The sequence below is a fragment of the Mustela putorius genome, unplaced genomic scaffold, assembly GCF_011764305.1.
Source record: "Mustela putorius furo isolate JIRA1106 unplaced genomic scaffold, ASM1176430v1.1 tig00003845_pilon_pilon_pilon, whole genome shotgun sequence".
Taxonomy (NCBI): Eukaryota; Metazoa; Chordata; class Mammalia; order Carnivora; family Mustelidae; genus Mustela; species Mustela putorius.
This window is the reverse complement of record NW_025421998.1, coordinates 36529372-36601460: the sequence shown is the minus strand read 5'-3', so window position 1 is coordinate 36601460 and position 72089 is coordinate 36529372. Positions and strand designations below refer to the sequence as shown.

At 38.0% G+C, this 72089-nt stretch overlaps 1 long non-coding RNA gene across 1 annotated transcript; it reads right to left on the bottom strand.

Moving 5' to 3' along the window:
- Positions 1-18491: 18491 nt before the first annotated feature.
- Positions 18492-66727, bottom strand: LOC106004100. Its single transcript, XR_001176962.2, has 3 exons — positions 66658-66727; positions 39948-40060; positions 18492-18606 (listed from the first exon to the last, which is right to left on the bottom strand). It is a non-coding gene; the product is annotated as an uncharacterized LOC106004100 (long non-coding RNA).
- Between the last annotated feature and the right edge of the window lie 5362 nt (positions 66728-72089).

Genomic DNA, 72089 nt, shown 5'->3' with positions numbered 1-72089 from the left:
ATTAAAAAAAAAAATAAGAACTCCTTCACCCAGAGCAGCCTAGAACTCCTGGATTTCGAGAGAAAACCCTGGTTATTATAAAATATCTTTTTTGCCTATTGCCTACTTTGTCTCCTTTGTGCTTGGATTCCTTTTGGGAGCTCAAGGGGAACTAGGGGTGTTTGGACTAAATACTACATTTAGCACTGAGCCCCATAATTATGCATCTGACTTTGTTTCAGTAAGCCGGCAAGAATGTGATTAGGAATGGACATTCGGAGAACAAGTTACAGTGTAGATAGATTCCTATATCAGAAATGGCTTCTTTTTTTAAATCTCAAAATGAAAGTGCACGTTTCTAATATAAATAGCCTTGGGGATCCAGAAAATTGGCTAGAACTAAGATTTGCTTAGGGAGAATACAGAGAACTTATTTTTAAGCCTTGGACCAAAGGGGAAGCTCTTATTCTTTTAGCCCACAAGCCCATTCTTTTAGTCCCACAAGAAGTCAGCAGAACTCATGCTAAATCATCAGAGGGTAATGAAGACTGGATTTTGTTTCTAGGGTCAAGGCAGCTTCAATTCGAATGAGGGACATGGGCATTCATTAGTGTCAGGGATTTTGCTAACCTGGCTTATTTTGTTTTGGTTTTCCCTATTTGTTGATTAAAAAAAAAAAAAATAGCACTGTGAACTTTCACATTTCCATACAGGAAGTCAGGTTGTGTTCCAGTTAGAAAAGAAGATGTAGAAGAAAAAGAATATTGTGTTCTAACAAAAATGTCTTTTTCATTCATTCAACAAATACTAATCAAGCACCTAGTATCTGCCAACGTTGGAAATTCATTCATAGTCCAAGAGAGTTGAGATGAGTTTAGGAAATGAGAAGACAGGAATTCAGGAGATGTGAAGGAATAGGGTTCCAACATGAGCCAGAGGATACATTGCTTCTCATTTGGCCTTGAGGAACCAGTCTCCTGAGGAAGTATGTAGGAGCACAGATTTTGGCAACAGAGACTTGAAAAGCTGCTTCAGGCTTTGAAAAGATTGTAGGGAAAGGCAGACAATAATACACTTAACCTCTTATTATGAGATTTCCCTCAAATCTCAACATCTAGAAGATTGACAGCTGGAAAAGCTGAAACTGAGGGACTCTATATTTTCTATATATTTCTGCCGTCTAGTTTATCTCTTAAAATAATGCTAATGCTCTTTTAGCTATCAACTTCAGTCTGGACCTAGATTTTAATATATACTAATTTGGGGAGATTGCTTTCCTTGTAGATTATTAGTGTATAAGAGAATCAGTGTGTAAATTGTAAGTTACAACTCTTAGATTTGGGGGTCTTGTTGGCTTCTGAGAATTTTTATAGTTAATTTTTATAGTTAAACCAATGCTATAGTCCTATAGTGTGTTGACACTTTGGAACCTAAAAAAGTTAGACTATATGAGAAACTTGTCATGTTACTTAACTATTGCTATACAACAATCTCCAAACAACTTTTATTTGCTCAGGATTCTGGTTTTGCAATTTATACGGAGCTATCTGGGATAGCTTGTTTCTATTCCATGTGGTGGCAGCTGGGCTCATTCATGTGTCCATGGTCAGTTGGCAGCTGGGCCAGACTCTGGCTGGTCCTGGATAGCCTCACTCTCATGTATAGCTGTTGGCTTGGGCTTTCAGCAGAGGCCCTTCAATTCCTTCCCACATGGCCTCTTCATATGGCTAATTCAGACTTCCTTACCCAGTGGCTGGATTTCAAGATGTGACGGCCCAATGCACAAATGTTCATCAAGCCTCTGCTTGCAATACTATGCTGATGTTTGATGGAACAAAGTTAGTCATGAGGACAACTCCAGAGTCAATATGGAAAAGAAGACACAAGGGCATAAACGCTTAGAGGCATGACTCACTGGAGGCCATTAAAATAACAAGATAGTCAACATAGTGGTGATGGGAATAATCCCTCTTCAGTGATAGCAAAGAACTCAGTATAGTTCTGTGCAAAATGACATGGGCTAAACACACACACACACACTCATTTACTTGAGCAAGACTCTTTTAGGTAGGGCAAAATAGAATAAGAAGAAATGTTAAAGAGTAAAACTTGAATTATCATTCCATTGTGAGGAAAAGAGTGATCCATTTGTGAGCAAATTTCTCCTTAGTGGAAAAAAAAGTAAGAAAGTTAATTGTCGTTCCCTGTGGAAATAAGCATTTTTTAAAAATAATTAAAAAACTTTGACTGCATTATTTGACCTTTAGTATCTGTATTACAATGTATACCACTGCCTGGTGAGTGTACTGGACAGCAAGGAGAATTATTCAAGATAGGAAAGAGAAAAGTCGACAAATTCCTGATTTATCACCTTAGAATTAACCTAACGTTTTACCTTGACTGACTGCAGAACTTCTGAAAAGATTATAAAAGATTTGATGATGTGGTGGTTTAGAATATGTCTACAAATTCTTTGATAGCCCTTCCTTTATGTGGCAGAGTTTTATTTCCCTCCTCTTTAGTCTGGCCTGGATTTAGTGACTCACTTCTGATGAAAAATGTATGGCAGAAGTGATGGTTTATGACGTGCAAGATAAAACATTTTGGGTTTCTCCTCTTGGATCACACTGTGAAGGAAGCAGCTGTCATGTCATAAGAACTCTCAAGGAACTCTGTAGAAAGGTCCTTGTGGTGAGAGACGGGGCCTACAGCCAATAGCTATATGAGGACGCCATTATGGAAGTGGCTTTCCCAACTCCAGCCAGGCTTCAAATGACTATCATGCCACCTGATACTACTGAATGCAACCTTGTAAGACACTCTGAACCAAAACCACCCAATTTAGACATTCCCAGATTATTATCTCCCAGAAACTGTACGATAATAAATGTTTACTGTTTTAAAGCTGGTAAATTTGGGGGTGATTTTATTATACAACAATAGAATACAGAGGAGCTGAATTACCTCTATCATTAATTCCAGATGCAAAAATAAAGCATGTGAAAATGCTGAAGGAAATAACTCCATGATGAAGGTAGGGCTTACTGATGTTTGTTGACATCTTCTCCCACTTTAGACTTGATCTTTAGTGCCAGGTACTAACAGAACAAATACACAGGCAGCATTTTTGGCTTATAGAGAAAGAAACTCCTCTTCAGCCCCTTTCTTCATTACTAAGTCTCAATGATGAATCAAACTCTAGTGAAAAGTACTCTTCTACCAAGAAAGTTCATGTACTATAGTGAATTTGGGGGGATGGGGGGACACTGGTTAACAAATCTGGCACAGAGAGGTGTGACCCCATTTAGGTAATTCCTATGAAGCCTAGATGGTGACAATCTTGAGGTTACAGCCACAGAATAGGGCCACATACTCTTTTTCTTACTACTGTTTCTCTCTATCCACAAGTCAGAGAGAAGCCCAGAACTTATTTTCCTTCAAAAGAACAACCAAACAAACTCTAGCCATCCCTTTCTCTCTCCTCCCTCTGTTCTTCTTCCTGCAAACTAGACTTGGCCTCTTGTTCCACCAGGAGAACACCTAGAGTGGACTTTTTGGCACAGGTCCATTCTAAGCAAGGGAGGCAAATACCAATCTCTAATCTCTTACTTATATCTCACATTTTTACCCTCTCTCATTTGTTCTCTCTCTCTCTCCCTCTGATCTTCTCTGCTTTTTCTCAAACACAAGCACAGGTGTTGCCATCAATGGGAAGATGCTATATTCCAATGGAGATCTTGAGCAGAAGTAGCCTACCGTGCATAAGGAAAAAGGTTTTTTGTGAAATTCAAGCTACCTATTAGAGCTTTACATTGAGTTCTAAAGCAAAACCCCTAGCCAAGAATGAAATATCACTTTATCTTCTTTCTTCACATAAAAGATCTTTGGGATCTTTTAAGGAAAGAGGGAGAAGCAGGGTTCAGATGTTAGTTGGTTCTAAGTGACCAGGTTAATGCTCTGCAAAATGTGAGGAAATGCAGAATTTTTCAAGCAGGAATTGGGCACTGTAATAGCAGGCGGTGTCAAGTCGAAGTAAGGCACATTGGAAATAGCAATTTAACATCCTTTGTACTGATTTTGTTGTTTCCATACCCAACTCCCATTATTTGAGAAGGCAGTTTTGCCTGAGTATGAACTGTGGAATTGGATCACAGCTGATAAGCTGTGAAATAATTTAACCACTTAGAGAAAGAAGAATAAAAAAAGACCCAAGAGTTATCACTGTCATGACAGCTTAACAAAATCTTCTGTTTGGTGTGAAAAGAACTTTTAAAAAGCAAAACTCTGGTCAGTCTAAAGTGAATATTATATATTGAAAGTATGCTTTGAGTGTCTGGTATATGCCAAATTCATTACATGATTATCTCATTTAATTTTCATTAAAAATTACTGTCAGGGTAGCGCTATTATTGTTTCTATTTTACAGATAAGGAAACCAAGGCTTGAAGAATTTAAATTCTTCAATTTGTGAGACAAATTGTGTGACACACAAAGAGTCAGGAGGCAAATCTAGCTAGGATGATCCCAGAATGTCCATTCTTAACCACCTCACTGTAGATATTTCGAACAGTAAAGAACCCTGAAAATACTGAAGTACTATTAAATACAGCCAGATTTCACTCGTGAGAATACTTAAGACCTAGTGATTTCAAAGGAGAAAAATGAAGAATACTTATTTACTAAGTCTTTTCCTGGCTACCAGCCTGGTAATATAATATTCATCTCTCTCTCTCTCTCTCTCTCTCTCTAACTCTAACATCACGGACTACAGGAACTCCTGTCCTTTCTCTCTGACTCAAAGCTGGGTATCCAGGAGATATTCTTTGTGTAACTCAAAATTGCCACCTTCTTCCACATTCAAAATACAGTCTCAGGTCACTGTGGTCATTGTCCTGAAAAATAGTTCCCAGCATCCAAAAGAAAATCTATACACTGTACCCATCGTTGTCATCCAGTGAAGCCACCGTAAAATGCTCTTCCCTTACCTGCATCATTGAACAGATGGTTTTCCTATCCACATCAACTGTTCTGGTATTGAATCTGCAAGATAACATTGCTCTGAGCCCTCAGCTGTGAGCAGGAATATCAGCGACATCTGCTGTTTGACTCTGTATTATTTCCTCTTGTTTGAGAACTCTGGCATTGAGCCTGAGGGAGCTAGCTAGACAATCTGAGTATCACCTCACCAGGACAAAATGAGAGTGTGCTCTCTTTATGTTGAGAAGATATTTCTTCCCCAGGCCTTACGAGAATCAGAAAGCAGGGCTGGCTGTCAGCCCCCAGAATGCGTGCCGGTTTACTCAGGAACCAGGCTCCTTGGTACCTCATGGCAATAGCCCCTGGCAGGTCCACTAATGAACCCTCAGAACATGCCCAGATAAAACTAAATCTTCAAGAGACAGAGTCAGGCTATTATTCTGGCATTCTGGATATGTTGTCAGAGATCCATCCTCGCTCAGTCAGAGGATGGCCAGTGTATTATAACCTACTCAAGTGTCCACTTTCATGCTCTGAGGGTGTCTGGGTGGCTCAGTTGATTAAGTGTCTGACTTTTGATTTTGGCTCAGGTCATGATCTTAGCATTGTGAGCTCAAGCTCACATCGAGGCTCTCGTGGAGTCTGCTTAAGATGCTCTCTCTCTCCCACTGCCTCTCTCTGACCTCCCCGCCATCTCCCTCTCTAAATAAAGAAATAGATAGATAAAATGCATTTTCTAGCTTGGTATCATATAGGTTATGATAATACTGTTAAGTATTTTATTTATGATTAAACTAAAGCTCAACAATTCTATATAAATTACAATCTTTATATTTAAGGAAACTTCCAGTTTCATTTCACTATAAAAATATTGTAGAAAACTATAATATTGCCAGTGTATTTGAGTGTCAACTAAAGTGTAAATATCATGCCAGTAGAGGACATGTCTAATCATAGAGGCAGCAATGATAAGATCTTGGTTCAGAAAGAAACCACTAGCCCTCTTTGTTAATGCAAATAAGAGGTAATAATTAAGCGTATATTTGCAAGGCAAGTTTGTGTGGGAAGGATGTAAAATAATCTTTATTGAATCAATTTGGGCTATCTTTTCTGATATCCCCACTATGCATAGTTCACCAAGTGGGAATAATGGACAATAAGCACAAGAAATACAACATCCTTTGGGAAAAAAGAATTTGAGAGCCTAACCTCTGCTCTCTAAGACTGAAATTAAGGAATATTGGCAGAACTGACCGAGTTGCCTCTCTGAGGCCCATTGGCAGAAATGGATTCTAAAGATCCCCAAAAGAAGTGAACTAAGTGGGAAAGGGCAGTTTGGACTGTTGACATGGAAGCTTTGGGTTCACAGGACACAGGCCAGGGCTGGTTATAACAAAATGAGTCTAGAGCTGGAAGCCCTTTGGGACCCACGCAGCTTGCTTTGGGAAAGAAATTGTTGAGCATGCAGTTGTTCTAAATCAGAAATTCTCGGTACTATGGTTACCACAGGGCTGGCAAGGGCATCTCTACAGAGTGGAACTAGCATTCTAAGTCTTGGTGTGACCTGCCATGTACAGTCCACTAGGTACAACAAGAAGCGAGAACAAGTGTAGACTCATACTTCCAGTTATCTCTCAGTCTGGCATTTGGATATAGGATTAAACCTTCACTCTATTAGAACAGAGTAAATCCTAGGGTTCTTGGGCAAATGTCATGTAAAAGGATGCAAAAAACATTTAGTGGCTTTCCAGCAATTAAGAGCGTTTGGAAGCATCAGCTATTCGATCTATGATAGAATTATTTATACATATAATCCCCCCACATGATGAAGTGTCCTTGTATTGGTTTTTTTGCTTATATATCTTCCTGTCTCAGCTGTCTTACTCTTGTTCCTCAGGATCAGCAACCAGATGAACCACCCATACCTAAGTCCTTGTCTCAAGTTTTGCTTTGGGGGCATTGGGGGAGGACACAAACTAAGACAAGGACTTTGAGAAGCAACAGTAAAATAACCAAATTCCAAGCAGGAATAAAAGCTTGAGCAAGAGCACAAAGGTGAAACAGAGAGTGTTATCAGGAGCATGTAAGTAGACTAGCATGCCTCTAACATAGGCTCCAAAGTAAGGCAACGATGAACAGTACACTAGATAGAAAAATTTTATGAGAACTCAAGCTAGAAAATTTCAATCTAGAGTGATTTGTATGTCCAGCTGAAGAGTTTGGACTCTATTTTTTTTAATATGTAATGATTCATAGAAGGTTTTTGAGCAGTGAAATGGCATGTTCAGATATGTATTTCAGGAAGACAGATCCAACAGAGATATGGAAGACAGAGAAAACTGGGGAAATAGACAAGTTAAGACTACCAGCATCCCAGGTAAGGAAAAAATAAGGCCTTGAACGAAGGTAGTGGCAGTAGAAGTGGAGAGGAGGGTAAATATTTGAGATATTTAAGAGATAGAATCAACTGGAAGGCATTATAATGTGGTGGCTAACAAAGCAAACTCTGGAGTCAGAGTGCCTAAATTTCAATCGTGTCTCCATTACTGCCCAGATGTTGCTTGGGGCAGGGCCTTAAACCTTCTAAGCCCTGGTTTCCTCATATGTAGTATAGGGATAGTAATAGTAGATTTCTGATGGGGTATTGACTATTAATTGAAATAATGTTGAGTTCTTGGCACAGTGTCTGGCAGCTCATTATTATCATCATCACTGACTGAGTATAGAAAGTTTGAAACAATAGTTGAAAATAAATAATAATTATATTTGGTCAAAGAGGACTAGATTTTTTTTTCAGAATTCTTTTTCAGAGTAGTATATCACTATAGTAAAATATAAATGATTTCTGTCTATATCTCCTCCCAGAAAAAGTGAAACCAAGCTGTTAGAGATTCAAGTAGAAATAATGACTTGCCAAAGGTCAAATAGGTTGCAAGTTGCAGGACTAAGATTTGAACCATGATCTCTTAAGATCGACTAATGCAGATATGCCTCTGGGTACTAGCATGCACGTGTTCTATGGGATATGTGAAGATAGGAGTTTCCCTTTCTACAACAGGCATTTATGAACAGCTATTCTGTTACTAGAGAATCTCCTAGAGGGTCATTACATAAGACATTGTACTTGCTTTGATGATTTCCACAGAGATGATTGGGATGGGAAAGTTATTGGACAACTACAGTATCCTGTGGTATCTTGGTTGTCTCTGCGATTCAATGAGATAAAGTTGTTCATCATTGTTTTCCAGAATGAGGAAATGTAGGCTGAGAGAAATCAATCGACTTACCTATAATCACAAGTGCAAAATAATAAGATGTAGACCTTGAGTTGAATAATTCTAAATCTCGTACTTTCTCAGAGTTTGAGATCTTAGAGATGTGGTGTTTCCAGGAAAATGCAAATTCTAAAGATGCATTTGGATGAATACAGACCAAAGTGGAGTGGAGACTAAGAATTTTGGAATTGAAGATACCAAAAATTGATGAAAGTAGATCAGAAAATAGATGCGCAATGCCTGGGTGGCTCAGTGGGTTAAAGCCTCTGCCTTCAGCTCAAGTCATGATCCCAGGGTCCTGGGATCGAGCCCCACATCTGGCTCTCTGCTCAGCAGGGAGCCTGCTTCCTTCTCTCTCTCTCTCTCTCTCCTTCTCTCTCTGCCTACTTGTGATCTCTATCTGTCAAATAAATAAATAAAATCTTAACAAAAAAAAAAAAAAAAAGAAAATAGATGATGAAAATCCAGGGGATAAAGGCAGAAGTTGTCATGGAAGTCAACAGACCTGGGTCAAGTACAAGTTATTGAAAATGTGGAGGCAGGGTTTGTGTGAGAGAGGATGGGGTATTCGATTAGAAGGTAGACAAGTTTGACAGTGGGTTTTATAAGTGGATAGTGTGATTTGAAAGAGGAGTTGTTTTCTTGATGGCACTTCCCAAAGAGTTAGGGATTTCTAGCCATACTACATTCTTGCCATACTACAATCAATGCCTTTTCTTCTGAATTACGTAATCTTATAAATTATACTGCACTGAGTTTCTGCTGTTGGGAAACAACAACCTACATTATTTTGTAAACTGAATTATTTTCTAAAAGCACTAATTTGGAGAACCAGATACTATCAATTCCCATCATTGGCTTGGAAATTATCTTAGTAATTTTCTTATATTTTATATCAATATAACAGTGTGCTGATATATTGACTCTGAGAGCATTGCTAATTTTCTCTCCTCAAATCTGTTCTTTCCACTCACCCTAAGTAAAATGAACCCAATTTTGTTTGGGTGACAGTGTTTCTTGCTAAAAAACAACATGTTGCATATTTTCTAGTGAAAAGATATAGATCAAGTCAATGAGATGTGAGCAGAAGACTTGTGTGAGATTCCTGAAAAACTATAGGTTGCCTCTGAAGAGTCTAAGGAGGACAGGGCGGCAAGATAAAGGAAGATTAGATCCTTGATAATCCTGGAGTCATCACATGCCAGGGGCTCTCTAACCACCACTGTGAGTGAGCTAGGACTTTCTTGTGTGTTAAGCTCCTATTACTTTGGGTTTTCCCATTTTATATGACCAAATCTGATTCTAACGAATATAGGATTAATTAGATTGAACCATCATTGACTTAAGTTATTGTCAAATACTGGGTAATCTCAAGTTAAAACTGAAGTAAATAGTGATAAGTAGATGATGCAGGTAATTAAGATGTATAAATGGAATTTATAGCTGAGTTTGGTCCATGAAGATGAATATAATAATTTTTTGTAAGCTGATCTAGGAGGAATGAGTCAAAGTTAGGAAATAATAAACATTGTCTTGAATTTGTTCTACCTTTCCAGTATTGCACACACAGAGCATAAGAAACAAAGACAGCACAGTGTTTGGACTATTTACACACAAATTTACCATTCTTAGAACAAAAGGAAAATGTTTAAATAAAACAGAAATGCAGGAATTCATTTTAACCTCCATTATACACTGAAATATCTATACTTTTCTTTTTTTATACTTTTTTATTATTTTGCTGAAGAAAATATGCCATTTCTAAAAGTAATATGATTTTTAAATATAAACCTTATGATAATCCACTATACACACAATTAATAATAAAAGAAATAGCAGATTGTGAAAAAGTTATAAATAAGACTGCTAAAATCTCTTCCCAAAATTTTGCTATAATTTGGCTATAATTTTTCTCTTTTATCATCTATGTGGCATTCCTCACCTGACTGCATAATTCCAGACTGAAAAAATACATCAAGAGCGATTGATCCCATGATATGGTACTCCCAGAAGGAAAGAGAGAAGGAAAGAAAGGACTGTGGAATAATAAAACTAACTGGGACAGCCGGCATAGTTTTAAAATCTTGTTAATTGGGAGAATGAAAACACAATAATTAATGAGAGGATGCAGATAATCAGACTCAATTTCTGTCAGGAAATGGAGAAGGGAACTCCAAATAACAAGTTTCTTGGCAAAAAAGAAACAGATCTATTGAAAGTGTCACATATCAGAAATTATCACTTGTATCTTCATTTTATCTTGTTTTATGCTTTATTACAGAGTAAATTATCTAACCCTGTAACCTCACATCATCATCTGCATACAGATGAGTCTCAGATATCTATTTCTAGGCATCACTTCTGCCCTAAATTCTAGACCCGAACACTGTTATCCTCATATGAATGTCAAATTGGTATCCATAACCCAAAGAGATTAAAAATGGAAAGTAACTTTTTCCCCCTGCCCTACTCCCAACTCACATACTCTCCACCTAATGTTAGCATCTTTACTACCAATTTCTACCTACTGTCTCTCTCATCCCCAAATGGACCTCCCCCCTTCTTTTCATTGTCATTGCTAATGATCTAAATTAGCCACCATTGCCCAGATCTCTTGGACCACTAGACATCCTGTAACTGGTCTTCACCCTTCCTATCCTTTTCCCCTTCAAATGAAGACAATTTATTTTCTCAAACTCAGATCTGACCATACTTAACCTCCTTAAAAACCCTTCAATGACAATCCATCCCTTACCACCGTTATATTTTTACCTCCTGTCACTTATTTCCCATGACCTTATGCTGTGATGACATGAAGCAATTCATGTTTCCTCTAAAAAGATATGCACTTGGGACCTTTATGACTTGCCTGGTGCTCTTTCCTCTCCCTGAGATGCCTTTACATCCCTTCTCTGCTGTTTGTATTGCCTGTATACATACATCTGTGGCACCTTCTTTGTGCTTCCTTGTCAGATGAATTGTTCACTCTTCTTTGTGCTCTTAAAGCATTTAGTACACACATCTATTAAAACACTTATATTTTGTGTGGTACTTAAATTTTTACTTCCCTTTCCACCACTAGGCTGTGAGCTCTTTGAGAGCAGAGATCTTATTTTACTCGTTTTTATATCCTTAATATATAATACCCTATCTGGTACGTAGTGTTTGATTTTTCCAAACTGATATGAAATATACTATTATGTTACCCAAATAAAAGGGTGGGTTTTTTTTGCTTTGTTTTATACATTCTCCTCTCTCCCTGAAAGAAAAAATTACCCATTACTTTAGTCGTAGTCTGAAAAGGTAATGACTTGAAATGAGCAGGGAATCAAATCTGGGAGATACTCGTACTACTATTGCATTTACACAGCACATTTTAAGTTCACCATAGTGCTTAATAATCACCCTAATTATTTATTAAAATTTAACTCTCTTTTCCAGTTAATTAAACTTGCACTTGGTAAAGCTATCCAATTTTGGCAGATAAGCAGCTTTCCTATGTGTATGTATATGTGTTAAAGGCTGACTGGATACAATTTTTATAGCAGTAGAAGTTTTCAAATTCCTCTCTTCTTAAATACATAGCAACTTCACTTCTATAATATAGGAAGTCTCTCCCAAGTAAACAATGAGATCTATTGCCTCTAAAGGGGTAAATCTTAAATAATTTAGAGAATTTTTATTTTCTTCCTTCATATATCCCCATGCTTGTAGATTAAAAGTACCTTTAAAAAGAAACAAACACATAAATATTAAAAGTCTATAGCATGGGTTTTGGTCCTCCTAAATAATTTATCCTATTATGAGTAAATGATCTGGATTTTATCCTAACAACAAAAAAATGCAGATCCCTTGTTTCTTCAGGCATTCCCATCTCAGCCATTATACTAATTCCAACACAGTGTGTTCTTTTTCTAGGAGAAATTTGCCTTCCTCTCTGTTTTTGGATGCAGGTGCTATTTTTGGAGTCCACAAGCAGAGGCAGACACATTTTACAGATGTGCAGAGTCTCTGGAACTGCTGATATGATTCTGGAGCTTCAATCACAAAAATATCACACTCCAGTAGGAGTCAATCTGCTCGTGCACCATTCTATAAGTGGCTTCCTCTGGACATCCAAATTGGAATGGCATTGAAAGTCGATCACAAGTTCTCCTTTTCTTAAGAGGGCTGTGATTTTTTTTTTCTTTTTAAAACAGTGTGTATTATGTAATTACAGAATATCTTAAACATACCAGATAAATACAGAAAATAACTTAGCCTTTTTCGTATAAGCATCATCTAGATTTGACAGGTGTTAATATTTTGTCACAATTTACTTCAGATTTGTTTAAGAAATCAAATTGTTTGATATCCTAACTCCCACTCCTCATCCTTTCTCCCTTTCTCTCATCTAAGTGGAAATACACAAAATAGTGGTATATCTCATTTATGGATGTACCTACATGTACTGTAAATGTCAAGGGCTTCTTTTAACTAGGAACTTGGCAATTACAAGAAAGAATGGATTCGTTTAAATTTGTGAATCCATACGCTAGAGTCTAGAGCAGGCGTTGGCAAACTTTTTAGGTAAACAGGCAAGTTAGTAAATATTTCAGATCTCTGTTGCAACTGCTCAACTCCGCTTTTGTAGTGCAAAAGCAGCCATGGACAACAGACAAATGAATGAGCATGACTGTGTTCCCGTATAAATTTATTTACAAAAACAGATGGCAGGCCAGATTTGACCCACAGCCTGTTGTTTGCTGACCCCCCTCACTAGACAGTCTAGATTGAACCATTTAATTTTATTAAAGTTATCTAAAACACAATTATATTTAGAATAAGCTATCAGTAATTTTCATTGTCATTCTTGTGATAACTTCTCCAAAAGAGACAAAATTGTTTCCAATATCCATACTCCCCTTCTTTTATAGTGATACTAATGATAGTCTGGAATAAAGAGTGATTTCCCCCTACTGCTTTGTAATTGGTGGCCATATGACTAAGTTGTACCCAATGAGCTCTCAGTGCAACAGTCACATGACAGCATCTGTGAATTTCTCTTCAAAGAAAGCTGGCATACACCCTTTGATACTTTTTCCTATGCTCCCTGCATCCTGCTGCTTGAAATGTGGTTACAATCACTGGAATTCTATCTTAGCTCAAGAGGGCATGAGCCTCACCCTAAGAATGAGAGATCAACAAACTGGAGGGTCCTTGAGAACTTGATAGGAACAGATCCTGTTAGCCATATTATCCTTCAGATGCCCACCTCCATATACTTTTTGATGAGAGAAATAAACTTTAATATTATTAATCATAGTTATTTGAGGTTCATGCAGCCCTACCTAATTCCTACTGATCTAACTTCCAGGCCTACTCAATAGGCAACAGGCCTCTTCAGGTGCACCCAACATCAACGTCAATACCCTTGTCTCACAGAGGCCCCTCCCTACACATCCAGATTCTGCACTGTTCACTTCTCTTCACCATGGAACCAGCTTCGGGACTGATCATATTTATTTACTGTAGGAAGTTACTCAAAATGTAAAAAGAAGTATTAGTCTCCTCTCTGCAACTGTTCAAAAGCATAGACCTCAAATGCTATACGGACCCTTTCACCCTTTTATTTTTCTTAATTCTGATTAGTACTAATACCTATAGTAGACTTAAATGGTAAAAATTTTAGTGTGCTTTGTGCTAAATGTTTGAGCCTATTACCCTGAAAAACAAACTTTCTTTAGCTACCTCGTTAAGCGTAGTTTCTACATAGACTTCACCGGAGTGGTAGTTGATGTTGTTTAGGCTGCCATTGTTGTGGCTGGGAAAAAAAAAAAAAACAGATTCCAGACTGGGTGAAATCTGAAAAGAGTCACCACCATGCATGAAAACCATGTAATCTATATTTTGAACTTCCTATCATATGTCACCCTAAATATAACACACTGGGTTTGGAGTAATTCACTTCATTCCTATTTTTATATAAAACACTTCTAGTCATCAGATCCTACATGATGACTGGAGGAGGTAAGTTGCACAGAGAATTATAATCCCAATTTAAATGTAATTTAAAATAAGAGGAAGATAAGCAGATACAATTAATATTTCAAACATGGAAAAACTACTGGGGAGAAAAGAGCCAGAATGTTAATGTTGCTTATCTCTGACTGGTGAAGTTATAGGTGATTTATTTCTTCCTTTTTATTTTCTAAATATTCTACAACAAACATTTATTACTTTTGAAAACAGGAAAAAAATGCATAATTCAAGTTCCTGAAAAACTTGATTAAATAAAGAAAACATGTAGGATGAAAAATATGAGGAAAATCAACGTGGCACAGCAATTAAGAGCAAAGAATAGATCAACAGTTCTCATTTATCCGCATTAAAAGAAGACAACAAAGACATAGCCCCCTTAAAGAGCAAATGACTCAGTGTTCAATTTCACTTTGGTTAGTTTTAGAACACCTATGCGATTAGCCTTCTGACCTTTCCTTCTCTGAGCCTTTGAACTTCAGTTTCCTCCTCTGTGAAATTGTATGAAATTGTACCCATCACTCAGAGCTGCTGAGAGAACTGAAAATTGATGTGAAAGCATGTGGATTTCAATTTCTAGCAGATGAATAATCAGTTCCTATCATTGTAATAGCAGATGTTCAATCAATTCATGAAATGCTACGTAAGTGCACATTGGGCATCAGTGCTGTGTGGGAAACAAAGATAAATGGGAAAGTCTCCCCACACCCAACAACATCACAATTGAGTTAGAGGACTAAGACATACACCCAAATAGTGACCATGCAACGTTCTTCGTAAGAGAAGAACACAGCACAGTGAAGTTCAAGGAAAAATTAAGAAAGGTTTCACCGGGCAGAGTATTTCAGTGGAGAGATATAAAGAAACATTCTGGTAGCGGAAATGCAAATTATGAACTCTAGAGTTGGCTGTCCAGGTAACTATGTGACCCACAACAGGGTTAAAGATCCTTTCTGAGTTTCAGATTCATCATTTTTCCAATTAGGAGGATTTTCCCAGATGATCTCTAAGGTAACTTCTGCTTTTATAACAGACACTGATATAGTATTTCATGTAAGAACTGATCTAATTTCTTCATAGCTACAGATACATATGAAGAGAGTGTATGTGTGATATATAGAATAAGGGCATAGATGTGTTTAACCCTCATATTAACCTTAAAATACAAATGCAATTATCAGTCTCATTTTCCTGTGAGGAGCTGAAGCTCAGAAAGGTAAGTCACGGGGTGCCTGGATGGCTCAGTGGGTTAAGCCTCTGCCTTCGGCTCAGGTCATGATCCCGGAGTCCTGGGATCGAGTCCCACATCGGGCTCTCTGCTCCGCGGGGAGCCTGCTTCCCTCTCTCTCTCTCTACCTGCCTCTCTATCTACTTGTGATCTCTCTCTGTCAAATAAATAAACAAAAAAATCTTTAAAAAAAAAAAAAAAAGAAAGAAAGAAAGGTAAGTCACTTCAGGTGACATGACCAGGATTCAAATCCAGGCACTCTCCAGACAGTATCATCTGAGTGAAGCCTTGAAAGATTTTTAGGATCCTATATGTAATAATGAAAAAAGGAGTAATTTCCAGAATGGAAACTCACCATGTTGCAAGGGCAGAGAAGTAGGTGAGCAAGAAGGCTTTAGGGAGGCAGTCAGTGATCCCAGAAAGAGTATGTCCTTGGACCAAAATACAAGAGTTTTGGAATATTTATTTATTTTGTGGAATATTTAGAATATTCCTTTATTTTGTGACAATAATAAATTTGCCTCAGTACTCAAAACTTTAATTATCTATAAGTTAAGAACAACAGCATGTACCTTGCAGGGTTAAAATGAAGATCAAATAAGATCTTGTAAAATGCTGAACACAGTATCTGACACACAGTGGGTAACGGAAGCTCTCGCTACTAATGGGTGAATAGCCTAGTTTGGCCAAAACATGTCAGGATAGGGGAGAAATGGACAATGATTGACAACAGAGGTAGTGAAGATACAACTTGGGAAGATCTTAAATGTCAGGACAGAAAATCTGGATTTTTTAATGAAGTTAAAGTTTTCAAATAAGGAGTTTTGTATGTCTATAGTCAGTATTAAACTTGTACGAGTTTCATGAGCACTCATGTGGCAGTCAGGAGGAAGATGGTACTGAGAGAGGATTCTGGGCTAGATAATAAGGATATATGGAAAACAATCTAAATCCATTTACAAGGACACTGACTCCGACATCCCAGTTTACAGGACTGTTGAATTTTCTGGATAAAAAGTCCATTATTATATTCTGGAAGTGTAGATTTCTTAAAGGCTGAAATTATAAAAAGTAATTTTTTAAATAGGAAATGATTGAACTGCCTTTATTCATTTATCACCTAAAGGTCAATGTCAAATCTATGACTTCTCATTTGAGCAAGTAAGGATGTTTTCAGGAAAATTGAAAAAAAAAAAAAAGGAAAAGAAAACCTCATAAACTACATAAAAAAAAATGGTCTGGTTGGACGGTCACAAGTTGGAAATGAATGTGGAGTCAGTCAATTCCACTGATAAATAATCAACATGTTTATTGAGTATGGGCTATAGTTTGCCTTTGCTAAAGGCACCACATGTTTATTTTGATTAACCCCATATCATCATCATAGCTAAGTATTTTATTTTTCACCGTTTTTCAAATAAGAAACCTGAGGCTCAGAAATAGTAAGTGGTCAAAGTATACAGCGATGTTAAACAGCTTGAACAGGGACTGAAAACCAATCTTTGCTGCTTTGTTATTTAGTGCAAACTGGTAACACCACTACCAGTACCATTTCTACCCACATCTTCACCACCACCACCATCATCACAACCACTAGTAATACTGCCATCACCAATATGGATACCACAACCACCTCCTCCTACATTATCACTACTATAATGGCTGTCACGGATACATCCACAACCACCATCACCACCACTAATACTTCATCACCAACACTGCTCTCTTCTTTTAGGAGGACTGGTTTCTTTAAACCAAATATCCTTCCAGAAAAAATAATTTATATTCATAACATCACCAAATTTCTCCTAACAAGGGGCATGTCCTCATCAACAACCCTCCCTTCCCAGGACAACTATTTGTCTTACAAATAATTGCTAAAATATTTTGAGATCAAGAAGACAAAATTAATCCTATTTCCAAAGCCATTTGGTAATATATTTTATAGATGAAGAATATTTCTACATTTTAAAAGAATAAGTGTATAAGATGAAGGGCATATTTAAGGGAAATACTTTCCCTTAAATACTCCTTACTACTCAAAGGATGATCCATAAGCCAGCTTCATGGGCATGGGAGCATGTTAGAAAGGCAAAGTCTCAGGCCCTTGATCTGATAAATCAGAATCTGCATTTTAACAAGAGCCCCAGGTGATCTGTAACACATTAAAATTTGAGAAGCCCTACCCTAAATCCCTTTAATCAAATCCGTCATTCTGCATATAGCAGTGGGTGATTTTTATTTGTCCATTTTTTTGAGGAGCTCACTTGGACTTACAAGGAACATAAAAACATTTATTTTTAAATAATAATATACAGCTGTTTTTAAAAAGCTAAGAAACTAGCTGGCTGATGACTGAGTTCTGGAAATGAAAACATGTATTCTTTCTTAGAAAGGGGAAGGCAAGCTTCTCTAAGAGGAGAAATTTGAGGTATGTGGGAAAGCAATATCAGAAAAGGGTTAAAAAAAAAACAAGGTAAAATAGGAACAGTTATTTGAAAGAAACAATGACATAGAGAAACATTCTTTAAATAGAACAGAAATAAAGAGGACATGGGAAAATGCTGCCCCCCTTTGAAGTAGAGAAGGGAAAGCTGGTAAAAGCTGACGCTCTAAAGTGGCAGAGGCTGTTAATGAGGTTCTAAAGACGTGTTTTTCACTCCCGCCCTGCTGTATCTAGTGATCTATAATCAAATTAGTACTCTGTAGTCAATTTTTAAGAACAACAACCTCGGTGACTAAGGTAGCTTAAGAATCACCCCAGGGATGAAATACCTGATCTCCTAGCCCCTTCCTCTGTGTGAATCCTTGCTCCCGGTCATGGTCTTTCTCTTTATGCTGAAAGTCTCCTTTATCTTATCAGTTTCCACCTTGGAAACATGCGTGCACCCTTGTTATCATCTTCCCTCGCTGAAAAACGCATGCAATCAAAATCAATTTTTGAAGTTTGTATAGATGCCTACCATGGGCCTCTCCTTCAGGGAATCGGGATTTTAGGAAATTAGAGAGGCCTACCTGACCTACAGCCGTCCATCGGATTCTTCACGCTGGAGAAAACGGTGTCTCGGTGGTCTGCCCTGGTCTTCTGCCACCCGGGACTGGGGCTGGTGGGGCAGCAGATTCCAAATCCTATAAAAACATTGTCGTGCGTTTAAGACCTCAACTTTAGCAACTGGGCCAATTGTTCCTCTCCCTGTTTTTATTTTGCCTTTAAATATCTTTTTTCTCAGTGTTTTAGCCCGATTTCATTTCATTTTCTATCCTTTACATGTCCTGGCCTTGCAAATTATCATCAAAATAACATTTTTGCTTAAACTGTGAACTGGAAAGAATCTGTTATAGTTAAATACAGTAATCAAAGAGAAGTTGTGTGGACAATATATTCTACTGTTACGTGATTTCATTCATGTATATTTACCACGTAATTTAAAATGTCACCTCTTATTTTATACCAAGAAAGGAAAATTCTATTTCCGGGTCACGTAAAGCTCGGTGTTTCTAACACTTACCCACCCACAACAGAGTCTGTTAGTGCCAGAGTATTAGGTTTCAGAGAGACGATACCTAGTAAAAACAAATCTCTTCCCAGGCAGAATTAATCCCCTCTCTTCTGAGCTCCCAGGGCACTGGAACATACTTCTGCTTCAGATATTTGAATTATTATTAATTGTTTAAATGGTTTGATTCCTCTATTAGACTATACTGTGCCTAGAAGGCAAAAATCCCCTGTAATTCAGATGGCTAGGTGTTCAGTCTGTGGTTGGCTGAAACAGAAATTATTTGTCAAAAGATTTTTTTGTCAGTCATTTAAAAAATATGTGAATCTGTACAGGATTGCCTATTAAAATAATCTTATGCCTCACTATTTTTAATCAATAAATATATATAAATCTGTGCTGAGTAATTACTAAACCAAGGTTAGTCCAATATATATTAGTATATATGCAAAATTAATATATATGTTGCCTGTGTTAGAATCATTTCATAGAATCAAATCATTTAACCCATTGAACATCAGTCTCTGCACCGGTACAATAGGGATAATAACTGTACCTACTTCACAAAATTACAATGAGATAATGCATTAAAATGATTAATACAATGCCTAGCATAGAGTAGGTGGTACATGTTCAATAAAACAAAAATCAATAAAGCTATTGATTTTTAATCAGAAAATGGAAACCTAAAAATAGTAGATTTTAAAGACAAGTCAAATTTTGCTTTAGTTCTGAGGCAAGTTGTATATTGTCTTGTATTTTAGCACTCAGCCAACATATCCCAAGACAATCCAAGTTAAAAGTCTACTGCTAGGTGAGGGTCCTCTCCTGATTTAACCTCATATGGACCAGCCCCCAAAGTACTGAAATTTCCACTATCTATCCACTTAATGCAAGCTGAAAACCTCCCATGTCTCAGACTCCTGATCACAGGCTAAATACGACTATATTACAGAAAGCACTTGACAGAGGCATACACAGATACACACACACAGTTACAAAAAGAGTATATTCCAGACCCCAGTGGTATTTGCTTTCATTTAATTGGGGGGAGGGTGAAATAGCACTGTATGAGCATTTTACAAGGGAGCTCCGAAGGACTGGCTCCTTCTCCCTCACACGGCAGCTCAGGGAAGGCTTTCCCTGAGCCTTCTAGGGCATCAGTGACCCATGCCTGCCTCTCAGTCCTCTGTCTGTGATCTGTATAACATTGTCGGTATCTGAAATCAACAAGTTATTCTTATTTTGTTTATTATCTCTTTCCACCTTCAACTAGAATGTAAACTTTTAAAAACTCAATTATTCATTAGGTATTCAGTGAATTACTGAATGGATATATGCACTGATACACTTCTGCAGTTTTTCTCCTGGTTCCTGAGTTTCCCTCTAGAATTCTCTCTGGAAGCTAGAAAGTATCTGGATATTTCCCAGCTTCATCAAAGATGAAATAGTTAGTGTCCATTGCTACTACTGAATGCTGTATGACCCTGCCACACCTGCCCCCAACCTGGACTTATTTATTCATAAAGTTAACAGTTAACTCAAGTGAAGTTTATGCAAGTACAATCTAGAAAGACACTTCCTAGTTTAAGCAGAATTTTTTTCCCCCTGCCAGGAGACATATTCTGTAGAGAAACACAACTGTGTTACACCTTTGAAAGATGAAAAGGGGAGAGAGACTTACAAGTGCATCAGCTCCTCTTTCTGGAAAAAAGGCGGAAAATCGAAGCAGAAGACTACTCTCAAGAGAGCTTGATCTATCCAGGGGAAGTTCAAATGGTTTCAAAAGGAAAATATTTATTTTTCACCCAGGTAAATTATTATTCTCTCTGTCAGGGTGAGGTCTTTAAATCTGTGAAGGGTAATATATAAAAGATAATCACCAGCTGTTGTCTATTTGGAAAGAGGCTACAAGAAGAAGAAACAAATGCCCTCAAACAGATTGTGGGTTCCTTGAGAGTAGGGGCTGCAGTTTACATATATTTTGGGGTCTCCCATGAGTGACAGCCCCAATGTATTGTGACATAGATAATAATTAAGCATGCATTAAATTGCCTGCATATACGTGTGAGGGATTGGGCTGTATTTCAATGCAAGGAAAAATCCTTGATTAGGGAGTTACTTAAAGCTAGAAATCGGATTCCTGAGAGAGGCCAGAAATTTCTTCTCTGAATTTCTTTTCAAAAGAGGGGAAATTCCTAATTCAGTTATCCTGTTAACTGATTTTTTTCCCCAAATGTAACAAAATGGACACATTTTTCTATGCATGACTTTTCTCAGTCCCTTCAAAATATAACCTCCCCACATTACTATATTATACAAGAACAAGTTGTGGTAAAGTTAGTTTGTTTTTTTTTTTTTTAAAGATTTTATTTATTTATTTGACAGAGAGAGAGAGAGATCACAAGCAGGCAGAGAGAGAGGGAGAAGCAGGCTCCCCGCCAAGCAGAGAGCCTGACATGGGGCTCGATCCCAGAACCCCGAGGCCATGACCCAAGCCGAAGGCAGAGGCTCAACCCACCAAGCCACCCAGGTGCCCCGTAAAGTTAGTTTTTAACAAAAAGGGCAATCTTCCTTCTACTCACTGCAATTCAAAAACATCATGATTTTATAGAAAAGTCATTGGATTCAATAACCATAAGTGGCAATAAAGTGATACGGTCTGAACCCTGGCTTTGCAGATGAGTGACCTTTGTTTTGGAGAAACAGAGCTGAGAGGTCACACAACCTTTCTAAGGTTAATGGGGAGGACTTCACTTCCTCCGCAATGAGAATGGAGGGTTCGAGGACTGAAGTGGAGTTTGCATCTAAAGGCTGTTCTTTAGCATCCAAACATGAAATACAAGATCTACAACAGGATCCTCCCTAAATTAATATCTGCCGAAAGGGGAAACCATTTAAAAAGAAGAGGGGCAGAGGAGGCCACGTCTCAATAAGACAGAGAATTTTAAAGTTCTAAGTGAGAAGTGAAAATACCAGAAATGTGTGCCACCACATTTTAAGATGCTTATTCCCTGAATGTGAAGTAAATTCATTTAGAGGTTTATCTGCAAATATAAGGTATTCTATTTGAAGAATGGTTTATTGTAACCAAGGATCTGAAGATTCTTTCGATTGTGAGTAACAGAAATATACTCTACTTTGCATGTCTGTACACATATACATATTTAGTACAAAACTAAGTTTCAAAAAACTATGCTCACACCTGTCACAGGAGATAAACTCTATAATTTTCTATTCCATGTCATTTTTAAAATATAGCTTGTGCCCATTACATTGATTTCAGAACCCATGAATAGGTCTCATGCCATTTCCAAAAATGCTTATTACTCTTACTAGATCATCCCCAGGTTAATATTTACTCTCCAAGGATCTACAACAGTGTTCCTACATAGAAAATATTTTGATACTGGTAAGACAGCAGTAGAGTTACATTTCAGTAAATCCCAAGTGCTTCTAACAGGTGGAGACCCTTTTGGTGTCAATAAACATCTGATACTGATAAAGCTAATTTTGTCTTCTTGAAAGACAGGAGGGTCTCATTTTTTAAAAAGATTTTTTAACTATTTATTTTACAGAGAGAGAGAGAGAGAGAGAGAGAGAGAGAACAAGCAGGTGGAGTAGCGGGTAAAGGGAGAAGCAGACTCCCAACTGAGCAAGGAGTACCCCCCCCCCCGCCTTAAGGGGCTTGATCCCAGGGTCTTGGAATCATGACCTGAGCTGCAGGCAGTCACTTAACCAACTGAGCCACCCAGGGGCCCTAGAGGGGTCTCATCTTTAATCCTACCTATACCATGTCACCGTCCCTGAAATCTCCTGCCTACAGAAAAACTCTCCTTTTCCCCCGGATATTATCTCTAATAAATTTAGCACTTGGATCAGTCTAGGTCTTGGATGCTTATACATCAGTTTGGGTTTATAACATACTTATGCCATTTTTCTCACTAATTTTTAGACTTCGTCTCTAAGTTATGGTTGAAGACTATGTCCCACACATCTTTAGTATCTTTACCCCACCAAGCCCATTTTGTTCTCGGAATACTGATTTTCAGTCAGTGATGTAGGATGCCCTAGGATTAACCTCCAACAGAAAAATCTCTGTGCTTGCTCTGACACACAATGCAGAGGACAGCAGCACCCTCCACTCGGCAAAAATCTCTCTGAGTCAATGTTATTTCCATGATTGGGATTACAATGAGGAAATTCTCAAAGGTTGGCCCCCAGCAATTGAATACAGTAGATACACAATGTTAGTAAATTTTCTGCTTGTTTACAACCAAAAAAGGGCAATTATTGTTCTGAAAGAGAATTCTTAAGGGAGGGCATTGCCAGGTATAGGCTGGTTAGTAGCAGCTGGGATGCAGGAATTTATTGAACCCAGGACAGATGTCAAAGCACAGAATGAATTTCTTATCTAAATCCTGAATTCAGGTTTCTTGTGTTTTTTTTTTTATTTTGTGTGTGTGTGTGTGTGTGTGTGTGTGTGTTTCCTTCCAAGATACTTCTCCCATTGCCTGGGTTCCTTTCCTAGTCACATTTTTTATTGCTAACATTCCCATTTAGATAACAGGAATGAAGGGACAGTAGAATATTCCCCTGCAGGGGGGCTGTGCTGTAGGGTCTGAATACATGGTGAGTCACACACAGCCCTCTGGGTCACCAGACTGGAGGTGGCAGGGAAGAAAGGGGGGGTGCTATGGAGGGAAGAGAGAGCCTGGAAAAACAAAACCCCTGGAAGGTCTAGTGAGAGAGCTGCTCTGTCCCGAACTCTGTCTTCTATTGGGTCCCCTGACACCCTCATACACAAAAGTGGGGACCTTGAAGTCCCCCCTGGGATGCAGAGTAGAAGCTCAAACTAGGACAGAGACACACACACCTTTTGCCTATAGTGACTAACCTCTCCAGGGAAGGGATCGGAGAACGGGTGGGTGCAGGTTGCAGTCCCATTCACAGAGAACCTCTGTCTCCTGAGTGCTTAGGAGAGACTCGAACTACCAGGAAAAGGGTGCTGTATTGCCGTCTGGCTTTCTTCCCGTCCTAATATGTTGTTGTTACCATCACTTCTTTTGCGGAGCCCCCGGTAACCTGGATGGTGTACAGCCACTTTGCAGTCCCGGGACGCGCGAGATGCCGCTTTCTTAGCCCAACAGCACTTCAACAGAGTTAGAAAAAAAGTGTCCGCTGCTGCCTTGCTCTATCCAGAGGTGGGCTAAAGGATGTTAAGGGCTGTGCGTCCTTGGAACCAACTTGCCCGCCTCCCAGGGCGCTCCAGCCAGCCTGGTTTTTGCGCCTTGCCTGGAATCGGATTGTCCCGGGTTCCTTCTGGTATCCAGGGCTTTAGGAGGGAAGAGAGAGGAGTCGCAGTCCCCAGTACCAAGTGTGGCACTCCAGACCCCCGTCTTCCAGCGCCGTCCTCACTGCGCTCACTCACCCTAGGTTACTGTGCCCACCATCAGTCCCCTGTGTGGAGGGCGCTGTTCCCCCAAAGGCAGCCTGCGCCCCCAGCTCCGGACAGCTCTCCAACTCCGAACGCTCTCCCAGGGTTTGCCGGACCCCCATGGTTCTTCTTCTTTCCTCCTGTCTCCCGGCTCCTTTTCTTGCCTCCTCTCAGCACCCCAGCTCCTAGCCAAGCGTTTTCCCACCCATCCTCATCCCACTTTCACTACCTCGCTCACTACCGACCCTCTCTCCACAGGCTCTCAGGTGGTGCTGTCCCCCGAGTAGTGGCTGTAGGAGCCAGGGTGGCACGGTTTCTGGGTGTAGGTTCTTTTGGAAACTCAGCTCCCTCCGGAATTTGCATCCTCCGGGGAAGGGACAGGGCTCCCAGAAACCTGCATCTGGGGACTGGCTACGAATCCCCCCCTCCCAGACTGTCGCCCCCCGCCCATTCCTCCCTACCCAAGGTCTAACTCGAATCTCTCTCCCACTCCCCGTGTTTACGCCGCGTTTTAGTCTCCGGGACCCGTGGGGTGAGCCCCAGCCGGGACCCGAGCAGGGCAGCTGCCGCGGGCGTAGCCCCACTTGCGGGCCGGGGCTAGAGGGGCGGGCATCGAGGCGCTCGGAGCTCTCCTGCTCGCCCCTCCCTCTCCAGGGACTGGAGGGGGCTGGCGGGGGTAGGAGGGTTCAGGGGCGGGGGGGCTGACGCTCATCAATTCCGCTGCCACCTCCTCTGCAGCCCCGGGGGAGGCGACCGGGGGTGGGGCGGGAACGCGGGCGAGCATTAAGACTCTTAAGTCGGGAGAAGTTTGCGCACAGCTCAGAGCTGGGCGAGGGAAGGCGCCCGGAAGGTGAGCCTCCTGGACTTTGGGGAGGTGGAAATAGGCATGGGGAAAAAACAGTTACCTTTTAGCCTATAATACAAGCTGGGTCTAGGTTTAAACCATCACTTAAAGCAGAAGTAAAGTGTCAGGAAATCGGGAGGGGGTCAGGAGAGGGAGGGCTCTGGACTAACGCAGTTTGCTCTCACGTCAAACTAGGAAGCCAGCCCCCCAGGCACTGGGTGGGCTGCGCCGCGCGGCTCGCGGACCTTCCTGGGTTGGAGAGGTGCGCACCGTCTGCACCTTACCCGGCGGCTGACATCTCCGGCCCAGGAGATGGGCGCTGGAGCTTGAGTTCCTGAGTCTCTGGAGCCACCACCTGCGAATGTCCTTCGCTTCTCCGGAGCTGTACCCAGCCGCCCTGTGAGACTATTCCAGGTAAGGAGGGTCTGGGAATGGAGAGAACTTAAAGCTTTGGGATGTTCCCCGGGAATGGTGAACATTGGAGGGGCACAAAGTACCTTGTTTTTTGATTGCAAAACTGCAGTTTGATGGTGGTACTTGAGGTTCAGATGTAGGGTCCCCTTAGTCTCGGTTGCCTCACTTTACCCTTGACTAGAGAAAAGCTGGTTGTCCTGGGAGGGTGCTACAACTTAGGATTTTCTATTGAAGACTCCTGATTTTTTTTTTTTTTTTGGTGACTTTCTCTATGTTTCTAATATCAATTTTTTCTCAAAACTTTTATTTTCCAATTTGTTGGGTATGAAAATTACGGGGCTGAGAGTTGTGGATTTTTTCCAAGAGGGGTTTATTAGCTAACAAACAGATAATATCGGCATCTATGTGATGTGTCATGGTTGTTCTGGATATTGGAAATGAGTACAGTGGTGAATGGCGTTGCTTGTTAAGTCATGTTTTACAGAGAATTATTTTCCAACAATCATTTATGCATAGCAGCCATTCTTCACACCTATTAGGAAAAATATGTTGTGTGCGTAGTTTCCAAAAGGGTACTCTTTTTTCATGATGCTCTTTCCAAGTCTGGGTGAAAGACATCAAGAACAGCTCTAACAGTCATTTTCCTTGAGGTGCAAGGAAATCCAATCAAAGTCAAAAATCAAGAATCCGGTTAGATTTTTAACTCATTATTCAGGCTTTACTTTGCAAATCTACCTAAGAAAAGTTCTATCTGAAAGCTTTACCTAACGTTATATGGTATATGCAAGACTAGAAGGCAAGGTTCCATCTGCCGATCTTCTGGAGACCCCCAACGATTTGGTGGCTCTAGTTAGCCTAACCTAAGACAGCTGTTCAAGGCTATTTGTTGAAAATTATTGGGTGATGGAAAGTGAAATGTTGAAAAGAAATCAAAGTGTGACCATGTATTTACTGAAACTAATCTTTAAACAGCAGAGTGTCCAAGTTTGAGTGTGTCTTAAATGATAAGAGAAAGCAAGTATTTTATACATTTGGGCCACTCTGGCTTACCGGTGAAGACAAAGTAGGGATGCTTTTTAGTATTGTGGGACTTTTAATAGCATGTTGCTAGCCTACTACGTGTTCTCTTAAAGAATTCGGCTTTGAAAAGTGGAGATTGCTGGTTTTCTACACTAGCATCATGAAGGGAGCTAAGGTGATTGGATTTGCAAACATCTTTGTAGTTTACCTCAGTATTCTCAGTGGGCACTCATTTCTACTCAATATTTTAACATAGCTGAAAACATCCGTCAGCTGGGATTTGTTTTGGTTCAATGCCTCTAATCTACAGTTAATTTTAGGAACTAGAGCCACAAGAATAATATTCAGTTATATTGTAAAATGCTCTAAGATTACTTATTGACCACACCAATACATTGAGTAAACATGAAATCCTTATTATAACTTATTCACAAGAACACATAAATAATCTTAGAGTTGTATTGTTTTCATGATGCTTGGAGTTCAAGAAAATTAGCTGATATAAATATGGCTTCTGTTTCCCATTTTGTTATGTTTCTGAATTCCGGATAATGAATGACAATGGATGGATAAAGGTAGCATTTGCTTTAGTCAGTTAAAGAGATGGAGCTAAATCTTAGTATAGTAGTGTCATGGCTACTGTGTTCTTGGTGAACTTCTCAGAGCCTTTAAATATTGACATGAATAAAGATATTATCTACTGTTGGTTTTTATTACATTAAAAATAAATTGGAAATAGGAGAAGTGATATTTTCAATGATAACCTAAACCAGTGTTCTCAACTCGGGCTGCAAATTAGAATCAATGGGAGAGCTTTCAAAAAAATTATAAGTCAATCCAGACCCTTCCCCAAGCCAATTAAATCGGAATATCTAAGGAAAGGGGTCCACATTTTTCTTTTTCTTTTTCTATACATGATTTAATGTGCAGCCATGATTTGGAACCACTGATTGAGATGGTTCCCGTCAGATTTGGTAGAGCCTGTTAATTTTGGGGGGGTCTTGATGAAAATAAATGCCATATATTCTACTGTTGTTCTAATCTTTTTTCTTTAAGAAAATATATCTAATTTGATTTCCCAATTAGAAGAAAAAGAGGATTTTTTTCCCCGATGGTAGATGTTTAAACCATAGTAGCTTCCGGGAAAAACATTTTTTTTTTCTCTCCAGAAAACAAGCTATTGAGTTTGAAGCTTACCTGACCATCCAGAAAATGGTTTCATAAATTAGCTCTAGCTTTAAGTGATGTTGGAAATAATGCTTTATGAAACATAGAATTTGATTTCATTTTTTCTAAGACCTGAATGATGCGTAATGTGCAAATATGTACCCTTTTGAAGGACAGAAGGAGGAAAGTACTACCATTCTCTTTGGCACACCAACTAACATACCCTGGGTGCCAACTATGTTCTAGCATTTTCACATAAATTATTTTAAGGCTCACAATAGCTTTGTGAGCTACCAGCTATTATTTTCATTTTACATATGAGGAAATTAAGGACCCATCAGGTTAATGAACTTGCCCAAAGCCATAAACCAAACAAATTTGGCATGTGTTTGAACCCAAGTCTTCTTATTCTAAGTTTAATACTATTATAACATATATATGTATATACATTTTTTTTTTAATTTAAAGGCAGCATTTATAAAAAAAATAATGTTGGTTAAGAGCACAGATTCTAGAATGGCTCTGCTTGTGTTTTCAGCCTGGCTCCATCATTTTCTAAGAAGCCGTCCATTTGGGGGCAAGTAATCTAACCTCCCCGTGCCTTAATTTCCTTTGTAAATGGAGGTTTCTCTAATGAGAATTAAATGAGTTAATATTTGTAAGTCACTGTGGATAGGTGCCTGGTGCATAGTAAGTTCTATGTGTTGTATTTTTTAAAGTGTCATTCATTTAAAAATATTTTTGATTGTTTATTATATGCCAAGCCTCACATTAAGCCTGAAGATAACATAAACAAATAAGTCATGCCCCTATACTCAAGGATTCTGTGTCTAACAGAGAATGACCAATACATAAATAATTGTTCCACTCTGGTGTGAGATTTTCTTCCAGTTTAATTATAATCAAAAGCAATTATTTTGTGTGACAACTGTGTGGTTTTCAATGTTAATATGATCTTTCAGGGCTCCATATAAGGAGCATTATTAAACCAATTGATAATATATTGTACTGTCAGAGTGGTATTCATTTGCTTTCAATTCTATCAAAACACAGGAACCAATATTAATTAACATCTGTTTCTGGCTTTACTTTATCAGTTTAGAAAACTGGTAATATACAAAGGTTTGGGGTCTCTAAAATTTTATTTTAATATTTAGAGGCAATTTAGAGAATAATTTAGAAGCAAAGAATTGGTAGAAAATGTCCTCAGAATTTCTTCTCAGTACTTCTAAGTGCCATTTTCATGCATTGGTTTTCTGAAAAGAGTGTTATCTGATTGGAATGTAGTTTGGGGTTCTTGGGTTTTTTTTTAAATTTTGTTTTGGAAAATTATTTTAAGGTAGGAAATGTTGATCAAGGAGTCCAATGAAAGGTCTCTAACACCGGGCTGGCCCGGCAAGAGTATCTCATTGAAGCTGGCTATGTTTCTACCATCATGCCTGCCATTTCGTGCCCCTGCCTTGTGTCGCATGATACCTGTCGCATGATACCTCCAGGGTGCCTGTGAATGCCTGAGGTCTAAGTCTGTCTTTGTTCAAATGAAAAGCCTTTATTAAAAATAGTATATAATTTGGTACTTTTTTAAATGAAGAAGACAGTGCTCTAAACCTAAGGAGCTGTTTCTCAAAGAAACAAAGTCCCTAGCTCGGTGAAATAGTTTCTGTTTTTGCAATCAATATTTAACCATTCTCCCTCATTGCCATTTCTGCTTGCAAATGTATGTCTTTCTTCTCTCTTACCAAGTCTCAAGGCTATTCCCAGTTTTCCTCACAAATGCTGCATTTTTTCTTCCTACTACTTTCACTGCCATTCCTTTATTTTGAGCTTTTCTTGTTATTTTTAACAAAATAATTAAATATTCTCCTAATGTTTGGTCACATTCAGCCTGTGTGACGCAGTCAGTGTTATACAACACAGTCGGACTTACGTTCTAAGCTCCCATTTTGTCACCCTCGATTCATAATTATTCGGTAATTGCTAAGGAACCATAAGACTTAGAACCCCTCTTTAGCCTAGCATTTAAGATATTTTATGATATACTTCCATTTTACCTTTTCCAACCAAGTCAAGTGGGAAACTGCAATGACTCCCTGATTCCAGCTCTGAAGCCATAATGACGCAGCAAAAATTGACTCCCAGCGTGGAATCCATCCTTCACACTCAACCCTTGTGCCCTTGCCTGTCAACCTCAGTTTATATTCTATTGCCTCAAAATTGAGGTGGGTAGTCGGGTGGAGCCCCTTCCATCTGGGGTTCAGTGGTAAAGCTGCATTGCTTTGATTTTTGCTTCTTCCCACAGCCCTAGTCCCCCTCCCTGCCTTCTCCTTGTCTGCTAGTTCAAAATTCAACCTTTCAAATCTTACCTTCCTCCATCACACAAAATGTCTTACTCATTCTCCGTAATACATCCAACAAATTTCTCTTGTTAGAGCTTTGTTCATATTTTTAAGCTCAGTACATATTTACTAAATGCTTATTATGTCCTAGTCAGGGGTTATTGTGACAGGTTACAGTTCCTGGCTTCCTGGGGACTGCAGGACACAGACAGATCAAGAGACAGTTACACAACCATCTGGTAAGTACTCCAATAAAGAAATGTCATGAATGTTCTGGAAGCCGGGAGGAACAGCACCCAGCCGGGCATCCGGGAAGCTTTCTGAGGGAGATGACCCTAAAGGGGACATGACTCGGCATTGATATGACAAAGCAGAACGAGCCGAATAAGGAGGGGAAGCGATGAAGTGTGTTAGAGGCAGGACATGAGGCTCTAAAAAGCCTGGATGTTTGAAACAACATGGTGATTTTGGGAAACCATGGGCATTTGGGCTGGTGCTGGTGAGGTAATGGGCAATGGGTCACTGAGAGGCTTGCAAGCCTGTCTTGCTAAAGGATTTGCATTTTATCATGAAGACAGTGGGGCTTCCTGAAGGAGTTAAAGAAGGGGACCGAAATAATCAGATCTGCTATTCTGGTAGATCACTGCAGCAGGAAGACAGGAGGGATATTAGATTGAAAGAGCAATGGATACAAATTAACTGGAAGCCCGGAGCCTTATTGCACCAACAGAGGGGATAAACAGTTCGGGTCACCTAACTGGGTGGAAGGGGAGATAGAAAACGAAAGAAAACAATCAGGAGATTATTGTAGGGATAGCTTTGGTGGAAGTGGGTATAAGGTAGAAAATGGAGGTGGCACGACTGAGGAAAAGCCTAGGTTTCTTTCACAAATAATAGGAGAGATGGACGTCATTCACATCGTCGGGACAAGGAATATTTTAGGGATGGAAGGTAAAGAATTTAACTTGGAATGTGATGCATTCAACTTATTCATGTGACCATATCCAATAAAAGTAGACACAGAAAGTTGTGGCTGGAGACAGCATTTTGTTTTAGAGATATGGATTTGGGAGACAGAAGTCTGTCTCTCTGTTTCAGCTGATGGTTAAAGAATGGAGGATTTCACCCTTGGAGAAGTGAAAACGGAGAGAGAAAAAGGAAGTTTAAAAAAAAAAAAGCCAGAAAAAAATTCAAAAAAGAAAATCATCTAGGTCAGAATCCCAGGAACACCAGTTTTTGTTTTGTTTTTTTAAGGTACAAGGGTCTGCAAAAAAATATGGAAATTATAGGCTAGGTGAGAGGAAGAAGCACAGGAGCAAGTGGTGTTGTGGAAGCCATGGAGAAAAAAAGTGGGCACCTAAGCAGGACATCACAAGTCAATCAAGTGGGGTAGGAAGTGAGAGATTGCAGTTGGATTGAATCAAGAGCAGTTTCAGTAGTGGCTTGAGAAAGAAAGGAGAAGGGAGGAAACGGAGACACCGAGTGTCCACAATAATTTCAGTCACTTTGATGTGGACTCTATTTTATCTCCCTTTGAAATTTTACAGTCCACTAGAGCTTAACTTAAATGCTGCTTCCTTTTGTTAGCCTTACCTGGGTGGTCAGTGACCGCCCCCACCCAGGCAAGATGTAATATCACATCCTGATATCTCTTTCCTTAGAGCTTCTAGAAGTACCACACAGCATGCACACGCATGTGCGTGTGTGTGTGTGTGTGTGTGTGTGTGTGTGTGTGTGTAAAGTATTCCTTTTTGTCATTCATTCATTGAAATAAACTCTCTTAATGTCTTTTTTATAATAGGGTAATGGGGGGTAAACATGGGTTTCATAAGCCCCTACCTTCGGGGATTACAATTTAGAAATCCCAGCATTTCTGCATCCAAATATTTCTTAGAATATTTGTCCACCCAGAAGTTGCACAGGTGAATTTTTCAGGGAAAAATATCACTTTTTGAGTCAGATATTATACCATTTTCTACTTGTCTTCTGGTACTTTATTCTCCCTTTTCTGTTGTGGAGCTCTGTTAATTTTTCTTATTTCCTTACTAGATTAAAAAGTACAGTCAACCTTTTCTTCTTTATTCTGCAGCACGTAGAAGAGACTTTCTTTTCTCTTAGTGACACAAGTTAAATCTACCTAAATGTTGCCCTAGATATGGTGCCTTTTTTTCCCCTGAAATTATTTTTGTCACATTAAGCCTTAAATGTTTCCTCTTTTAAGGTATCAACTAACTGTTATTCCAGAGATTTCAGCCCCTTCTTTCTGGCATCCTCCAAATCAGTAAACCATCCATATTTCTCACCCCGGGAACTATTATTTTTGGCTTGAGTCAGTGTTGACTCGAAGAACCAACTCTGTTTTCTTCCATCAGCAAGCCTTACCTGGGTGGTCAGTGACCAGCCCCCTCCCCAGGCAAGAAGTAATATCACATATTACATTAAAATAAATATCATATATTACGTTAAAACATAGCTCACATATTCGGAACATTGCATTCATCTTAAGCATGCAGAACTGTCTTCCAGCTGCCCCCCATACACTTTCTTAGGCACAAAGTATATACCTCTTTGTCTCCCTGCCTCTTGCACTAGACTGAAGCTAGTCAGCTAGTATTTATACCTCTGTGGGCAGGGGGATAAAAATTGGGACTTTCCTTCCCATACTCCCAGTATGGACCAAAGCCCTGGAAGCAATTAATCCTAAATTGTTTGTATCACTGGTCGTCAGCAAGTTAATGTCTCCGAGACTTTAGGAATACTTTATCATGACAATCACATGAGGAGCTATGCAGCCCATTCCACAAGGAGACAGACTCAGAAATCTTACGTGACGCTCCCAGGTTCACGCATCACCGAAGCACCAGGGCTTGAATTCAAACCTAAGTTTACGTAATGTCAAAAGATTGTGCTCCACTACTGCAGTCAAATGACATCTTGATGATGATTTGGAGATCTTTTTATTATAATTTGTATATATTGTCTTGAATCATCAGAGCCTTCAATAAAAGAACTAGGAGCCCCTCTTCATGGACTTTAAAGTCACTCTTTCTGAAGGCTTGCAGCTCAGCTTTCTAACTGCGTGGAGCTGCGGGAGCTGTGGTTATGACAGTGACCACCACGATCTGGCCTTTTGGGATACCTTGTGGTAGTCCAGGTTCCTGCTCTGGAGCAAGGGGATGTTCCAGACGACGACGCACATATGCTGCAACGTCCGGCACCACGATAAAAATGTGAGGAGTGATACAGTTCTAGGAACTTGGGCTTTTTTTGCCCGACCCTAACTTAGTTCTACGAAGTACCTGTTAAATTAATTTTTATGAACACAGATGAATTTGGTGTCAGCCAAATATGAAAGCTATATTTATCCTTTCCTGGAGCCCAAAAGTAATGGCACTTATGGCAGGACCATCTTAAGAGGAAAAAAAAGCCTCTTCGATAATAATAATTGTTAAAGGAAGGCTCTGCTGTTTGAGGAAATCTCCTCCCTCGCAGGTGTTCAAAAAGTCAACTGGGGCAGCTAGGGAAAGGCAAAACTGCCCTGCTGCCAAATTTAAATTTCAAATGGACGTGACTCATATATTAATTAACCCAAACTTCAGCATAATTATCTGTCTCTAACCTTAAGTCTGATAGACAGAATTCTTGCAAGCTTGAAGGGTTATTGTAGAAGAGATCTATGTTTACAGACATTAAGATGGGATCTCTTTAGCCCAAGATTCAAAGAAATTCATGACACAGAGAACACAATAATGCAAATTGCTTTAGCACCTCATTCCCTGGGCCTACTACAGGGTTAAAAGGTCAGGACAATATTAGAACACTTTTTCATTCTTAACATCATATAGACTGCAAAGATGGCATTAAGGCAAAATCCCAGCAAAGTGGTGAGTGATCATTGTTGCTCGAGGGCCAATTCAGGAAAAACAAGAATTTACTGGGTTGCTTTTCTTCCCATTCAAAATGAAAATAATTTTATTGCATCCAATGAGAAAAATGTATATTCTTGCAAATTAGATATATTGTTTTAGTAAATAGGAGGTCAATGAGAAACTTGGCATTTCTTCTTAGCTACTAAAATATTAATAATCTGGGCAAATTTGAGGAGTAGCGACTTGGAGTCAGCAAATATCAAAACTGGAAGTTATAGCCTCATTGAGTTGCATTTTAATTTGTTAAAGAGGCATTCCTTGTATATGAGGTAACGTCATACATTTTCTTGGTAACTAATATTTTATCCTTATTATTGATCAGGAGTTCAGTGCTCTCATGAAAGAGGAACTGAGGTAGAGATGACATATTTATTATTTCTCCATCGGTAGGTGACAGTGCTGCCTTGAGAACTCTAGTCTTTGGACTCCATGTCCAGTGCTCTCCTTGAGAAGATGCAGAATTGCAGGAAGTCATGAACATTCACACACACACACACACACACACACACACACATGCATAACCTCATGGATAACCACAAGGAAGGTTGAACACATAAATAAGATGCCCTAAACTATATTGCGTAAGAGGCAGAGCCTGTCTCTACTGTCTCTTCTCTTCTCTTAGCTTCCCGAGCACCTCCCACTCATAGCATTCCCATTTATTCCAGAAGCCTGCTTTCCTAAGGAAAACCCCCACTGCTTAAGTCTTTCTACAAACTTCCCCTCAGCTCCTCTTTGCTTGCCAAAATCAATTGCTTTTCTCTTACTCGATTTCTATAAACACTGCTCCCTACAGGTAATATAGTCATCGAATAAAACTTTATTCCCTTTAGGAAAAAAAAAATATTTGCATTATCAATGATTTAAGAGCTTACTCTTGAACCTGGCATTTCCTGCTGTGTGCTCTTCGATCAAATCAGTTTGGATCTTTATTCCCAAGCTTGAAACTTTATACTACACATCAGCCTACTGAAAGCTGTGAGAAGTGGGCTTCGCTGCTTATACATCACTTGTAATGCAGACCCCTGCTGTCTTCTCTTGCCCAGGCCACCACAACAGCTTCCTATGTGGTCTGCTGGTGAGGTCTTGTGCCTCTGCCCGCCATGTCCTCTGCTCAGCACCAGCATTAGAATATAAATTCCATGAGGTCTGTCTTGTTGACTCTCTTAATTTCCAGCACTCTAAATAAATGTCTATTCAACAAAGTGAAGGCATACATCCATTTAATCTTGTCCTATCCACGGCACTTCTCAATTTATGTGACCTATAAGATCTTCTTATGGTATACCAACTCTTGGTATCTAGCTGAAAATCTTCAGAAAATCTGCCTTTTTGAAAGGAAGTAAAGATAATAGCAGGAATTTTAAGTAGTGATGCAAGTGTGACTTGGGGGAAGGTGAGCCTTTTTGATAAAATTCCAATCTCCATGAAACTTTTCACAGTAGGATTGACCATCTGGTGTCATATCAACAAGATTAAAGGGGACCAGTACCCTGCAAGGCAAAACTATACCCAAGTTTATAAGAGCTGATTTTAATCTATATTACCCTTGGAGGACATGGAGTTTTTAAAAACCAAATCACTTTTGTAAGTTATTTAACTATATCTGCTGTTCATGGCCTTTATTGTATCTAAAGTTTTTTAATCAACTATGTATTTCATCTGGCTGCCTTCTTGCCTCTATTTAAAGGCAGACATTTCTAAGTAAGAACTTTTCACAAAGTATTTGGTTCAGATAAGATTTTTTTTTTAAATAAGTATTTCAAGTTACAGTATGTGAAACTAGCTGGAATGAGGACACCCCTTTATTATAGCCAATTTATACAAGGTAGGGTCTTAACAATTAAATTATGGTGTTGGTGTTGACCAGACCATAGTCTAAATGAAGCCCAGTGCAAAATTTTGATCAATATCAGACTCCCAACAAGGTAATTTCCAGTTTTTAAAAAGAGTATCTTTTAAAACCCTTCTAGGAAACTTAGATAAAAAATATATTTATTGAACTATTTTAATAATGGTGATAATGGTAATAGTAACATTTACATAGAACTTACTATAGGCCAGTAATATATACATATTTATGTATATACATATGTACATATGTACATATTTATGTATATTACATAACTGTATATAAAAATATAAATATATTATAGATGTTAATATACTTCATCTTCACAGCAGGCCTCTCAGGTAGGTACCATTATTATCTTTTTACCCAATGAAGAAACTAAAGCACAGAGAGGTAAGTCACCAATGGAAGAACACACAGCTAATCCATGACAGCTCTGGAAATGAAATCAAGGAGGTCTGGCTCCAGAGTAAGTAAATGCAAAAAGGGGAATGTGCTTATTATAAATTAATGTTAAAATCTTAACAAAGCTTGTTATAATGATATAATGTGTCTTTCAGTTTTGCATTCTTGCGTATTTTTCAACAGCAGATTCATGGATTTCTCTCTTTTTCTCAGGAAATAAATGAATTAAATAGTGGTTTTTCTAATTTGTTCTAAATATGAATCTTTACAGCGGTCATGAGATGTACCCATGCTAATAGTATTCCACGCTGCCCTGTGGTTTACAAGAAGAGGAAATTGTACTTTGCCAAGCTGACACCTCATTCATAAAAAGCAGAGTCAAATTTAAAAACTTAATCTGTTTTTATTATTGTAACTTCTGCTGTAAAAATGCAAAACACACCTCTTAACAAAATATGATTTTAAATAGAATTTCCAAACTACATTCTGATTACTTACATGAAAATTAGTCAGAAACCCATGATATATATGGTCTTAATGATGTGGGGGGAAACATGGTCTAAAAATGGCAAGTACAAATACATCAAATTTTAATTAGTCTAAAAATGGTCAAGTTTCCTATTCACTCACTTGGAGATGATAAACTTTCCAAGATCTATTTTGGAGCATGCCAATTCTTTTCCATGTGTTCTAAGTGGTCTCATTTCCCTATGCGATGACTATGTTGGCACTCGGAGTACTTGTGCAACGGGAGAGATCTGATCAGATACTCAAAGGAAAATCTGTGTGTACTTCCATGTTCAAGATGCTCAGTTACTTGCAAGTGATTTTTATTTGCCATCTCCAATCTGTTTTAATTTATTACTGTATCTGAAGTTATTTTATTTGCTAATATTTCAGTTCTCTTACTTACTGCTCTTAAATTTTTCATGCATTCTATTGTGTAATGTGTTTTACTCGAAAGCTTCCCCCCCCCCCACTGTTACAGCTCATTTTAAGAATAATGAAAGAAAGAATAAGAAAACATGTGTGTCAGGGATATTTCACAGAATATTGATCTAGAACCTAACTGCTTTACATTAGATTATCCAATTTCCCTGTGAATCAACTCATTTTTCCAGCAGTAGAGAGAAGGCCAGGAAATGAATGCTCCAGAAAGTGAGAAGTGTTTATCCTCCAAAGTTGCAGGAAAGTGTAATCAAATTCATGGGGGAAGAGAATAGAAGAAAAAATGTGTATACAGCACAAAGAGATACTTTCATATGTTTTACTTCAATGTAGCTGGAAAAGAGAATCTACTCTTAACATTTCTTCTGTCAATTTGACATGATGCTATATTCTAAGCACTACAGAAAAAAACACTTTAGGATCTTTGCCCTTTCTCAACCTCAAACTATTACAGTATAATATTTATATTATCCTCAGTAATGCAAAATATCCCCTTAGGATAGGAAAAAAAAAACAATAAAAGCACTTGGTCTTTAACAGAAACTTGTCTTGAATGCTTTTGAAGATTGGTCAGTGTCCCTAATAGAAGAGGACAGGTCACCATTCCATTCAGTTTAGGTAACCCTCAAACAAGTAAATTAGTCAAATCAATTTAGCAGAAGCCCAGAGGTTCATAAACATTACATTATAGAATCCATTTTTCCCTGCTTAAATTTTTCCCATCCAGAAATTCAAAGTTGACAAACTTGAAAAGGTTATGATTCAGAGCAGACTGACTGGTGATAGCATGTTGAACCTCAAAAGATGAGACAGAGCTTACTTTCTTTTCTACTTCTCTCTTGATTTAACAGTCATGGATTTTTCTAAGCTCTTCCCACCGCCCCCCCAACCCTGCCACCTCTAACATAACAAGAACAATACATTTGAGCTCTTCTTCATATTTGTTAAAAGAGCCCACCTTGGGCACCTGGGTGGCTCAGTGGGTTGGGCCTTTGGCTTGGGTCATGATCCTAGGGTCCTGCGATTGAGTCCTGCATTGGGCTCTCTGCTCAACAGGGAGCCTGCTTTCCCCCTCCTCTCTCTGCCTGCCTCTCTGCCTACTTGTGATCTCTCTCTGTGTATCAAATAAATAACTAAAATCTTAAAAAAAAAAAAAGTGCCCACCTCAAAAGTTCAGGATAAAACCTCTAGTTTTAATATACCGGGGTTTGCCAATAAAAGTTATCTCTCACCATCAACTTTACATATGCATACCCATTCCCCGCCTTCATTTGGATTTTTAAGTTCTACCCATGTTAATTTATGTTAGCCCATGATTTACTTGTATATTTGAGGAATTTTCAAAGGAGCATAATACCTCTCTATCATGTTCCCTCTTCTCAGTCACTTACTTGTAGTCTTCTAAAATAACCTCGTACCATTCCCTACTCCTCAGTACACATTCTTGTAGATGATTAAAGCAGATCTTAGAGGTCCTAATCCAACTTCTTCATCATGTAAGTGAAGAAATAAAAGAGACAGGACTTCTCCAGTATCACACAGGTGTATCAGTTCCATGGCATGGTGGATTAAACAATTTTAGATTTGAATAGAGAGATATGTGTTAGAAAAAAAATAAGACTTTCTTCATTGAGGAGCCATGATTATAACAATATAGGTATATAGGCTGTCTATCCCTCCTTTTTTGACTCCATCACTGTCCAGATCTCAGACTCCACCCTAAATTAATCAAAAGAAGGGTCACAATCCAGACATAATAGCCATGGTGACAGGTGGGCAAGAGGTAAGGGAGATGCACAGCATCACGGCTGACTCTATGAGTTGCCCAGGCTAGTGAACACCTAAAAATATAGATTTAGGTAGGAAAGAAAGCAAACCTGTGGTCTTACTATTATTTATTGTATCCAAGCTGGAGATTTTTTTTCCTTTCGTATTCATAATAATTCTTTTTAAGCAGAGCTCCAAAATAGACATCACAGAGTTTTTTAAGTGATCAACATGCATGTGTTTTGCTTTTAGGATTTTTAGTGTGCTTGTTTAAAACTTTCCCAAGGTGGTATATTGATGAAATTGCCTTCATGCATACAGGACTTTAAGGGACAAACAAATGGAACAGGTAACATGATAGGGGGATTGGGTGGAACCTGGGACAGAATTCCAAGTAGGGTAGAAAAGAGGGGTTGGGAAGAGCCAAAGACATCATCTCATTTAATCTGCACAACAGCCCTCCAAGCTGGTTATTTTTATCTCCATTTTACAGATGGGAACACAGAAAATCAAAGAAGCTAAATAAATTAATAATAATAAGAAGAAATAAGAATAAAAGAATTATTATAATTATTAATAATAACATGTTAACCATAAGTTAATTTTAAAACTAAAATTTTTGAGGGCTAATTATATTGGTTCCTGGACAAATTATCCTGTTTAATTTTCACAATAATCACAAGCATTATTATTATATTCATGTTACCCCAGAGAATAGTGAGACTTAGGAACTTAAAGAAAGTCGGTATATCTCGAAGACGAGGGAGTTAAGATTTAAGCCTGGGCAGCCTAAGCTTGGAGCCCATGGTTTGAATTGCTATCCTGAACTACTAAAAGCAAACATGCATTCTCACCTAGTAGGTCTGTTTGCTTTCCGTCCATAGTTTTTCAGCTTCCTTCATGGCTTTTAAAATAATGATCTTCAAATTTGGTCTGGTGACCCATGTTGATCCATGATGGAGTTTCCCTGTTCAGCAGCAAAATAAAAAGATCAAAGACAATGTCAAGAGTTTCTCCTACTACTAAGTGTGTTCAGTTTAAAGAACCACACTTTGTTCTGAGATTACATTCTTCCTTTTCTGGAGCAAAAATATCCCTTCTTTTCATCTAATGATGATGATAATTGATTATACTTAAAAAAATTCTTTATTTTAAAATTAGGAATTGATCAACACTACGACCCCCTCCCCTACTTCACATGAGGGACAATGGACAAGGAATTTTATATATTCATAAAATTTAAAATTTGGGGCCCTTTTATAAAAGAAAAAGCCTGCTGTTAGGGAATGAGGAGTAGTACATGAAGCAAACTACAAATTTGCCCAAGATTAACCGTTGTGTTCGTGGGTATCACTTTTTAGTTTTTAAACATCTTACAAAGAAGCATGTTACCCTTAAAATTATCAGTATATAAATATATTTTTCTAGAAAAGCACACTACATACACAAAGCACATGAGCTTTGGTGGAACTACTATGTACACAGTTTAGAAAATGCTTCAAATTCAGCCTCTCATTTGACCTGTACACAGACTTCCAACCCTGGTACTATTTTAACAGGAAGGGTGTTGTCTTTAGAGGACACAACAGGATATATTCCTTATTATATATCCTCTTAGCCTTGATTTCCTCTAGGAGAAGAATTATTTCTATCTCACAGGACTATTTCATGGATTTCAAATAAACTAAGAAAAGTGCCACACATGGAATAAGGCATATAGCAGTCAATAACTGCTGTTTATTCTTGTAATTATTAGGATATTCATTTTATAGAGGAGAAAACTATAGCTCAGATTAAAATGAGCCAACATAGTTCATCTAGTTAAGTAGTCCAGTGACAGAGTTGGGCTTGTACCCATATCCCAAAGCTTCTTTTGGTTCTTTCTTTCTTTTTTTTTTTTTTTAAAGATTTTATTTATCAATTTGACAGAGAGAAATCACAAGTAGACAGAGAGACAGGCAGAGAGAGAGAGAGGGAAGCAGTCTCCCTGCTGAGCAGAGAGCCCGATGCGGGACTCGATCCCAGGACCCTGAGATCATGACCTGAGCCGAAGGCAGTGGCTTAACCCACTGAGCCACCCAGGCACCCCCTTTTGGTTCTTTCTTACCTGCGATTCTGTATGAATCCCAAACCTTCTTTTCCCCATCCCACCCCACAACTCCGATAATGGGAAAAACCTGAGAAGTGCCTTTGATTTAAACGTGCCTCCATCATTCTTTCGATGATGCTGTCCATATGGACACAGCACATAAACCTCTCAGAAGGAAAATCAGATGAGATTTAAAATGATGTATTGTGTATATCAGTCCAAGAAAACTAACATTAAAACAAGTACAAGTCGGAATGGAAATTGTAAAGATCACCAGATGATATGAAAAGTAAGATCCTGCAGTGCATAAAGGAGGCAGTAGCCAAAGGTCATCAGTCTAATAGGAGGATTAAACTTAAAGTGAACCCATAATTTTTACATCTATAAAAAGGGCTTATTGTGTGACTATTGCATACCAGCAGATATATTTTCCCAAATTACAAGACACCAGTCAGTCAGTGTTGTTGTTTTGTTTTGTTTTGTTTTGTTTTTATTTAAAAACTACCTGAAGAGTGGCTTCATCTCCTGGGGATAGAGAGTGGCTTTAATTGTCAATGGGAGATTAAGAAAAGTGGGCATCTCACTGATTCCTTAGTCAAAAAAAAGCTTTGTTTTCCTCACAATCCTAAAGAATAAGAAGTTTCTGTCTTTTTAAAGAGAAAGGAGAAGTATGACATATTTCAGACCTCAGAGGCCAGCAAATGAGGAAGGAAAGCCAATTCCTTTTCTTTTCTTTCAGAGGGATTTTCTCTTAATAAAACACACTCTAGAGTTCCGTCTCTTGTTTTGAATTCATCAGAAATCTGGATCTTAAATAGTTACTTCTAAAATATACAGAGACAAGTGTAGACTGAATATATACTGTGTTGTAAGAATGCGGATCTTGAACTTAAAGAACATAACAGTTATTAATTGAGTTCCATCTCTTCCTGTGACTTAGGGTGCAAATTTGCAACAGAGAGCATGTCACATGGTGTGTCAGCCACCAGATGGGGACCATAACAAGGCTGGATCTCCAAAGCGGAAGTTAAGGGCTACACAAGAGGCAGGGACACCAGTGAGAGTGAGAGACAGCAGGAGATAATGGCTGAGAATCTTACCTGTTGCACCGATTCATGACAATGGATTGAAAACATTTATATTAAAGTCCAACATATTTCTTTAAAGCTTCACTTTCCTCCATTAAAAGGAATGAGTAGAAATAGTCAAAAAACTTTTTTTCCAAGTGCCTGAGTATCTTGCCAGCAACTCAACCACCACTCCTCAAGGTGGCAAAGCGGAGAGAGTCAGAGCATAATTTGGGGCCTTGCAGGTTTATTTCAGGTAATGCAAATATTTTAGATGAAGTCGTCGACTTGACTGATATTACCAGTAAATCATTTTGCTAAGCCACAAAAGGGCAATGGCCTCAATCCAAAACCCATGTGGATGGAGAAGTCACTTTTTTGTCTTTACTCTCAACATCTTTACTTTTGTTTGGGAGAGAGAGAGAGAGAGAGAGGAAGGGAGGGAGAGGGCATCCGCATGCCTTCCTGCAAGTAGGGAGGGGCAGAGAGAGAAGGGGAGAGAATCCCAAGTAGGCTCTACTCCCAGCGTGGATCCAGACTCGGGGCTCAATCGAATGATCCTGAGATCGTGACCTGAGCTGAAATCAAAAGCAGGACGCTTAACTGACTGAGCCATCCAGGGGGCCCCTACCATTTTCTATTTTATTTTTTTTAAGAGAGAGAATGCTGAAGATCCACTTTCTTTGCAAATTTCAGGTACACAATACAGTAGTATTAACTATAGTCGTCATGCTATGTGTTAGAAGGCACTTCTCAATAGGCAAGCTATGGAAAACCACAGCAGCCTAGTTGTGCTGAGCTGCAATCATGGGAATGGTTTGTTGTCACAGGGGCTCGGGGCAGGGAGCAGAAAAGTTTGGGTTTATTAAAATCCAGTTAAACAGGTCTGCCCTATGACAGTGTATGTGAATCTTGCTAAGAAGGAGGCACTATAGAAAGTACCTAACTTGCCTACCAGTTCCTAAAGTTACAGCCGACGGCCAGTCTTGCCATATTTTCTCAAATAATTCGTCCCAACTTCTCTTTTATCCTCATGACATGGAAGTTGATGACAGAGACAAGGATTTTATTAGTTGTCAGATTCTTTAACTCCCCATATCCCCTTCTTTTGCACTGAAACAGTAGTTCTCAAACTTCTGCCAGCAACAGAGTCACTTGGAGGGCTTTTTTAAACATGGATTGCTGTTCCCACCCCAGAGTCTCTGATTCGGTCTAAGGTGGGGCCCCAAAATGTGCGTTTCTAATCAGTTCGCAGGTGATGCAGGTGATTTTAGTCCAGCCGTCAGGGTCACAGATACCTCTCAGGTATCCCTTTCAACAGGCTCTCTTCCCCACCCCTTCTGTAGTTCAAGGGTTTTCAGTCTGAGTCCGTCATGCCCCTGTCTATCCAACCTTACATCAGCCTGAGCATTTCCCTGGCCAGTGTCAGCAAAACATCAACAACATGAAGCTATATTTGGAGTGAAGCATTTCAGGTGCTTCACCTCCTCACTGCCCATGTCTCTGATATTCTCTTTCCTTCCAATATTTCCAGTACTTTCTTTCCAGTATTTCCAAATTGATATCAGAAATAGCCGGTGAAGAAGAAAAATGAATTGTTTTCCTCCCTTATTTTTCTTCATTCCATTTAAATGTTAGTGTCATAAAATTTTTACTATTAAAATAATTAAACTTTTATTTAAAAGATAATCAAGAACAGAAAGCCATATGAAATCTGCCCTCCACTCTGAACATCTCACCAGTCTTTGAGAGATACAGAAAGAATCTGAAGCTCTATTTATGTCAGTGGCATTCGTCTAGCTCACGGAAGGTGGAAGTTCCAAGGAGTAGCTGTTTGTTCTTCCTAGAAAAAAAATAGCGGACTACATAATATCCTTTTACTAGTATGAACAGTACATAATCGTCAAATCTTCATATACAAAGAAATAAAGATCTTACCAATACGACTGCTTTTAAAACTACTATAGCTGGTGCAGTAATTACATAGAAGGCAGAATTGCTTTATTTTTTTTTCCTAAAAATTAGATATAGGATAATCATTACAAGGGTGTCTATACTTTTGTTCTACATTGGTTTTTTGTATTTACTTAACAATAAAAAAGTTTTAAAGAAAGGCAAAAAAATGTATGGGTGTAAAAAAGACTGTTAGATTTAAGTTTGTTTACTCAAATCACCTATATGGAATGCCTATTCTGGGCTAGGTGTTGTTTTAGTCAATGGAGATGCAACAAGGAAAGACAAAGAAGGCCATACTTGTCTGGATGCATTCTAATGTAGAAGATCGGTGACGAATAAATATAACCAAAAGATAAAAAGAGTTAGGGTCTTGCCTTATCAAGGGTCAAAGCATACCATGAGATAAGTAGCTAAAATGCCATGGTGTTGACACAGAAGAGGATAAATAGGTAAAGGGACTAAAATAAAGAGTGCAGAAATACCTTGGAATTTGGTAGATGATGACATCTGCATTTCAAATGAGTGATAAAATAATAGGAACCTCAAAATACAGAACTACTTGGCACCATGCTCAGAAACAAATAGTGATGTAAAGTACAAAAATTGAAACTGTAAATGGACTGTGAGGAATTTAAGAGAATATATTTGTTCATAATCTAGGTATTCTTTTTTTTCCCCCAAAGATTTTATTTATTTATTTGACAGACAGAGATCACAAGTAGGCAGAGAGACAGGCAGAGAGAGAGAGGGGGAAGCAGGCTCCCCGCTGAGCAGAGAGCCAGATGCGGGGCTCGATCCCAGGACCCTGAGATCACGACCTGAGCCAAAGGCAGAGGCTTAACCCACTGAGCCACCCAGGTACCCCCATAATCTAGGTATTCTTAGCATTATGCAAAACCCAAAAGCTCAAAAGGAGGACAGGGGTAGTGAGAGATTGGACTATATCTAAATGCAAAATTTCTGTAAAGTGGTAATTTCTGCAAACAAAATCTTTTTTTTTTTAAAGATTTTATTTATTTATTTGACAGAGAGAGATCACAGTAGACAGAGACGCAGGCAGAGAGAGAGAGAGGGAAGCAGGCTCCCTGCTGAGCAGAGAGACCGATGCAGGGCTCGATCCCAGGACCCTGAGACCATGACCTGAGCTGAAGGCAGTGGCTTAACCCACTGAGCCACCCAGGCGCCCCCTGCAAACAAAATCTTAAGTCAACTAACAACATGAGGAAAGTAGTTGCAACATAAAGAACAAATAATCTTTATTGCATAAAGATTGCATCTGTACCAAGCATCATCTTAAAAACTAACAAACACTATTATTTTTCTTATTTTTTAAAAGATTTTATTTATTTATTTGACAGAGAAAGACATAGCGAGAGAGGGAACGTAAGCAGGGGGAGTGGGAGAGGAAGAAGCAGGCCTCCCACTGAGTAGGGAACCCCATTCGGGGCTCGATCCAAGGACCCTGGGATCATGACCTGAGCAGAAGGCAGACGCTTAATGACTGACTGAGCCACCCAGGTGCCCCAACACTGTATTATTTTCAAAACTCAAGAAAAATCTATCATGTGTGTAGTCTTGTTATCCTTGTTTTCTATATAAACACTCTGAGGATTGGAGACTTTAGACAAAATGCCAATGTCATCTAATAAGAAAGAAGCAAAACTGGGACTTAAACTCAGATCTCCCTGACTCCAGAATTTGTTACTAAGCATCAAGATGCAAAGAGCTCCTATAAATCCAAAAGAAAAAAGAAAGATAACTCATTTTTTAAAAAATGACAAACAGTTATAAATCCATGGAAGATGACCAAATGGCCACGGTCATTATACTAAGGCATTCAGCCTCACTAACGATCAAGGAAAAGCAGGCGATTTACTATTACTTGTCAAAATTACAAATGCTCATATGCCTTGGCCCAGCATTTTTACTTATTATCTACTGTAGAGAAATGGTCTTTCTGTATGTATCCTTCAGTACCTCTCTAATGTTCCTTGCAATATTATTTGTAATACTTCAAAGATCGGTATTCCCTAAACACTAATCAATAGGGAATAGTAAATGTATTTTGGCATACCCAGACTGTACAATACGAGACAGCCATTAAAAATAATGAAGTGGATCTGTATACACTAAGAGGGAAAAGTGTTCGTCATATACTAAGAAAAAAAGGAAGTTTCGGGAGAATGTATCTAGATAGATAAATAGATCCTGTTTTGTAAAATTAAACATTTTACTCAGATCTATGTGCACAGAAAAGTATCCAGAATGGTAAACTTCAAATTGCTAATGGTTCTTACTTCTGAGCAAGTATATTGGAAAAGTAGGATGGTTATGAGGGAGAACTTTAACTTGCGTATTTTAAAAATAAATTTTAATTAAAAGGTAAAAGCATATCAAAGACATTCCAAGTAAAACAGCATAGACCCTTTCCTTTTGAACAGGATGTCTGAATGTAAGGAAAATACTTGCCATTTATGTCTGACTGAAGGATTTCAATACCCTTGAAGGCCACGCTTAGCTTTCAAATTTTTCCAAGCCACTGATAATAAAAGCCATCCAAATTCCATTTCCATGTTCATCCTCCCTTGCTACTCTGCTGTTACAAAACAAATGCTTGCCTTCAAAAAACAACAACAACACAAATTTAACTGTCCCCAGATATCTGGGTGCCATGAGGATAACCTTAAAGGACTCAGAAAGAATTACATGCCCATTTTAATTTTCATTTTGCAGGATGTAGTATTTGGTTAAGGTAAGCTCCTAACATTTGACCACTCACCTGTTATACAGATCAATTTCATTCTTTTCACCATCAGTGAAAAGGACCTCAGTGAATACTGGATGTTTTAATTAGGTTAAAATTGAGCATAAATAGTTGTTCACTCATTAAGAAAAAGATAAACCTTGTCTGTTTACCAATCAGCCTCTAGTTTTGTCTCTTCACTGTCAAGTTCTTATTTTTCAAGACCTGTTTTTAAAGATAAGATTTTAGATTAGACGTTAGCTTGATATTTCTACCTGTTTTAATAAACCTGTGATAAGCTCAGTGCTGTGCTTAATCTGTGCCCCTTTGGTATAGTCATTGACTTGTATCAAACTATTTCACAAGTTTGGAATACAGTATTTTCCCTTCGATACATGCCTATCCCTTCAAAAGTAATTGAAGGGAGACATTATTCTAAATGTGTGCGTTTAATATGCTTCATAAGTGATTTTTGCTGTTAAAACTACTGTCAAATTTATTTGGGGTTACCAGCCCTAGTCCCATCTGGGCTATTCCAGATGATCCCAAGGGTATACAGGCCTGTCATTTCTTCTTTACAGCCAGTTTAAGGATAATAAGTCCATCTATGTCTAGCCCACCCACGTCCCTAAGGTCCCTGAGTTAACAATGTCTGCTTTGCTTTGGAGCATGGAGGGCATAGGGCATTGCTGGAGGCTCATCAGATCAAAATCCTCCCTGACGGTCAAGTTCCTGACCTTCTATTTATCCAGAAGTTTCTCCAGCCCCATGCAGAGTATTGACCCCTGAGTAATAGTTGTTTCTGACATCCTCTGTCATCTGCTAGTACCTGCCTGCATAGAAATTCCCACTAGCCATTGAGACGTAGCAGGATGGGACTTGGCAGTTATCCCATAAGCACAAGGACCCTCAGTGTAGTTACGTACAGAGACTCTGGAGTCAAGGATACCAAGATCAAGTCCTAACCTTGCCTGTTACTGGCAACACGTCCCGAGGCAAACAATTTAACCTTCCTACACCTCAGTTTTCTCATACATTCAACAGGGATGCTAGTCCCTACCTCTCAGTTATTGCGTCAATAAAGATTGAATGAGTAAGAACCTTAGCATAGTGTCTGGTACAGAATAAGTGCTCAAATATTAATGATATTATGTATTTTGTAAAATGACATGTACTTATATTTGGTCCAGCAGGAGCTCTACCTTCAGAATTCTGCCATCTGTCCCATCCCTGCAGCTGAGACTTCCCTTTGGAATAGACAGCTTAGCTTCCAATAGAAATAGCCTACTGCTAGTTGGTCTTAAACTTCCCATAAAGTGTTTCTTAGCTGTGCCTTTTAATGGGGAGGAATGGGACCCCTAGGGGATTATTACGCTTGGGGCAGAGAGGACAGAATGGCTAGACTTTCTGTTCTTCCCAACAGACCATAGACCCCTCTCTCCCCTAGGTTTACTCATCTTAATCTTAGCAAAGGCCAATGAAAAAGATCAATCTCTTTTTGAAAACAAATTATGACAGGGTCATCTTCAATAATTTAGATCACTCCTGCTATCTAGCTTCTATTTCTTGATCTCTGTGCATGTAGGTTCCTTTCTTTGAGAATAGTGTGCATCTGTAAGATGGTTTTTCATTTATAATAGGAACAGATCTCTTCTAGCAAGTGTTGAAAACCTCTTTCCAATCCCTAAAAAATAGAATATCATGAGAAGTGAGTATACTGTCAAACAGATGACTTCTAATAGAATTCACATCTAACAAGCACAAAAGCGCATTTTCATATACCAGTATTCATAATGGCTCATTAAAAATGTACATCTTTGCATATGAAGAAAGAAACAGGTAAAACCAAAGTCTTATGGCAATTTACTAAAGCCACCATGAAAAATATCACACTAAAGCAACAAGTGGAGTGGATTGTGTCAGTCTTAAGTTTATCTTTGGATCCTGACAAGTTTTACAGTTAGTTTAGATTCAAACATCGTGAATACATGAACAGAATGGGTTTCTTCTCACTTGTCTATTCTAGAGCTCTGTGTTGAGAAGGATGCTGAGGTACTATCTAGGCACAGTGGCACTGAGTGCCATCCTAGAAGATTAGCATTTATCATGGCTATAGGATTGGAAAATGATGGGATTTGGGCCACATCATTGCCACATTTGTATCTCATGGTTACCGGCTTGATTTTGGATCACACATATATTGCCTTAGTGTTGTCCGAGTATGATGTGCATTTTGTAGAAAAGAGAGGCTGCACTGACATTTGGGGAGGGGGACAAGGATTATTCTGAATCAGACATATTCAAAGCACTTCACATTGTAGTCACTCACTGAATCGATACCATAACCCTAAAAAGTAACATGCTATTATTAACCCCATTTTACAGATGGGGACATTGCAGGCACAGAAAAACATCAGTAATTTGCCTGAAGAAATGCAGCTAATCGTGAGGAAAACTCACTGGCAGTACTGTCGGGAAGTCTGGTTCCACACTCCATCCTTACTACTATACTAATATGCCTCCAGAGTTTTTTGTGCAGAAAAATAATGGAAAGTACATTTTCATAAATGTCTTTCTACAAGCATGAGTTTTGTAAACCTAGTATAGAATCTTAGTGTGGGAAGGCATCTTACTGGTTATCTGGACTAAACTCCCACCTGTTAAAAAATTCAGTCCCTCGTACACAGTCCCCTCTCAGTATCTCCAGGTTCTCCCCTTATTGAACAGCTCCTCAAACCCTTTGCCATATTGAGCCCAAACCTATACCCCTGTGAGTCATACCTTTGACCCTCCTCATGTTCTCTATGGAGCAAACCAATCTATACCACAGAATGGCAGGGAAGTGTCTGCACCATGAGTGAAATTTGATAAGCAAAGAGGCGGATTTTAAAAACAACCCATAATTTAGTGAAAGGCCATTTTATTTAAAAACTTCCTCCTTCTAAGCCAATACTGTACATTTCAGAAGAAGGAGGTGGTTAGGGTTATATTTCTATTCAGTAGTTTAAAAAGGTGGACACTTTTTGCTAGCACCATAGAAACAGATTCTTTATCCCACCCAAAGAGGAAGAACTTCTTTGGCTTTTCCCAAGGTTGTCATACTCCACCAAATATGATCCACCCTGTCCAACTGGACAAAAGTGATCCCTTTTTCACTGGGGATGGGCTGCTATAGAGAGATGGGAGCTCTACTTGAGCATTTCTTCTTATGATGTCCCTCCATTGCTTGTTCTTTGAGATTCACAAATTCTCTTTGATATAACAATCTATTAATGTGCTGCTACATATATGAAGATATGCTAATTATCAAAGATTAACTTTGAAATTAATCTAGTTATGTCCTCCTAAGAGGATGGAAACAGAGAGAATTATAAAGATGTGGTTTTATATAAAGAATTAATATCAAACCTGATTGGCCCATATTTCAGGCTATGAAAGTGACTTTGCAAAGATGGGGCTGAATGAAATATAGCCAATCAATTGATTCACAAAGGTCTAGCCTTGGCCTTGGTTTGGTGGAAGTCACACTTCTATGCCTATTCACATACATACCAATGGAGCTGAATCTTAGTTTTTAAATTCCTTAAATGTAAGCTCTGAAACAGGGAAGCCTTGTAAAAGGCATGGAATCAACAGTCAGGACATCTGGGTTCTAGCTCCAGCTCTGCCAATAGGTTTTGGAACTTTGGGTAACAGTTTATTGAGCACCTGTTTGGCTTTGAGAAATCGAGCCGGTATTTTATCTCATTTAGTCTTTATAGCCATTTTGTAAGTTAGATAATACAATTTACCTAGTACAAATAAGGGAATTAAACCTCTGAGAGTCTAATTAACTATGGCCAAGACCATCCAGATGCAAAATGACAAAGCTAAGGTTTGACACAGCCATTCTCTGCATTGAACTGTTTCCATCACTTAACATCCAGAGTCTTAGTTTACTTCTCTGTAGAAGTGAGGTCCACACGCTCTCTATATCCTTTGTAACTTTGATGTTCTTGAGTTCAGTGTAAATATTTAAATATGATGTCCTATTCTATTATTAGTAGTATCTGCTTCACTGCTGGCTGGCCTTTTTCTTAATTTGTATTATCTGTACTCAACATTTATTTCAGTCAGACTTGCCAGATTATGTAATTTCTACTTGGGTTGGCTACATATACCGTATCACCGTGATTTAATTTTATATTGGTTGTATCTGTGAAATAAAGTTAAACATTATAGAATTTGACAGCTGAAGCTTTAAGCTACAGGCACACTTTGCTGAAAGCAGAGGTGCTGGGACCTTCTGTGCCCTTCACTTGTGGCCGATAAAGTTGTTATGGATGCTAAACTAGCTGTGCCCAAAAACTCCTGCAGGAGGTGGTTGTTGTAGTAGTAGTTGTTGTTGTTGTTTGAACATTAAGAGGCTGATTCTGAACACATGCGTCATTGTTAGCAAACAGCCTTCAATAACAAATGGGGAAGTAGCTTGTTATCAGATGAGTTGGAAAAGTTTGCCTGTGTGTATCCCAGAGCTTTACTTCCTACCTAAGGCTTTCAGAAGCCTCACCATTGAAATACACATTTCAAGTTCCTGAGCGCATTTCTTGGGAGTTGACAAGTTGTCCAGTAGGTGGCAGAGTGTTAACACTCTGTTAATGGCTTTTCGTGTTGAAAGAGATTTTCTTAAATTTGGTTGAGAAACAATCTCAGGAAAAGACTTGCTGTATGTTTATGGTGTTTAAACATACAAGCAACATACTTATTTCATTTTGGGGAATACATTTCAAGATTAAACATTTTTTGAGCTTATGTATCACGTACCCATGTTTGGGTCGTGTTTGTTAACTCCTTATGCCTTCTTCCTCCAAATATTTGTATTATACACTTCTAATTATTTTTTCCATAGAATTAAGTAAAAGCAGAAATAGATTGAAAGTGGATTTTTGAATATTTCAGGTAGTCATTTTGCCATCTTTAATCCATCCAGCTACCATACTTACCTAAATACCCTTTCCGGATTGCCTCAGGTCCCACATCTCATTCTCTCATGTGTATTTAGCCCAAACAGAAGTTCTTGTTTACAGTAAATATAAATTCTAAAGAAACTAAGGTTTGCCAACCTTGATCAAATTGATAAATTTCTCCACCAATTTGTTTTAAAAAGAAAAAGAAACCACATTGTACACTATTTAGTAAACATTGTCTAACCAAGTCATTATTTTGAGAAACAAAGCTGATTAAATATTCTGTGCTGGGAAAAATCAAAAAGATTCCACCTCACATTTTGACACAGTGTTGTATTTAGCTAAAGTGCAACAAATGATGAACTCTATAATTATGTTCTGATGCAAATCATTGCATTTAATTATGTCGCCAGTCTGATCTCTCCGGAAGATAAGTTTTTTAGTGATTGAAACTGAATTGCCTATTTGCCCTATTTAAAGCACTGGTCCATCAGCAGCTTGCCAAAGTTTGGGATGGATTAGCTCCTGGATAGGCCCTCTCGAATGTACTTGTCATTGTAATAATATTTAAACACTGCTCATGGTCTTTACATCTCAATTGAGTTACTAAGATAAAGAACTGCATTAGCTTTGTGTTTCCCATTAACTTGACTTAATAAGATCTGGAGCAAGGCTTTAATCAGCAGAGGTTTATCTAGTCAGATGGTCTGGATGAATTCTAAGATCAACCTCTTAATTTTTTTTACTTTGATCTTTTCATATTAATACCTAACTGCAAATCTTCACCTAAAATTATTCTCTTGGGTAACTTTCTATGACAAATAGTGACTATCTTTAGCCACCAGAGTAACTGTCTTCATATAATCTAATGTCCATTTCCTAAACTGTTGAGTTTAAATGGTCCACAAGCTGAGAATCTCAAGAAACAAACTGGGAAGTTCAGTAGTTGAGAGGCTTTTGTTCTTTATTTTCTACCAGATTTCCCCTCTTTCTCTCTCCACCTTTCCTAGTTGAAAGGGGCATAGAATTGAGAAATATGGGAATCACCTAAAAAATGTTATTGCCCTTAAATATAGAAAACAGGAGGCCGAAAAGTACTTTATCATCATTCAGTCTCTAACACTTACATAAATCTTCAGGGGAATCCTAGTACATATGCAGTGTGTGTGGGTTTTGTCTCATTGTACACTAGAGACAGAGTAGCAAGTAGTTTAATTAAAATTAGAATATTAAAAGAACCTGTTTGTCTGGGTGATAGTATTATAAATGTTTTAGGCAAATTAAATCGTTACATCAAACTGCACATTTCTTGTAATGAATTATTGGCAATCCAGTAAGGTTTACCAAAAGCAAGCCCTGTGTTCCCTAGATACAAGGAAAAGACTCCAAAGGGTCAACGTTTAGAATATCTGCTGTCCCCTAAAGTAAACTTCCCCTGAGAGTCTACTAAATCCTACTTCTTGTCCTTGCATATCAAACAAAAGGGCCAATCATACCACCAATTAATACATAAACACGTTCTCATTTAAGACTGTTGCACCACATGAGGTTGAAGACTAGAAATAATTGTGTCTTTCTAGTTATAGGTTTTGACTCAGGAAGGGCGTTGTTGAACTCCTGATCTCCAAATGGAGTTCTTTTCCATGGGAATTCTGCAACTGCTCTTCAAAGGCTACCCTGGCAGTGAGAGTGTGGCAGGGCTCTTAGCTATGGCCAGTTCCCACCAAGCAACTCAGCTTTTTATTCTCTACCTAAAATTCCATCTGAATAAAAAGCTAAGCAGCTAAAATAATAAATGAATTTCATCCAACCCCTTCATTGTATACCTGAGAAAATGAAGGCCAAAAGACCATGTGATCAGCCAGATATCCTTCCTTGAATAATAGGTAGAAATTTAACAGTTGGAAATTCCACATCATTTATTTTTATCATATGCTTTAACTCATGCTTCCCATTTCAATTTCTGAAAATAAGGAAATAACTTAAACCCAAGGTAACACTTTTTTACTTGAAAATAATTTTTACTTGAAGATTGTGATAATCACATCATTCTGATCCTCTGAAGGGGGAAAAAATGTACAACTTTAAATCTTAACAAGAATCTGAGGGAATAAAAATTTATATATACACACATGAAAATAATTTCTTCTGGATTGAGTTACCATCACAAGTATTATCAATTTACAGTTGTGCAAGACAACATAAGTATATCATGAATTTTAATAATTACTGAATATCTAAAGTAAAGCTCTATTGCAAATGCCTCTTTGAATGAGATGGATGAAGTATTTTGTTTGTGGGGTTTTATTTTTCTGTTTTTCTTGTTCTAATTAGTTTACATGTCCATATGCTATATGGATATCATAATATATTATGTCATGTACATCATACATAGAAAGATTATATATTGATAGAAGTATACAAATTTCAGCATCAATTCTACTCCTATTTTTGTTTTTTCCAAGTGAGGTGCTGAGAAAATTTATTTACATTAGAAAGTAAGTAGGATAGAGGAGTTTTATTATAGTTCTATCCCTTAGTTCTTAATTAAGAATTATGTCTAATTGTTTTTCAGCTTAACTTATTTAGGTCCCCCTACAACTTTGTGAAAAGCAAGGAATGACTCCACCTGACTTGCAGAGAGATCTGTTAGGCAAACATTACAGTCACTCACTCTACCAACACCGCACCAATATTTGGAGCCAGGAAGGTTCTTAGCGATGGGCTAAGGTGGGCTTTTGTATTTTGTTTGCTCATTTGTTCTTTTGCAAAGTGGGAGAAGGTGCTTGTGAAAAGCAGTTAGAGACAAACTTGGTACACGTAAGACAGATCTGAAGGCCTATCAGCATTAGGAAAGAGGATGTATAGAAATTGAAAATGGAGAAATTTATAGTCAAAGTTACTCATAGGCGCTCCACCTTAGAAAGTGTTCATGTTGCCAGGTTCTGTGTATACCCATTTGAAGACCACTTAGAGAAGCCTCAGGGTGAGCAACATTCTAGAGCCAGAGGAGTACGCCCATGAAATAGCCATTTGTTCTCATACTAAGCAATCAGGGCAATTCCACAAACCCCTTCTTTGGAAGCAGATTTCCCTCCACACAGTGTTGCAAGGTCTTAATAAGATGGCACACCTGAGAGCCCATAGGACAGGGGTCCAATGGATCCAGAAATGGCTGATTCCAGCACATTAAGTTATTGGGACCAATTACTTGCTCTGAACAGTCAGGTTTGACTTTTCAAATATAATGAAACATAATTGTGTGGGATTAGCCAGTGCTATGATTGGGAGAAGGACATTCACATCCTAATTCCAATTCCACATGATTGATCTGTGTGACTACTAGTAGATCACTAAACTTCTTCATTTTCCCATCCATAAAAGAGAGGAGTTAATTAATCATGGCCTACTTCAAATTCTTTGTTGAAGAAGAATAATACAAACGTGGTTGTCATGGGCAAAAATGCACAAAATGAAACCTATTACAATAAAATATTATGCTCCTCATTTTTAAGGCACCAGAAGTTTTAAGGATCAAAAAAGTAAGCTAGTTAACATAATAACTACATTTTAAATAAAAAACTGCAATTTCCTTAGCAGACTCCATTTTTTTCTTCATATACTCAAAAGAGTTTTCTGTATTCAGAAGTCAGGTATCAACAAAAAGTAGCTGTATCTGTCCCGCTGTAAAATGTAAACTTCCAAAGAAAATGCGTTCTCTACATGAATATACATTGTCCTCACACCACACTATCTGGGCGCCCTAAATACAAGCAGATTGTGCAAACTCTACCTTTTAATCCAAGTCAGGCTGCTAATACCTCAAGAGCAGAGTTCCCATAAGCCAAATAACCATTGCTGAGGGGTCTGTGACCATGAGATCATGGTCTTTTCCCTTGCATCCTGGAAGTCCCTAGGCTCAAGTGGGAGAATTTACATTCCTGTTCTGTACTTTGTTCTCTGAGGACAGGCAGACTTGAGCTCCTGAGAGCTTGTCCTCTCATTGCACCACTGTCTGAGACAAGAGCATGAAAGCACGCGCAGCAGCTTGTCCTGATGAAGAGAACCCAAAGCTGAACCCAGATTCTTCTCCACTCTAGGAATACACTGTAAATTAGAAGTCACTCCACTTAGGGCAAATCTTGGGGACCCACCCTGACAAGCTCTGAGGCCAGACTGCCTGGGTTTGACTTCCAGCCTCTGCCACTTACAAACTGTGGCTTCAGATAAATTACTTAACTTTTCACTAAATCAGTAACTCATCTGCAGAATTGGAGAGCATCATAAGAGCATCTTTCTCATGGTTCTTACTAAGGGAAAAGGTAAGTCACATAGGCTTATGTATGACTGTCTGACTATATATTATTGTTCAGACTGGTACACTTTTGTGAGTGAACAGTGTTGTTCATTAATAATTACATCAGGACAACAGGAATAAGCCAGGACTTTCCTGAGTAATATAGATTGTATAGGATTGCCCTCTCATAAGACACCTGGTGTGAAGCCTGGCATCTTCCTAATAATATATACTCCTAAATTGCTAATAATGAGCTAATAATATATACTCCTAAATTGCCTGAGGGATTATGGTCAAAAATTTCTGAGAACAGGACATTCCCTTTCCTTATTAGTAGTTTGAGTTTGTTCTTTTGCAGTAGGGTTTTTTTTTTTTTTTGAAGCAAAAGGAAAGAAAGTGTGCTCACTTATTTAGCCCCTACCTACTCTCACTTTTTGCAAGAGAAATGCAAGCATGGAGCGTAGCGAGGAGCCTCCTTGTGTTCGTTCCAATCCCCACCCTTGTCTGATAATGAGAGAGGGGTGATATGAGGTCAGTCCCACACCAGCAACGGGACTGAGGCTTAACTTCAGGAAGTTGACAGTTATTTTTATTTAGATTTTAAAAAATTAAAAACACGGTGTCAAAAATCTAGCAAAAATAATTGGTAATAGAAGCAAAAAAATTCCAGACTCAGAAGTCCCATGAAGTCATCTCTATACCTCTTGCCAGCATAGGGTCTTTTAAAAACATGTTCTCAAGGTCCTGGCCAGCCTCGCATCAGCTGCCCCAAAGATGGGACTTCCATCATTTCTTTGGCAAAACATCATCAAAATCCGGCAGACAAGACCTTCAGACCTGGATTTCTCAGTTTGGTATCATGCCGGTTCTAGGAGACACCGCGTTAAGTTTCTGCTAAATGCAATTTCTTAGCCAATGCTTGCTTCATTTGAGCCTGTGCATCTAGAAGTAGAATTTACAGTGCATAGTTCACATTCTTTTATCAAAATTACCTCACCCTTCTAAGTCTAAATTTAACCTACTAGCTAGCACTCTACACTTGGCAAGAGGACAGGATTTGGGGCTTTGGGACATAAAAAGCAACAGCATACCCAAAAGTCACATTTTACCGAAGGGCCCAATAGGTGACTTTTTTCTTTCCTGATAATAATATCAGGGCCTCCCAGTTTACAAAGTCAGCCAAGATCCATTATCTCATGGACATTTTATTCTCTCAGTTCCACCAATTTAACATGCAGGTCCAACCTCGTGCACGAAGCAGCCTACAGAGAAAGGCCAGACAGCAGTACCATGCAACATGTGTCCAGCCCTCCTCTGGCAGGCCAGGGAGAGTGTGGGACAGCTCACGAGAAGATGAGTTCATGTTCAGCCCTGGGAAAGTGGGACAGCAGCCTTTCCTGCTGCTCTGCATGAAATGAGCCCTGAGCAGCATGAAATCCCTGACCACAGGTGTAGAGATTCCCAGTGACATAAATATCTTTGCTGTTTCGCAGTTGGAAGAAGGCTGTGGGAAGATTTGCCACAAGCTCCCCCTGGCCAAGTCTGCCTTTATAAAGAAACGGCCATACAGGCCACACCATTGCTAGGGAGTCTGATGAGTCTTGTCCCAACTTCCAGTTAAAAGGCTCATGAAAAAGAATTAGAGAAAGGTGAACACGTATCTCAGGCCATTCTAAGGAAAAGAACAAAAGAAAAAAAATCACAAAGCTCAAAACTGGACCACAGTTTTGGACCACAAACTCTTGAGCTCTTCTGTATGTTCAAAAAAACTCCATAAGCAAAAATTTACATAGACAAAGGCAAAATTATAATCTGTATGACAAATTATTAACAACACAACTATGTGGAGTGTTTTAAAATTCTTTCAAAAACTGAGTCAAACTGATATGAAACTATGCAAAGAAAATGGAAAACAAATCCTCAAAAGGGTGGAAAAAGTCTTAAAATATGTGAAATTCACTGAGAGATATGTAAATTAGTATAAAAAATATATGTGCTATACTTGCTCATAAAACTGAAGACATTTTTTTTTCTTTTTAAATTATAACATCCAGCTTAAACACCTGATTTCAATTTTTAACTTTTTCCATTTTATTTGGCATCAGACCATATTTTATCTATTTTATGTATTCATTTTTATATCATTTTATTTCATTTCTTATCAGTGTAAGCAGCATATAGTAAAATTTTATAACCAAACCCAAAGTTAGTGTCTTTCAATGGATAAATATATTCCAACTATGTTTATTGTCATAATTGGCATGACTAATCATAAGTTTTGCTGTATATTTTCCAGTTTCTCTCTACTCTGCTGTGTCTATGTTTTATTTAGTTTTAATTTCTATTGAATTTAAAATTTAGAAGTCCTATAGTAATTTCTATCACATGTGGCAATTACTAATTACTAGTTGTAATAATAATAGGCCATTACTGGAAAAAAATAATCAGTAACAAAAAAGACTAAATATAGGAGGTTTAACAATTTGATAGACTGTTTTATAATTGCTAAGAATTTATTTTTAAAAATTTTTAGCATGCAAAAAAACTCATAATCAAAACTTGACCAAAAAAAAAGACTAGTACAGTAAGATCCCAAATGTATGTGTATGTATATATATATATATATATACATTATAGTATTTATATGAGAAAGACTGAGAGGTAAATATATCAAAATGACAACAATGATTGTCACCTATTTATCAGATATGGGTATTTTTTTCTCTACTGCATTTTTCACATTTCTCCAAATTTATGTAATGACTTCAAACTATTTTCATAATCCCAAATCAACCACTAAATTGAATTTCAACATGCTTATCAATGGACTTCTCAGAAAGCAATGAGCTTCTCAGAAAGCAAAAACAACAGAAACTCTTATGATGCCATGTAGCAGATTATAGCAATTAATTAGAAGTCCAAGGACCCAGTTTACAATGAATGGTCACAGGCCAAGCCCTTTAAGAAGGGTGACTAGTTCCAGTCTCGCAGTAAACATGGTATTTGTGGATGGACAAATGGATGGACGGGAACTTGACCTGCACTCTGCCAAACTGTTTTCATATGTTCTTATACCGATCATAACCTTGAGATGCCCTCTCATCCACAGATTGTTTAGCATATCCCAAAAGAACATAAAATACTCCAGCAACTGATTTTTTAATTATAAAACCTTGCAATGTATTGTTCTAAACTCAATTCTTAATGCAAATGCAGCAGTGAACTCTCTTCTCCCAGTTTCTATCACTTAGCTTCAATTCTGTTGCTCTTTTATCCTAAAAAGAATTCAGTGCTCAGTTTCATGTTTCATTTACAAAGCCATAATTTGATTTTGTTACTTTGGAGTTTATAATCCAATTTGTATCTATTGTTCAGCCCAGTGGAATGAATTTGCATGGCAATCATAGGTACAAATTATAAACTCAAAACACATCTGAAATTTTAAGGCTCTTTATAAGGCTACAATGAGTTTTAATAACAAATCACTTGTCATTTTTCTTAATTAAATAGATTTTTTTTGCTACCAATATTGAACTCTACTTTGATTGAATCCTCCCTTATTGATTATAAATGGAGAGAGAAGTTGAGCTAAGTTGATTTATAGAGGAATGCTGATATTTATATATTCCCATTCTCTGTGATACCATTTAAATATAATGAATGCATACATCTTTAGCGCTCTTAAAGTTTGAGCATATTTTAAAAACAGGACAGTTGGGGATAAAACAATATAAATTATTTAAAAGGAATAAGGAAAATTGGAGTTCACTAGGCATTTAAGATAAATTGATTACCACTGGGTATTAAGTTTGCATTCAGTTTTCCTGCAGTAAATACAAACAAGCACACTGAATTATACTGAGATCAAAATAGGAAGTATATCAGCAAAGATAAACTTTTTGCCAAATCTCAATTCAAACAAAATTTGATCATGTTTCCACTTATGAAAAATGTTGAGCATCAGCACAAAATACTTTCAACCAACTTTGCCAAAGACAGAGTGACTGTATTTAAGTAGAACCTTCATATAAGAGAACCATATCCTAATGGTTGACTCCTGTCTTCCTAGTTAATGTACTTATGCAACTTTTTCACAAGTACTGAAAACTCACCAAGCCCAAGATTGAGCCACCTGCCCCTCAAATCCTGTTGAATTAATCAGGGCTTTTTATTTCACACCAACAGAAACTAATTTGCAGTCACCTTAGTGACTGGTGTTTTGTTGGAAGGATCATAGGGCAGCTTAAAGAAGCTACTCTCTAATTCCCTCTTTTGCCCCCCACTCTAGGGAATGGAACTAGACATTGAAAGCTTTGAGGAAGCCTGGCAGTACTCTCTAGCTCTCATCTCTGCTGCTCTCTGCTCATCTGCTTCATTCCACTGCAAACCTGAGATATCCATGGCAGCAGACAATTGTCCCATAGATCCTTCTTTGACAGGGGGCTTCCAGTTCAGACCATAGGAAGTATGAACTGCCTCTTTCTACTTACTCTCTGGAGTCTTGTCAAAGGAAGGCTTCTTGCAATTCCCAGAGCATTCCATGCTCTCTTCCCATCATAGCCTTTGCCATGGAATTCTCCACTCCCACCCCACCCAACTCAGCGTCCCTTTGCCTTGCTAACTCTTAGGGATCCTTGGGTTTTCAACTTAAAAGTCATTTCCTCCATACTTTTTCTTAATTCTTAAATCATTCATTCATTCATTTCACCTACATTTACTAAGTAGTTACCGTGTGCCACACACAGCGCTGAGTACTGGGTGAACACTGATCCCTTCCTTCATGGAGCTGGTGGTCAATGAGGAGTATATAATTATGCATTATGATAAATACAAGAGAGGAAAGTGATAGGATAAAGCATAATAGGAGGAGCTCAGGTGGTCAGAGAAGGTGTGCCTGAGAAGGTGTTATTTCAGCTGAGCTCTCCAAAGGACAAGGAGTCAGTGTTCTGATCCAAAGGAATCAGAATATGTTCCAGCTCCATAGTACATCCAAAGAACCCAAAACACTGAGAACCTGAACTAGAAGAGTGGCTATAATAGAAAATGAGATCACCCTCATCCCTCAAAGAGTAATCTGCACACCAGATTTGGCACATTTGGACTGGTAGAGTTTTTAATTAGCTTTTTTTAATGTTAATATGTTAGGCAGGGCAGCACTCCACACTTCACACTTAACATCCGGCCTCATTCGGACACTCATGCTAGTTTGCCAGTCCCCAGGATTCAATTCAGAAGGGTGCCGGAAACAACTGACCCAGTTGTTGCACACTCTGTTTCTGTGGATATGCAGAAACTCCTAATGCAATGTTTAAAATCTTTGAGGTTCTAATAGAGTGGAATGAGCTGAATGGAATCCTGGAGCTCCAGGAGAATTCAGCTCAAGACTGTAATGGGAACTGCAATGGCCATCTTGGAGGCTGGCCATTTTATTTCTCCGGATAGTAAATGCTCCCAGATGATTTACATAAGGAGACATCTTAAAGGAAATGCTCTTAAAAATTTTCCTTCAATCTCATACATATGTTCTCAGGATTGATTGCTCATTTTTTCCTTCTTTTTATACAAGATTTCCATATCATTATGATCCGCCACATCTGCCTTTACTTGTTTCAGTAAAATTCTAATTAAATATATAGGGGCGCCTGGGTGGCTCAGTGGGTTAAAGCCTCTGCCTTCAGCTCAGGTCGTGATCCCAGGGTCCTGGGATTGAGCCCCGCGTGCTCTCTGCTCAGCAGGGAGCCTACTTCTCCCTCTCTCTCTCTCTGCCTGCCTCTCTGCCTACTTGTGATCTCTATCTGATAAATAAAATCTTTAAAAAACAAATAAATAAATATATAATCTCTGCATTTAATATAGACAAATAATATATTTTAAAAACCACCTGAACTGGGGCTCCTGGTTGGCTCAGTTAGTTACCCTGCTGCCTTCAGCTCAGGTCTCAGGGTCCTGGGATCAAGCCCCTGCTGAGCGGAGAACCTGTGTCTCCCTCTCCTTCTGCCCCTTCCTCCTGCCCTCATGTTCTCTCTTTGTCTCTCTCTCTCTCTTTCAAATAAACAAATAAAATCTTTAAAAAAGAAAAAACTACCTGAACCAAAGTCCATCAAATTTTTAAAGCTTAGTCTAACACACCACAGCCAAGTGATAATCTTCCTATAGAACACTTAAATACAAATATTGCTTTTAGGATTATAGCTAATTACACTTTTACTTTTAAAATATATTATTCATAGTTCCGTGTGTGTGTGTGTGTGTGTGTGTTGTGTAATATTTTTCTTTATCAATGAAATCCCCTTCATTATTTTCCCCTTATTTGTTCCTCCATGAGATTTTAGTGACACCTGGGATTGTTAATGACCATTTTCTTATCAATGATCAATTGCATTTTTTGCAGAACAGTATCGCCTGATGATAAAAAAAAAAAAAAAAAAAAAAAAAAAAGAAAAGAAAAACAGCCCACAATGTTTTGGTATGCCTGTTAATTAAATCTTAGCAAAAATATTTGAGAAATAACCTGAAATGACAGTTGCCAGTTATACTGTGAAAACAAAGAAAATGATACCTTCCCAGACACTTAAAACGGTCAGAATCAAAATTGAGCTAAATTGGCAATTCTTTTTAGAAAACAAGTTCCAGCTCAATTTTTCTATGATCGTTTGGAATTTTTTTCTTAATAATTCGCATTAAAGGACCTAGTGAAATTCTTTAGGGCTTCAGTGGTCTTTCTCTAATGGCGCCCTTCACATTCTTACTCATTTTACCGGACATTCAGTATCTCATATGGCAGGAGCAAATAGAATAAGGATCTAACTTTATACTTAAGTTACCTAACTATATATTAGGTTCCTCGAGGAGGTACTTCTCAATGAACTCTCATGTTGTTTCCTCAGTAAAGTCAACATAATAAATGATTTTCTTTATAAAATTCCTGCCCTGAAAGGAATTTTTAAGTTAATAGTGGCCAAAATATGTAGCCACGGCTCTAAATTATACCTATACATGCTATCTTTTCTAAAGACTTAGTTAAAATCTCAACTACTCTACTTTAGGCAGGGGGTGGGGGGGTGGGATCATATTTTAATTCATATAAGCAAAGGACCCAGAGACATTTCACTAAATATGAGGCATTCTGCTATAATTGCTAACATCTGCTTGCTTCTTGTCCCTTTTTAAAAGATGGTGGCTTCTCAGAGAGCTTCCTAAAGGCTGGTGCAAACTTAATCAACACTTCCTAACCTCAATTTATTTCAGTTTAATGTGGAAGATAAACTCTTAGCTGTCCTGTTTCGCTGATTATTTTTCCCCCGTTAAATGCTAATCACTGAGATGGCAAATAAGAATTGAACTCTTAGTTTGGTTTTCAGGGTTAATAAGATATAATGACCCATACTTAGAAATTTTATTAACTATATTACACTGAAAAAGAATGGAACCTTTATTATAGACTGGGTTTGTACACCCAGAAAGGAAATGTCATGATTCTACTGTAGAAGTGCTTTCAGAAATATGTTTTATTCTGAAAATTATGAAAATGTATTAAACATAGAAAAATGCTTCAAAATTTATTTATGTGTCACAGAAAAAAGTAACCATAAATTGTTTCCTAGTGGAACACTATAATGTTCTATACAATAAATGACTAACACATATTCAGTTTGGCATTAGGAAGACCAGCTTACAATGCCAAATCAGAATAGAAATCTTAAAGGAAGCTTACAGGAAGAGAAAGTGGTCCATTTACCTATTTCTTTCTCTTATTTTTAAGTTTTTTATTTGGATTTGAAAACTTCAAGGTATAATTTGTGGTTTTTCCCACTTAAATCATCATTCATAAGCTTGTTATGCAATGTCTTAGCTTTCTATTACTAGCTTTCTTCTCTGATCATGGTCCTCCAAGGTTGAAATCATGGTATCAGCCCTGCTCGGGTCTCATCAGAGTTGGGGTGGGGGGGCTGGCTTTCCCAAGGATGTTTCAAGGTTATTGGAAGAATTTAGTTTCCTATTACTATAGGATAGGAATTCCTGTTTTCTTGATGTTTGCAGGATTGAAATCCCAACTTTCTTGCTTGCTATAGACCAGGGATCTCTCTTAGCTCTTAAAGGGTGCTAATAGTTTCCTATCATGTGACCCCTGTCTTAGGTCCTTTTATTCTTCTAGTTTCTGATTTCTAGAAAGGTCCAGTTCTTCTGAGTAACTCACGCCCACCCAGGAAAATCTTCAATTTGATTAAGTCAAAGTCAGCAGAATTGAAACCTTAATTATATTTGCAAAAACTCTTCACTCTAGTCATATGGCACTGTCTAATCATGGGACTGAATTAGAATATATTCACAATCCTGCTCACACTCAAGGGGCATGTATTATACTGGGACAGAACACCAGTGGGGAAAGAATCTTGGGGGTCATCTTACAATTTTGCTTACCACATGCTATAAAAGGCCAACATTGGGGTGCCTGGGTGGCTCAGTTGGTTAGGTGTCTGCGTTTGGCTTGGGTCATGATCCTGAGTCCTGGGATCAAGCCCCACATCGGGCTCTCTGCTGAGGGGGGAACCTGCTTCTCCCTCTCCCTCTGCCTGCCCCCAGCCATCCATGCATCCCCTTTTAAAATCTTTTAAAAGAAAGAAAGAAAGAAAGAAAAGTCCAACATCACCAAGAAATCAAATGATTTACTGAGTACTTTCTGAGGCATTCACTAACTTGCCCAAGAACACACAACAAACAAGTATCAGAGTTGATGTAATCCTAGGTCAGATATGTCTGACTCGAGGAACCTATGCCATGAAGAAATAACTTACTGGATGTCACTGGCCAAAGAGTACATTGTCATAGACTTTTAAGGAAAATTACTGATTTCAGGGGAACATTTCTTCCCTTAATCATACATTTATCAACCAACAAATATTTATTAAGTTCCTCACTTCCTGGGACACTGGGCTGAGCAATAAGTAGTTATACAGATCTGTACTAGATCCTTGTCCTTGAAAGCGCTTGATCAAAATATGAAAATAATATACAATACAGTATTAATTAAAATCACCATATTATTAAGAGAGTAGATCTTAGAAGTTCTTTTTAAAAAAAGATTTTATTTATTTATTTATTTATTTGAGAGAGAGAGAGAGAGAGAGAGATAGTGAGAGAGAGCACAAGCAGGGAGGAGAGGGAGAAAGAGGCTCCCTGCTAAGCAGGGTTTGATGTAGGGTTTGATCCCAAGACCCTGAGATCATGACCTGAGCTGAATGCAGAAAATGCTTAACCTACTAAGCCATCCATGCATCCCCAGATCTTAAAAATTCTCATCAGAAGAAAAAAAATTGGTAACTATAAATGGTGAGAGATAACTAGACATTATGGTGATTATTTTGCCATGTATACAAATATCAACTTATTATGCTGTTGAAGCTAATACAATGTTATATATCAATTATACCTCAGTTTTAAAAAATGGGAGAAATAAGATATCATATATTTTTTTCTAAATAGCAATTAAGGTCTCGAATGCCCAAAATGTAATACACTTGCCAAACAAGTGGTCAATAAATTTAGACCATTATGAGCTAAAAATTCCACAGAAAACTTCAGAAAGGAAATGGGACTTTGCTGCAATTGATTGGATTTTCATAAATCCTTATGCTGGGGATTTGAGTGAACTTTTTACATATAAAAGAAAATTATCTGGGGAGTCTTTTTTTTGAAACACAATAACATACAACAACATAGCATGTTGTAAACTAAATAAAGTATATAGGTTCTCTAGGTTTAAATTTTTCTAGGAGGTAAGAAACACAAAATCTAGAGAGGGCAGGGAGTGAAAATAACTCAGCTGAGGCTCCTTGACCCCAGAGGAGTCTTTCTTGGAGTGTGCTGTGGTCTTCAAACATCAGTGTCACCAAGACTTTGTTACCATGCAGATGCTAAGTCCCTCTGTGGCTCTACTCAGTTAGTATCTCAGAGGGTTGGTCTGAGGAACCCACTATTTAAACAAATGCCTAAAGGACATTCTTATCTCAATAACTGCTTTCCTGAAGGGTGCATATACAGGCTACCAGGTAGAACAAATCCTGAAACAGCATACAAAGTCTTGAACATATGTGGCCATCTGCTTGGAGGGAGGCTCCAAGGCTTCCATCCGATTCTCAAAAGGGGGGACGCCTGGGTGGCTCAGTCCATTAAGCATATGACTCCAGCTCAGGTCATGATCCCAGGGTCCTAGGACTGAGTCCCGCATGGGGCTCCTTGCTCAGTGGACTCCTTGACTACAGCTCCCCCTGCTTATGCACACTCTCTAACAAATAAATAAAATCTTAAAAAAAAAAATTCTTTAAAAGATGTGGAAACCACCCCCCCCAAAATTGTTAAGAATCACTGGAATACAGGAAAGAAGGCAAGGACATTTTAAGGAAAGAGAAATGGGATGTTTTCAGTGTGAAGGGGATCAGAACTATCACCCAGGCGAGAACACTGACCTGAGGGTGGACGTGAGCAGGCAGTGATGTTAAATGGATGACGAGGCCAACCACATGTCCACCACCTCTGCGGAAGAAGAGTAAGCGTCATAAAACTGTAGCAGGAGGAACTGAGACAGGAAATAAATACTTTCTCACACTAAAACTGCCGGGAATACCCCAGAGGGTGGGAATAAACTAGATAATCACCCATCCAGAAAGTCAGACACACTAAAAGATTGATGATTCAGGTCTGTCTGCTTTTTTCAGCAGAAAATAGAATTATGCATTTTGGGCTGTTTTTGGTTATGGCAGTAACCGCAGTGGTCCTAATAAAGGAAGAGACTTTATGACATTTTATTTTTATTTGTATTTTGAATGTTTAGGTTTATTAAAAATTAAATTTTAAGTCAGCTCCTTATTATGTTTTCTATGTCCTTCGTTAATTATCCATTATGATAGCAAAATGATCAGTGCTACAGTTTAGTGGATCAGTTAGTGCTATTTTAAAAGGCATGTGTTGAGCATATATTGCCTGGCTAATTTTCTACTAGAAAAAGATAAAGTTTTATTTTTCATCATACCCGTTCTAAATAAAGTAAATGGACATTTATCAGTGGAATAGTATAAATTGTCCTGGGCTTTGACTAAGAGTCCATAATAACCAGGCAACCTCATTAATTTGTTGAGGAAAAAAAAAATCTATCAAACATGTTGTTTGTTCTCTTATGCAAGAGAACAAAAATGTTGATTTTTCATTCAAATGATTTGAGTATATATATTTGAAGAAAATTCATTCAAAGAATTGTAAAGAGCTGTTTACATGACTGATAGAATTATTTTTGTTAATTCTTAAAATAAAATTATTAAAAAAATCAAATAAGAAGCTAATTACGTAGACTAACCTTAAACTTGTAGTAGGGAAAAAAATGGAGTGACATTGAAAAGCTATGGGATTCTACAAAGTTTAAGAAAAGGATGAAATGGATAGTTGTATCTATAAGTTTTCATTTCATTTATCTATAAGTTGTATCTATAAGTTTTAGAATGTTTGAAGTATAATTTCATTTAATTGTATTAATACCAAAGAGAAAGGTTGAAAAGTGGAAAAGGTGTGTGATGTAGAACAAGACTAAGAAAACCCTGCTTACCAGGTGATACACAAACACCCAGGACCTTGTCCACTGAGCATAGTAAAATGGCAATAATAACCTGTTCTAAAACTTGAACTCTACTCTGACTTCTACAACCAGCTTTTGTTTTAATTTTTCTAATACACCATGATTCCATGGAGGAGCCTCACGAGCACTTTCTCCCTAAAGCACTAGCCATATTAGAAAATGGTCATCCAGAGAATTATACTTTAGCCTAAAATCTGGACCAGAGTTTAAGAGAAGAAAAATCTTCTTATTCCTTCACTAAACTTTACATTACTTATGGCTTAATAAATGTTTTACAAATGCTTATTTGAAATGAAGAAAATGGTTTCATAACTTTTTCTTAGTATCAGTGTATTTCTTTAGTTTATTTTCAAAAAACCTCAAACTTACAAAAAAGTCACAAGAATAATATAAGGAACTCCTATATATCCTTCATGCCAATTTACCAACTCATTTTATCATTTTTTATAATTATTTTGGGGCCATTTATGAGTAAACTGAAAACACTGCGCTCCTTTACCCTTAAATACCTCAGGGTGCATTTTCTAAAAATAAGTACATCCTCTTAAATAGCCACACATCATTTAGCAGTGGTATTTATTTAACAATACGACTATTTAACAATACTATTATTTAATCCAGAGTCCGTATTTAAATTCCTCACTAATTCCTTATAACAAAAATGACCCAAAAGAAACTTTCTGAAAATATACAAGAAAATAAAGAAGTCATTAAACATGTTTAAAAAAAAAAAAAACTGCTTTACCCTTGGGTGGGGGGAAATGGTGCTCTTTACAATTCTCTATGATTTTTTAGAGGCTTTCAGGTTTGTTTGGTGTTTTTTTAATATAATGTAATAAGAGCTCATAAGTTTTCTATAAGATCTCTAGCTTTTCTTTCCAAAACCAGTTAAACAGGAACCATTAACCTTTCTTAAACAGAAGTGTGTGGCACATAAGATAGATCTCTTTACACTGATCAATAGAGCAGGAACAAAATTAATGCCTAGGACTGGTCATTAGTGTGCCACTCACTTCCATGAAATAGCATGTGTTTGTCTAGGGGCAAAAAGCATTTAACATAGAAAACAGCTATCAGGATTTATTTCGCACTTTTAAAATGCTCTTATACTTCTTCCATGCCCTCACCACTTAAAATCGATGACTAGATGTAAGAAAGAACTTCTGGACATCCTCGCCAATTAACTTACTCCTTCTTAGACAGAATAGCAAAATACTAACCTGAAGGAATTTTCCATCTTGGTGCATGCACATAAACATATATGATATTAAACAGGAGGTAAAATCATGCAACTCAACAAAGGTTAAGAAAATTGAAATTTGGGACGCCTGGGTGGCTCAGTGGGTTAAGGCCTCTGCCTTTGGCTCAGGTCATGATCCCGGGGTCCTGGGATCGAGCCCCGCTTCGTGCTCTCTGCTCCGCGGGGAGCCTGCTTCCTCCCCTCTCTCTCTCTGCCTGCCTCTCTGCCTACTTGTGATCTCTGTCTGTCAAATAAATAAAATCTTTAAAAATAAATAAATAAAATAAAATTTAAAAAAAGAAGATTGAGATTTGAGAAGATGCAAATAACAAGTGCAAAGGTTTTTTAAAAATTGAAAAATCTGTTTCTCACCAGAGAACTTTAGATGTCATGGCATTAGTTAACAGAGTTCAGTCTGCTTTAGTATTCCAAAAGTCCTACACTGTGGCTCAGTCTGCATCCAACTTCATAATTAGGTCAGAAAAATGATTACACCACCTCTTAGGCCAAGAGCAAGTGCTTAAAGAGTATTAACAGCCCTGAATAGATCAGCCAAGGTTATTTACTTCGGGGTTTCAATAGGAAATCTTTCAATTTTGAAATTCTTTGGCAATGTTCTCTATATTTCAAGTGAAAACTACTGAGCCAAGGACAGACAGTGTTTGGTCTCTGTGAGAACATTAATTCATTCATTCACTCATTCAAAAGCTGTAAACTTGAGCTTATTGATGGAAGCAGCAGCAAGATAATAATCTTTATCTGTATACTAGTTTTCAATTTAAAAAAGACTTTAGCATACATCATGTCAAGGAATCCTCAAACTTAACTCCTGTAAGACAGAGGTTCTCAATGTCTCCATTTTACAAGTGCTTACAAGAACAAAATGTTAAACAAGACAGCCCTGTGTACTCAAGGAAGTTAAGGTTGCATGGTAAAATACCCAGCTAGGTGGAATTTTTGTTAAATATGAAGAATAAAATTTGTATTTCAGCTTGTTCGGTATGAATTATCTAGTATATTTTAGTTATACAATTGCCAGGGTCTCATATAAGCCATATATTATGATTAGAAGAAAGGCTGATCAACTTGGAAAAATAGAGCAAAAGTATAGAGTTAAAAAATTATAAGTCAGCCAGATTCAATGACAGTGAAATTTATACTTTTTTTTCATATATTCACATGAATAATTACAGGAGAATTATTGTGAATAGCCATAAAATAACTATAAATAATGTTGAGAGGCAATTTACTGAATTAAGATTAGCATTATAACCCTATCATTGACTAAGTTAGCGATGTTGGGCAAATTTTTAATTCTCTGAATCTGTTTTCTCATCTGTTAAGATAAGGATAGTAATCAGTCTCCTTTGGTTTTTATATAGACTGACCCTTGCATAAAATACCTAATATATTCAGTGAATGTTATCTCTTTTGTATGAGTATATAAATAGTTCTATATGGGATTATTTATATATTTCTAAATACTGTATGCTCTCTGGACTTGTGTAAAGGTGAATATTTCTTGTAGTATCTGTGTTTCTCTTCACTAAAGCCTTCTGATATAATTTTACTGAAAAATGGGAAAGAAAAAATGTAATGAAACTTGTTTCACAAAAATATTATCCTCAGTTCTGCAATCACTGTTACGTGTGAGTTTAGTAATCCCTCATTATCACTCAAAGAAATGCAAATTCTTCGTAAGAATGGTTTCTTTTTATACCATACTTTGTAAAACTTCTGAATTTTATTTGAAGGGGTGCTAACATGGGTAGAAACAGAAGTAATGCCTACCTACATTTGCATCTTTATTCAAAGGAAAAGAGATCATATTGTAAGAGGCAGCGTAGTGTAGTGGGAAGTAAATGGGCTTTGGAGGCAGATTCCCCTAATTTACAAATCCCAAAGCCTCCATTTGCTCCCTGTACAGTTTGGACCATGCTTTTTACACTTGCTCAGCTTGACGTTCAACCATTTCAACAGAAACTATTAATTCATACTTTTTAGGGCTGTGGAAAATATTACTGGTAATATGGAATACTTGCCAAACATGTGATAGGTATATAGTAAAATCATGTTTCTTGGTTTTATTTTTAGCTATTTTGATACAAAGCTTTCTGACAAGGACAAAATGCTCATAGTTAGCCTTCTCTTTTATATCATTCTTTTAAAAGCCCCATCTTCAAAATCATCCCTCTGTTAGATAAAGGGATCTTTTGTTAGCTAGTGGTGCTTGGTTTGTTTTCCACTTTGAAATGTGGGATAGAGAGAGGGTCTCCAGGATGGTAAGAGTATGCCAACTGCTAAATAAACATCGGAAAGGTCAGAACAGACTGACCTTGAGCAATGACCCCCCAAATTTATTTCTCAAAGAAATAACATAGCAAAAAAAAAAAAAAAAAAGAGAGAGAGAGAGAGAAAGAAAGGAAGGAAAGAAAAGAAAAAGTACTCTCTGACTTTACTGGGCAAGGGGGAAAAAGACTCATAAAATGTTAATAGCTTATCACTGTACATTTTAGATCTACTTAGCTACTAAACCTGTGAGCAAAGGACTCATGTTTCCATTCTTCTTCAATCAGGGTGAATCCACAGTAAAAGGATGAAATGAGTGGGTTTTTATTACAGCGTGTCCCCCCACCTCACTTCCCAGTCCATGTCTCCTCATCCAACAGTGCCAAGTCTTTTTTATCTTTTCTTCAATATCCTCCCCCATTGAAACCTCCCCTTTCATTACCACATTAAAAAAAAAAAAAAAAAAAAAAAAAAAAAAAAAAAACACACACACACACACAAAAAACAAAAACCAATAGCAGCTTAGTGCTTTATCCCTCCTTGGTCTTTGCATTTCAGCAGAGGTCAAAGGCTAAGATTTCAATTGAAAACATGAAGCATAATTTGTTTTTTTTTTTTTTTTTAAAAGTCAGGCTTTTGGAGGAAAGATTGCCAGATTAGGAAGATGATTAGAACTTTTTGCAAAAATAAAGTCATATTGGATAATTGGTGCTGAGCCGTGTCTTGGGTATTTTGGTTAATTC